Source organism: Ambystoma mexicanum, chromosome 10 (genome assembly GCF_040938575.1).
Source record: "Ambystoma mexicanum isolate Mex_15411 chromosome 10, UKY_AmexF1_1, whole genome shotgun sequence".
Classification (NCBI taxonomy): Eukaryota; Metazoa; Chordata; class Amphibia; order Caudata; family Ambystomatidae; genus Ambystoma; species Ambystoma mexicanum.
In genome coordinates this window covers 204,972,551-205,044,639 of record NC_090932.1, presented here as the reverse complement: position 1 = coordinate 205,044,639, position 72,089 = coordinate 204,972,551, and positions in this window count along the sequence as shown.

The window sequence follows — 72,089 nt, the reverse complement described above, 5'->3', positions numbered from 1 at the left end:
GTCAATAATGTCGCCCAGTTGACTGCAGTAGTGGACATGAAATAACAAAGGTACTGTTACAAGCATTGGCTAAAGCACTCTTTTTGGCAATGTCTGTGAAATCCCAATGATGAGACCCTTTTCAATGCAAAATGCTTTGCGTAGATGAGACCACAATGTGGAACCATATCGGGGCCCTACAGGAATGATCTTGGCTGGTAACCCAGGCAGCTGGAATATATCTCAGACAATTGCTTCATGCTTCTCTCTGACAGCATAGACAGTGGAGAATAATGTGCAAAATTTGTATAATCCACTGTCTCCATTATGGCAGCGCACCTATTGAAGGAAAGCTAATCCACAAACAAATATGCAGACAGAATCTAGAAGCGCACACAAGGCAGATGAAATGTTGCCTTAGACTGTGCATTTATTGAACATCACAGCGCATAGTTGAGTACATATTTGGAAAGGTTAGGCCACCAAAGCTAATGCGCAATAAACGTTTTCATCAATTGCACACACCGCTCCGGCGTGCTGTTAGATATCTTGGCAAATGTGAAGAACCTTTAACTGGAGCCTGCCTGAAAGAGCAAACAACCAATCCTCCAAATGAAGCAAGCAGTCCTGCCTTTCAAGCAGGCCAAAGGGATGTTCAGAACGTAAGTGTAGAAATTGTGGCAATGTTTTTGTGGCTGTTTGCACGTTAGATAAGAACAAAAGTTATAGTTCCAATAATTATTTTCGGGGGTATCACTTTTTCAGAGTAGGAGTGATAGCTGGTGGTCATCAGAGCAGCAACAAGAGAAGGTGTCCACTAACTTGTCCTCATATCCAGGGATTTTGATTGTTTGGGTGTTGAATATATGAAATAAATTTGCCCATCAGGCCTGGCGGCTATTTCTACATTCTATTTGTTGCAACACTCAAAGGTTCTGATGATCCGCTCTAATCTTCATCTTGTGACGAGCCCCAAAAAGTAGGTGACACCAAACTAGGATAGCTTGTTGCATTGGCAATAGTTTATTTTCCAGGAAAGAATAATTTACATCACAATCTGTTAGCTTCCTAAATAAATATGTTATCGGATGTTCCTGGTTATTGTCCGTTTTTATTTTTATTTTAACATGTCTCCCAGAGCAAAATCAGAGGTGCCCGTTTTGATTGTAAAAGGTCTGCTCTTATTAGAATTTAGTAATATGAGGGAAATTACAGATCTCTCCTTTGGATTCTGAAATGCTTCACACCAGTGGTGGAACACCACAATGTGTGGGATGCCCCCCAACCCCTTGACTGAGTGGCAGGCATTATAGTGCCCTATGTGCTTTATTTGGATGGGGGAATGATGTGTGAATGCCAGGTGAATGTGTTTGTGTGTCTGTCTGCCCCCAGCCACAAATTTTGGGGCCCTGCATATGGCATTGCGTTATTTTGCTTATGCTTTATTCAAAGTACTGTGCATCAAGGGTAAAGCAAAAATGGTAGGTAAAGTGGTTTTGCGTGGCTAGACTGGCCTACATTGAATGTAGGCCACTCTAGCCATGCAATAACACATATATGTGGCTTATCCTTGGTTTATCCTTGGTGCACCATTACTGTGCATCAAAGGTAAAGCAAGCATGACAAGCATTATTACCTGGCAAGACTGTCATGGTAATAACACGTCACTGTTTGCTTCACCCTTGAAGCACAATTACTCTGCTTCATGGGCAAGGGTCAAGCAAACATGGTAAGTGCTATTACATGGCTAAACCGTCCTAGATTAGTGGTGCATGTCTCCATATACTTTCCTATTGTGTCAGGGCATTTTATACTTGGCATCAATGATAATGCAACCATGATATGCTTTATTACCTGGATAGACTGGCCTACCCTGAATGTAGGTCAATCTAGCAGGGTAATAACACTTAGCATATTTGTTTTACCCTTGATGCCAAGTAAACAATGGCATGACATATTAAGAAAGTGAATGCAGACTGGCACCAGTAATGTCATTTTGCAAGTACATTATTAATGTGGCATGGCATTTTTTACTTGGAAGCAGGGGGAAAACAAATGTGAATGTAATTACGTGGCTAGATTGATCTACATATGTAGTGCCAGTCTGCATTTACTTTCTTAATAAGGCATGCCAAGTTTTACTTGGCAACAAATGTAAAGCAAATATCATAAGAGTTATTACATGGTTAAATTGGCCCATGGTGTCAGTGTGCATTTACTTTCTTACTGTTGCATAGCATTTGTTTCTATTTATTTGACTTGAAGGGAAAAATAAACATGATAAGTGTTATTACATGCTTATATTGGATTAGGTTGATGGCTCCATTCTAGCCTATATTATTTGTCTGTCAAGTCATTTTTGTACTTTTCCACATGGGTAAATGCAAACCTAAGTGTGATTATATTGTACACTGGCCTATGTTGGAATAGACAGTCTACATTTACTTTATTTCTGTAGCATGGCATTTTGTACTGGTTGGGAGTCCTTATATGGTAATACTGGCATATATTAGTGCAGTATGCATGGGCATGTATGGGCATAGCCCGCATTCAAATGTTTTATATACTGTTATAAGTTGTAGGCAAAGGCATAAGTAAAATGTGTTGAAAAGGGCATGCGCACTGTTGGTGACTTGAAACCATTTTTTTTATTTTTCATGTGGGGCTTTTTACCCAGTTTTCCACAGAAAAGTGCAATAAAAAATACGGTTTTAACCAATTATATTAAACATTTTATTTGGGAAGAACTCCCCACCCCCGTATCCCTCAAAAACCACCTTGTGTGGTTCAGGCTCCCTCGCTGTGCTTGGTTGTTCCGGCATATTAGATACAACCATTTATGCCCCTTCAGTTAAAAAATTCTCTTGCTGTTACTTAGGCTTCTGTACTCCATATGAATTGACACTTTCCTCTATCAGTGTTATTGCTTGACATCATCAGCAATGAGAATTTGGGAATAAATGTCCGATAGAAATCTGATAGGCCTGCAAAACTTTAGACTCCCTTGACATTGTTTACTTCTGGACAAGAAACTATGCTGGAAACCTTCCTAGGATCTATACTCTCTCTTTTGAAAGGATATATTCCAAGCAAACCGGTGAAGGCAGAAAAAAGCAGCACTTCTCAGGTTTTGCAATCAAACGATGTTTCAGCAACCTATACAATACTTCCCAGACATGGTTGGTAGGTTCAGTTTCTGAAGCTAAGACCATCAGAATCAAATAGATAGACCATAACACTGATATTCAACAAGTCAGAAAAATCCTAGTCCATAAATCTGTGGAAGACTGCCGGGTCATTGGTCAGACCAAATGGCGTAGCTCGATATTCATAGGCCATCATTATGACTCTGGCTCTAAAGGGTTAACGGTGCCGTAAAATGTGTTGGCGCCGTTAAACCCTTAACGCCTGATTACGAGGTCCTTTTGCGGTTCCCGACCTTAACAGCTGGTCTGGACCAGCGTTAAAGTAGGGACCCGCAAAGGGACTTTTGAGGTAATTACGGTACCGCAATTACCACCTTCCCCAGTCCCATTGGGCCGTATGGGGAAAAAATGGGAAAGGGGAAGGGCCAATGGTAAATGGGGAATTACCGCCCTGCCAACCTTGGAATGGGGTGGTAATTCCCCATTTACCATTGGCGGAATCAGTAAGTTACCGGTGTTAACCATGGCGCTATTAGCACATTAAAATTAGGTTCCTTAGGTCCAGAAGTATTTTTGAATGGAGTGACAAGCTATTAACAATGCCTGATGAGTTTTTGTTCAGACCAGAAATCCCTATGGATGATGAAGGGCAGATTATTCCCTTAGAGGTAGACGCAGCAGTAGTCAGAGAGTAAAGAGCGGTTCTTCCTATGACAGATGATGAGGGAAGAGGATGGAGAACAGTGATAGCTCTCAGTGATTGATTTGTCATCAGAAGAGCTGTTTAAGGATGAATGAGTTAGTATTTTTCATAAGTCTCACTCACTAGTGGCAGTTATTCTGTTTGTTTTTCCAATGATATGAGGCTTGTACTCAGAGTGATCAACAGTACATATGAAGTGCTCAACTCTGATGATGCAGTTAGATGTAGAGGTCTTGGATGTTATTGGTGAATGGTTGTGTGACTGCTCAGCTGTATCCAATGAAGGAATGGCACATAGAGTGAAGTGGAAAGGGTAGAAGGGCTGTCTAAGAGCTTCATGGTCCGTGGACATCTCAGCTGTCCGCAGACAGGGCGTGCTACATCCAGGGTTTTCAAGCAAATCCAGCATGGAAAGGGGACTGTAGGGATTAGCCAATCAGGTGTTCAGGTTGTGCACTTGTGTTGAAATAGTCTGTGTGTAGTGAAAATGGCACAGGTGAAGAAGGTCAGGGTGTTGGTGGTTGGTGGTTGGAGATATGTTTATGCATGGTTTACAGCAGTATGCTCAATGCAGGCATGTGGCAAACAATCTTGGTGTTAAAAGAGTGGAGGTGGTGTGGAGCACTATGCCTGATTGAAATGTACAGGGAATTGTACACATTTGTGGAGATATGGGCGGGATGAACGTCCCCATGTGGTAGTTTTGCTCTGTGGTGCTTTGCATTTGGGCTGTCAGTGCCCCTACTTTGTTGGCAGATTTGGAACACTTGGTTCAAGCAGTAATGAACATCCTTCCAAATGCCAAAGTTATTTTTTCCTGGATTAGTACCTACGGCAATATGGGACAATAGTTCTGTGTTTTGTCCTCAGCAAAACATTGCTAGGGGTGTAATCAACAGAGGCATGTGGGCTTTCATGCTTAGAGCTGTTATGTTCTTCTGTAATAATGAGAATATTGATTCCAGTGATGCTGTTTATTTTAAAGAAGATGGTATTTCTTCATCTTTTATGGGAATGCCATGCTGTTTTGGAATGTATGGTTTGCTTTGGAGAAGGTTATGTGAAGATTTTAGGAGTAAAGTAAGAAAGAAAATACAAAATATCAGGTGTCTGTCAAGCATCTGCAAAAAAAAAAAAAAAAAATGCTCTTTTCAGAGCCAACCTCAAAGGGGAAATGGGGCACACTATTTAAATTTAAATTCACCACGCTCAGATATTCGATATGTCCGCGGAAATGGTGGTAGTCTGTGGACACCGCGTATTACATACATAAATGTCAAAGGAAATCAGGATGTGAGATCACCATGTAATCAAGAAGTTTTGCAAACATTTATTTCAAAACCGATTCTTCATTTTTTCATTTTTTTCTTTTTTTCACACACAATCTTTAAATATTTACAATACTTTCGATAAGCACGAAAGTGACACAGACAGGTGGTGCTGTATAATGGGGGGTACAATTGTGTACCAACCTCTGAAATATTGAGGTAAAATTCCCTAGGTAAACGCACAAGTGAGTACAACAATTTGCTGAAACAAAACTAAAGGCATTGCTATCCGGGACTACTGTAAGTCCAGGTATATGTAACAAACAGTACACAACACTAAATATAAATATACGATAGGGGTTAAACAGTTGTGTCACAGATCATCGACACTGTAGTGTTTCTACCACGGTGGGCTAGTTTAAAGCCGTTATCATGGTGGCCTTCATCAGGATGGTTTAGTCCATGGGTGTTATCTGTGAGGATCTCGGATATTGGTAAATTATTTGAGGTTATTGAATAACGGCTAAATGGTGTCTGGGTTATACACCTGTATGTGTATTAAAGAACAGCTTACCGTCAATTGAAAGTTCGGCGGTATTGCTGAACTAAGAAGCCTCTCATTTCGTCATGGAGGACTGTGGTGTGAAGAATACACTGTGAAGAGTAGACCAGAATTGTCAGTATCCAGGAAATTGACAGGATCCACTGGGCTTATTATTAGCCTATTGAGGTGCCTGTAAGGGAAGACAAAACAGTGTTTGTATGTCACTGCCCTAGACAAGACTAAGGTAGCACCGCGGTATGGTGCAGCGTACTAGTCAGTGACTGCCGTGAGTGTGAGGCAGCCTACAAAAACAAGACAATAATGTCTGAGCGCTCTTTGTGTAAAATACACACCACACTGAAGTAGCCCAGTGGTGTGGTGTGCCGCGGTATACTCCTGGTGGGTTGCCATGTGTGAAAGGTGAAGTAATCGAAAACGAGTGACAAAAATGTCTATGCTCTCTTGGAATGAGCGCGGTGAGCAGGACCCCTCCAGGGTGTTGTTTAGTGCACGTGCGGGCACTACAAATAATGGCTACAAAAAATGGCACGTGTCAGGGTGGCATAGTCAAAATGAGTAGAGAGGCAAGTGGGAGTGCTCCGTGGTGTCTAGCATGAGCCTGCTGACATGGTTGGACTAAAGTGAAGGACCATCAGGCACCCCAAGGGAGTGGGATAGCGTGGTTGAAGGGCCATTTATCTCTAGAGTAGGACCTAAAAACCCATACTCTCAAACCAACTAACTGTGGAAAAAGTAAACATTGTGTCTTACACGGATGAGTACTTTCAGAAACTACTAGGCACAACATTTGTATCAGAAAGAGGAGCCATTGCACAAGGCGCAAATAAAGATGACTTAGACACCATGCATCGAAAAAGAAAGAAACTCATTTGCACCGAGATGCATGGTACCTTCATGCTGGAATACTTAAAACCTGGTATCATACCAGAAGGACTACAAGTAAAATATATTCCACCAGTCTTCACGGATAACCCAAAGTTCAAGATCAACTTCAGTGGGGTTGATAACAAATCCAGCCACGATTGGATTATCCTTATCATTGACACGGCCAAAGAGGAATGCAAGAAACAGGGAGAATAATTGGCCACACTAGAGAAGAAATTCATTGACGACACCACCATTGCAGAAGAGAAGAAGAAACTTGAAAAACTTGAAGAAGAAGTTGCGAAATTTATACAATAGACAGAAAGTTGCAGAAATTCAGAAAATATCTTTTGAATTACGTAGAGGAAAAAACATACCTCTACCTAAAAGACACCTACTACAGTGACCTACAGCTACAACAGCGTAACAACTTTAACAGACACAACCGGATAGTCAATTTTTCAGGAAGCTCTGGATCATCAAGCGGCAGCATCCCAAACCCCCAGGTGGCAATAGGACCACGGGACCACCACCACAACACCCTTTTTTTCAGAGGGGAGGACAACGGGGCAGACCAAGAAGGAGACCACAACAGACGAACCAGTACATGCACACGAGACAGTGGTACTCCAACCAGCCGTAACATCAATCCCCATCTTCAATTTATCATCAAGGATATTGAACAATGCAGAACAAACTCTCTTAGAAAGAGGTTTATCCTTTGTGCCGGCCACTAAAGCAGACTCCTTCAAAACAGAAGCCGAATTTAAGAAGTTTTTTTGGACCCTCAGACTCAAATACTTCTTCGAGGTTTATTTACCGGAGAAACAGGACTCTGAGAATATTACCCCACATGAACCAGGAAGACCCCGAGAAAACACCACGGGCTAAAAACCAAAGTCGAATTTCATGCCACCTCCGCACATCATCCCTGGAGAGTTCGATAACTTCGAAAAAATAGTCATAAAAGCTGTCACCACTGGTCTAGCACAAAAAAAACTTTTATCAAGAAAACCTGAGCAAGGAAGAAATGACATCACTCAGGGCGCTCAATTTGGACAGATCTATCACGATCAATCCTGCAGATAAGGGTGGGGGCATTGTGATAATGAACACTATTGACTATAACAACGAATGCCTACGTCTCTTAGGAGACACCACATCTTATCAGAAATTGAACAGGGACCCTACCCAACGACTACAGGAAGAGATCAGCAGCCTCACCCTACATGCAGAGAACAAGGGCTGGATATGTGAAGATGAACACAGGTTTCTCAACAAAAATAAAACAAGGACACCAGCCTTTTATATTTTGCCCATAATACACAAACATGCCACAAGACCATCCGGTCGTCCCATTGTTTCAGCATGTGACTCATTATTGGAACCTCTGTCCCTCTATACAGACTACTTCATGAAACCCTTCATTGGGAAGATGAAATCATACATCAGGGACAGCACAGACAAAATCCTACAAACCTTGGACCTCACATCAGACTCGATCTTGGTCACGATGGACGTAGAGTCTCTTTACACTTCAATACCGCAACAAGAAGGATTAGAAGCACTAGCAGGCTGTCTAGATAAAAGAAATGACCTCACCTTGACACCAACCAACTTTATTCTTGAATGCATTTGCCTATCCATGTCAGCTGCCATTGAATTCTGGCACACCCATCCATTTTACTGTGCCATCTATGATTGTGTACAATATGACTCACCACATTCTGACCTATTGACCCCTAGTCACACCACATAATCTTGCTGTCCATGCGGTTGCCCTGAAGTGCTGTTTTGTATCAGAAACTGTATTAAAAATTGTGGTTTACATGTATGACTGTATATTACCCTGACCTATTGACTCCTAGTCATACCACATCATAATGTTTGCCCTGATATTCTGTGCTGTATTTAAAAACTGTGGATATATGCATTAAACCACTAAACATACACAGCAGGAGTGATCTGCTCAACTTTGGTTTACATGTATGACTATGTACAATCCTGACCTATCTACTCCCAGTGATACAACATCAAAATGTTTGCCCTGAAGTGCCGTGTTGTATTTTAAACTGTGGATACATTTGTTGTACCACTAAACATATACAGCAGGAGTGATCTGTGTACACAAGTATCCCATTTTGGGTTTTTACAATAGTATGCACCAGCTCATAGTTATATTCCATCATTTTACACCTTTGTAGGAGTACTCAGCAGTACTTCACCGGAACCGTGGTGAAACTACATCCCCCAGGATGCATGGCACTGCTGACAGCCTCGCCGTCACAGCCGACTGCACTGACCGAGCCTGGTTTCACTTTACTAACCACGGCCGGTACGCCAGCCATGGCACATTCCCTGATTGGCTTGAACGAGTTGAGGGTGGGCCGGACTAGAGACATGCCCTTTCAGGCAGTTTCGGTTTCCATTTAGGCACACCCACGTCCTACGTGCACACCCACAAATCCATTGGCCCATGGTTCTTCTCCTTATTCGCATAGCCAACTTGAGGGCGTGGCTTTCCGCTAAAATAGTCATCTCCGTACCTACAGCACAAATCATTCCTGAGATGCCGTGACCGTAGCAAGTCTTCCGCTGTCATCACGCAGGTAAGAATCTAATAGAATCTGAACAGCACACCATGGAACAGCACTATCACGTTCGCTATTCCACTCCCTTGGGGTGCCTGATGCTCCTTCACTTTAGTCCAACTGTGTCAGCAGGCTCACGCTAGACACCACAGAGCACTCCCGGTTGCCTCTTTACTCGTTTTGACTATGCCACCCCCACACATGTCATTTTTGCACTAAACAACACCCTCGAGGGGTCCTGCTCGCCGCGCTCATTCCAAGAGCACATAGACATTTTTGTCACTTGTTTTCGATTACTTCACCTTTTACACATGGTGACCCACCATGAGTATACCGCGGCACACCACACCACTGGGCTACTTCAGTGTGGTGTGGATTTACGCATGCCGCCTTCAGACAAAGAGCGCTCAGACATTAGTGTCTTGTTTTAGTAGGCTGCCTCACTCACATACTCACGGCAGTCGCCGACTAGTATGGCACCGTTCACCGCACCGCGGTGCTACCTTAGTCTTGTCTAGGGCAGTGACATACAAATACTGTTTTGTCTTCCCTCACATAGACCTGTAGGGTATTTTGTGGAGATTTGGGGCCTGACGGTATTTTATTACCGCCGAAAAATAACTTAGCAATAATCACTCCTTGTATTCAGATTGGGCCATGTGCAACAATAATACAGTGGACATGCATTATTTCAGCACCCAGACATGCAGATTTGGTATGCGTGGTTGGTATGCGTGGTTGGTGGTATTTTGGTGAGCATAATTCCCTTGTTTTATTTGTGGCCCCAATGTCCAGAATCCCTTATCTTTGCTTAGATTTTTTGTGTAATCACTAGAGAGACCTCAGACCTACATTTTAGGAATACCACATTTTCAGTGTTAGTGTTAGTGTGCCACCATGGGCGATCTCACTGACGTATTTACGACAGAGAGCTATATGTGGTAATTTTGTGGTAATTTCCACTACCTTATATACGGTAGGGAACTATGTTCAGAGAGTCCCTCTTCCCGTTGGCTCATGTACCTCCAACGAGCTATGCTACAAACAATCACTCTCAACTGTCCATACTGAATATGATCATGCACACATCTGTCTTAAAATGACAATTGCATTGTTTAAAAATCTCCCCTCATCATCAGCACTGTATTGGTAAATATAAAATACACCACCCGTCTGCTTTCAAATATTTTTCTGTATTATAAAAGTTGCATTTAAACACGATCTCACTCTTTACAGAAATAAATAAAACAGCACAGTAACAGCATTGTCTATGATACACTGAAAGAAAAAAAAAATGGCGGAGAACAGAACACAATTTGCAACATTAACGTGTGATTAAGGCACCGGAATCTACTTTCCTACTCTGACTGAACATTCTCGTACACACTCAGCTCCCACACTTATGTAATTACCTTATCTGTTCAGTCAAGTTTTCTTTAGCTGTTCTCTTTCTGAATGTGGCTCCCTTGAAGATTAACCCCAGTGAAAAGGAGCGCCTTTCCTTCTCAAACCGGGGTCATTGCCTGGAATTCTCAGCTTTTGCAGATAGGAATGCTCCAACCAGGAAAAAGGTCCTTCTCCCAGCTCTGCCAAATCTTGACTGCCCTTCTCTCTCCTCAAACTCCCCCCAGCAAAACTCTGATCACTCCCTCTAGCATGATACTTGCTATGACGCTACTCCAATCAGAATCAATCATGCCATCTCCTCCTTCTCTACACAATGGCTCATTTTCATAGTAATACTTTGTAACCAACTGATTTCCTGTTCTTTCGAGCCCTTTTGCTTCCTGAATTTATGTGGACAGGGCAGCAGAGAAAAGAAAAAAAAAATGGATGTGCGTTTAAAAGTTCACTTTCAGAATAGGCCTAATTCTGCAGTGGAGACACATTTTTATTAGTGGATTATGTTAACTTTAGTTTCATTAGTCAGGTTAGTTATAAGTAATGTTAGTTATTATTTTCAAATGTGTCTCTCGCACCATAGGCATTTCAGGTGAAAAATAGTGTGCATTTTTGAATGTGCACGTGTGCTTTTAACTGTAAAAATAGATTTGCATCTTATATGTTAAAATCGTTTTTGACTGAATGGCCTGTCTTTCCTTGTTAATCTGGTAACACATATAGCAATGCACCGCACCCTTGTGGTGGTGCTGCTAAAAAAAAATTGCTACCTGTGCAGTAGTGCTGTACTCTGTGCTGTTTGCTACCTGTGCAGTAGTGCTGTACTCTGTGCTGTAGCACGCCAAATATCCTTACAGACCTCACTAGGCTAATAGTAAGCCCAGTGGACCCTGTCGATTTCCTGGATACTGGCAATCCTGGTCTACTCTTCACAGTGTATTCTTCATACCACAGTCCTCCATGACGAAATGAGAGGCTTCTTAGTTCAGCAATACCGCCGAACTTTCAGTTGACGGTAAGATGTTCTTTAATACACATACAGGTATATACCCCAGGCACGATTTAGCCATTATTCAATAACCTCAAATAATTTACCAATATCCGAGATCCTTACAGTCAATCTTTCGCCCACGGATAACACCCACAGACAAAATCATCCTGATGAAGGCCACCATAATAACGTGCTTCAACCTAGCCCACTGTGGCCGAAACACTGCAGTGTCGATGATCTGTGACACAACTGTTTAACCCCTGTCGTATGTTTATATTTAGTGTTGTGTATTGTTTGTCACATATAACTTGACTTACAGTAGTCCCGGATAGCAATGCCTTTAGGTTTGTTTCACCAAATTGTTGTACTTACTTGTGCGTTTTCCTAGGGAATTTTACCTCAATATTTCAGAGGTTGGTACACAATTGTACCCCCCATTTTAAAACACCACCTGTCCGTTTCACTTTCATACTTATCGAAAGTATTGTAAATATTTAAAGATTGTGTGCGAAAAATAAGAAAAAAATGAAAAAATGAAGAATTGGTTTTGAAATAAATGTTTGCAAAACTTCTTGACTACATTGTGATCTCACATCCTGATTTCCTTTGACATTTATGTATGTACCCTTCTGGGCATATCAGGACAACGCCAGGCACCCTTTAGATATATATTTCACTGCGTATTACATACAGGGATTTTGGGGTGGAGAGTATGCAAATGAGAAAGAGTAGAGCAAGGGATTGGTCAATAAAGTTTACTGGGTGGGTTGTGTAAGGAGAGAGTTTGTCAGAAAGTCTTTTTCCTGAGAGAAGAACAGATAGCTATGGCTGTGTGTTTTAGAAAACAGATTATCTGGATTTTGGGAGACTCCTGGATACATTGGTTGGAGGTGCATGCAAAACGCTGTGGAGTAGCTGCAGATCTTGGATTCCCTCATGTGGAAGTGCACTGGCATGGAGTGCATGGAACTTGGCTGGACTTGGTACCTCTTTGTGCTACTTTGGAGACACAGCATCATCCAGACGTAATTATAATTAATTGTGGAGGGAACAATTTAGGACATGTGTCTGGAATTTCTTTGAAATTTGCAATGAAAGAAGGACTTGGGAAGGTCATGGATATGTTTCCAAATTCCCAAGTAATTTTTTCTCATATTGCGCAAAGACGAATGTGGCGGCATTCTTCTTCATTTGGTCCACAAATGGAGAAAGCAAGGCACAATGTCAATAAGGCTGTTTGTGCCTTTCTAAGAGATGTTGGCATGTCCTCTTTTCACAATGAAAATATTATGTTTCGTAGCACATATATTTTTTGCAGAGATGGAGTCCATCTTACTTATGCTGGCAATCAGATTTTTCTGAGAAATGTACAAAAGGCATTGCGACCTTTTTTGGAATTACAGCCATCCATTTTGCAGTAGGTGTTGACCATTTGAAGTTTTTCAAACACAAAAAAACACCACCAAAAGGCTCTTTTCAGAGCCAACACTTCCTCCCATTGAAAAGTGCAATGGATATGATAGAGCAGCACCCCAAAAAATAAATGTCCGCGAGCTGTCCGCGACTTGTACAAAATGCACTGGACCCTGCACTATTTATTTGTCACTTCTATTTTTAAACTGTGAAATGCTGCTCTGAAAAGAGCCTTTTTTTGGTGTTTGGTATTTATATATTTTTTGTTTTTTTACACACCACACACAAGGAAAGGAGGGGAAAGGAGGGTAAGGAAGGGACACCAACCATGGCGATAAAAAAGGGCAGGTGGAGAGAGGAAGATGTAGGGTGGGCCTTATTCAGGTAGTGGGCAGACCTTCTCGTGCTCCTTGACCGCAGTCTCGAAAGCACTCCAAAGATTCTCCCCCCTGCAGAGTACTGTGTCTCCGTAAATACACAATATTGTGACCCTCTAAAGGTAAGAGTCAACAGCATTATGAATGTCCTGTGAGGCAGCTGGAGGGATGCGCTGTCCCACAGGAGTGTATCTTGTGGTGACAGGAGCAGAAACGGAGGATGTTGTAGAGGAACTCAACCTAATAAGTTTATCACAAGGTACAACCTTTGCGAATAGCCCCACCGTTGAATGACTTTAGGTGTCTCTTCATTGATGTCGTACCAAAGCTGTATGAACCAGGCCTTCCATGACTCAGGACCATGTGGCACTGATTACAGGTGCCCTTATTTGCACATGCTTTTGGCACTCCACCAAGATTAGTAAACAACCCCCACACCCAAGTGTCACAGCAAGTGCTGGTAGTAGGGGCTTCCACTACCTCATCCTCTTCATCCACTTCATCCTCCTCCTCTACATCCTCACGCCTGTTCCCCTCTGCAGGCCCTTGGGGAGGTGGTGGTGGAGGGGGTGGGGGTGGTGCTGAGGCAGAAGCAACACCAGCTGGAAGAACAGCAGCCATGGATGCCATCAGGTTTGATGATGCAACAGCAAACGCAGAAAAAGCAGGTCAATCTTCAATAGTAGGAAGACAGAATAAAGATGAGCTCTAGAGTGTGGCCTTTTATAGGGGTGCTGGTACATGCTTCGCGGATACCCACGCTGTCCGCGGACAGCTCGAACACACAAAGAAGGCTTACAAAGTTCCAAAAAGTATGTAGAACGCCAGGGTCATTGTCTGGGACATGTGCAATGGTGAATTTTTACTGTAAAATACTTTGAATTGTCCAAAAAAGTACTTTTAAAATGTTCAGGGACCCGGGCAGTGTCCACAAATCAGGACACACGCTCACCGTGAGTGCTGTCACATGATGACATCGCGAACACGTCCATGAATGGGAAGGGTGTCCGCAGGACACAAAAGGCGTAGGAACGGTCGTGCACATGCGCGCGGGTGTTCTACAGACAGTGTTCGGGTCCTCAAACTAATTAAAAGTGCGACACACATGAGACGGACTGTTACGGATAGGCGCAATGTTCGTAGGACCTATGGGTGTAGTGCGCATGTGCATAGAATTCTACGGACAGTACGGATAGATATAGTGTCCTTTGGACACCTCCATTTTGGTTAATTGCAGACATTCCGGACACTGAGTATGTTCTAAGAACATTTCCATCTTGCTTGCGGACAATACAGACATTTATAGTGTTCTTAGGACACCTCCATTTTGGTTAATTGTGGACATTCCGGACACCGAGTGTGTTCTAAGAACAGTTCCGTTTTGCTTGTGGACAGAACGGACAGGGATAGTGTCCTTAGGACACCCCCATTTTGGTTAATTGCAGACATAAAGGACACCAAATGTGTTCTAAGAACAATTCTGTTTTGCTTGCCGACAGTACGGACAGGTAGTGTTCTTAGGACACCTCCATTTTGATTAATTGCAGACATAAAGGACACCAAATGTGTTCTAAGAACAGTTCTGTTTTGCTTGCCGACAGTACGGACAGGTAGTGTTCTTAGGACACCCCCATTTTGGTTAATTGCAGACATTACGGACACCTGCGCTGTTCGCGGACACCCTGACTGCCTTGTAAAAGAAAAAAAGACACAAAGGACTAAATTAAAATACATCTTTTTTTTATATACAGATATAAAATGTTTGAAAGAGAGGGGGAAGCAGAAACTAACACAAATACAGGTGAATTAGGGGTTTGGAGAGGATGGATGGGAGGGGATGAAGGGATGGAAGTCTCATCATAACGTTTTTCTAGGTACTGAGGGTTTGGGGATAGTTGACTGGGACATGGAGAGGGAGAACAGGTGTATGTAGGACATTGATATTTATTTTTTTCTTTTATGTGGTCCTCCACAAAATGTTTTAAAAGATTGACATTTTCCATAAGCATATCCATTTTTTGTTCCATACGCTGCAGAGTATTTTCTAATGTCTCTTTTGATATATTATTTTCAATGTTTGTATGGTCTGTTAAAAAAAAATATATATGTTAAGTGCACATAAAGTAATGATTGTTAATTGGCTTATATAGAGAAGTGTCTACCATTAGTATCACTGTCTTCAGTCATTTCCTCACGTGGGAAATTTTCTTCAAGCCATTCCAAAGTACTGGGCATGCCTGTGTAAAAAAATATATTACTTTTAGTGTACCTAATACAGAAAGTTTAGAAATATATAAGAAAAATGAAGTTTACTTACTAGTTTCTGGTAAGTTTTGTTGTTACTGTTGTGCAGGTCTGAAGTTGCTTCTTGCTGTGCAGGTTCTGTGAGTTAATTATGTTTGGAGGCATATCTTTTTTGTTTTAGTATATTGCATGTTACTACATATGCTATTTAAATTGACTGTTGATGTGTTACATATATAGGTTCCACTTCTTATTTATTATTACATATAATGTGTTTAAGTGCTGCTGTTTGAACTTGTTCAGTGTTTATATGGTATGATAGAACAATTTAAGATACCCCCTGAGTTTTTGGGTAGTGTTGATGGTGTCCGTGTCCGTCCGCAGACATACGCACAGTCCGTGGACATCAAAATCACTAGCATGGGGTCCAGTGTATTCTATGTTACATGTATATAAAGTAATGGAATCCTAGTAAACATCTATCAAATTCACTCTATGAATATGTATATTCAGTAAAAATAAAAACTTTTGATAAAGGGAGGTTATGGTTAAGTTTCGCTTTTAAAAACCTATGAAATTCAGTAAAAAAAACTTTGTTAAGGGACGTTATGATTAAGTTGTGCTACTAAAAACCTATGACATTCAGTAAAAAAAACTTTGTTAAAGAGATGTTATGGTTAAGTTGCGTTACTAAAAACCTACTATTTTCAGTAAAAAAAAACTTTGTAAAAGGGACGTTATGGTTCCAAGTAAAACCGAAGAACCCCTGAAATTCACTGGTTATGGTAAGCTAAGAAACCATAACTCGCACCACCACCGTGCATTGCTAAGACTAACACCCAGGACATCAAATATGACATCACAAATGTCATTGATAACATCACTGATGACATCCCATGTGCATGTACTTTTCATGTAAAGTATGTACAAGGGATTCTTAGTATAATGTTGATTGAAAAAAGTGTCAAGGATCATTGGAATAGATGTCATGAGCTATGTAATGCATTAAGCAATGCATTGATATAAATAGCATTCTATTAAGAAGTTCTTTACAGTATAATAATCTACTCATGTATAAACATAAGCATTGTGTGCAGCATACCTGATGGAGGTGCAATATTAATAATCTTCCCATGTTGAATAGTTAAATGATAAATGCTTTCTTATTAGAGTTTTGTGTACTGTGCAACATGTAATAAGTAGCAAATGAAACCCATTTCCTATATAATTTCATTATTACATACAAAACACAAAGATACAACAACACCTACAAATATAAGTATGTACAGGGAAAGTGAAGTACGCAAAAAAGCAGCAGTAGAACCAGAAAGTGTTCACAACCTACCTGATTATTTTTATGCACAGAAATGATTGTTCTGCTTCAAACCTACTGCTTCCATATGAACAACTATCACATGATGTGACTGCACCCTAAAGGTAGTAATGTGAATACAAATAAGATCATATCCAGAGAAAGTACAGTAATAAAAAAACAGCAGAACAATAAGAAAGTGTTGATGACCTTACTGATTGTCTTCATACACAGAAAGCATTGCTATCTTTCAAGTGTGTATTCTCCCTATGTATATGTTTCATATGCTGTGAGTGAGCCCCAAATGAATTACTGTAAGAACATATTTGAAGTATAAGTCTACATATAGTATTTTTTGATTTCTTTGTTCCTATGTATTACTGTCTAGGATATATCACTAAAGGAAAAAAAGACGGATCCAGAGATGTGATGTCATCAGTGATGTCATCAATGAGATTTGTGATGTCATCTTTGATGTCCTTGGTGTTAGTCTTTGCAATGCACGGTGGTGGTGCGAGTTATGGTTGCTTAGCTTACCATAACTAGCGAATTTCAGGGGGTTTTCGGTTTTACTTGCAACCATAACATCCCTTTAACAAAGATTTTTTTTTACTATATATATATGTATATATGTAGAGAGGACATGTTTCAACAAAACATCAGACTGGGCCCCCAGTCGACTTAACTTCAGACTCGGTCCCCAACAACTTCCTGACTCCCAGACATGGCTCCCAGCACTCTGCAGGTCTTGATAACACCCCATCCTGCTTGTTTTCTCCCAGGATGGCCTCCATTGTTGGATGAAAGCCTGGAGCTAGGGCCTGCCAGGGTGAATTCCGTGGGACAAGGCTGCTGGGTGTTGCACTCCCACAGGTGTGTTCCGCAACAGCATGGTGGGAGGAGCCATAATTACTGAGCCGGTGGCGCTCACATTCCTGAGCCCTGGGGGAGCACAAAACTGCAATACAGGAACGTCACAGGAAAGCTTATTATAAGGTCAGATCTCAATGGAACCAAGCAGGGTTGAGACAGGAGGGGGAGCAATACTGTGGTGATTGCTTGATCCAACTGCGCGTTAACTCAGCCCAACTAAATTCTAAGCCAAGCCAGTCAAGTTAAATTTAGCCGAGCCCCTCCTTCTTACATCTTCCGCATATCCTGTACATTTGTTCCTCTAACCATGCAAGACTCTGTAAAGCCTAGATGTAAGATCCTGACCATAAGGTGGAAACTGCCAATGTGCCCGTCCACCACATGGGGCAGAGATTGATATTGACACTGCCCCCAGGGGAAAGCCTGCAGACCCATCAAGCTCATGGAAGAGGAGTACTTCCTGATAAAGGAAATCCACCAGTTTCTTGGGACTAACAAGGATGTCTGTTGGGGGACTAGCGAGCAACTTATGAGAGAAACGTGGTTGTGGTGGCGGTGTGGCCACTTGTGAATTAGGGGATCTGGTTGGTGTCCCTCCTGTGGATGTTCACTCCGTTAAAGAGAGGGATGGCTTATTAGCAAAGGAGGACTTGTTAATTACCCCAGGCAGCCCCATTTGAGAGGGGCTTTGAGAGCAGGAGCAGCTTTTCACTGACAACCTTGGCCGCCACTGACATTCCTTTATCTCATAAGTCCTCTGCTACTCTCCCTGATTTCACCAATGTGGACACCCTCTAGCATATATATGACTTGATTAGTTAGGACCCAGAACCAGGGTTGGTGTTAGAACTGGGAAGCACAGACCTGGCCTTCAGTACTAGACAACCTTTATCCCTGACACTTGGTGGGGGAGTCCATCAAGAAAAGTAAGAGGAATGACTGTGTGGACCATGAGATCCTGACCCTGTTGGGTCTGAATCAAGAAGTTAAGAACGTGCACCTGCCTGCAGAGATTAGCAGTCTCCTGGAATCTAAGGAACAAATGGAACTTGTGGTTGGGGACGTGCCTGAGGAGGGGTCCTTACTCCCTAATAGTGTTTGGAGTAAGAACATGCTGGATATAGGTATTTGCTTTCAAAAACCGCCACCCCACAAGTGCCCCTAAACAGCCTGGCCCAACACTCTGGCTACTGCTGATCCACCAATCAAAGAGGCATACACTGATGATGGATTTAAATGCAAGCACGTACTGTCCAAGTTTGCAGCTATAAATAGGTTGCTATTGGTCCTGATAGAAGTTCCAGGGAGAGGGAGAAGGGGAGTTACAGGGGGGCTTCCCCGTGCCATGTAGATGCAATGGAGGTCCAAAAATTACGCGTGGAGCTAGAAATATATGCCATTGAAGACCCTGACTGCTGAAGAAAATATTGGTCACCACAACATCAACAAAGTACCCCACGTCACAATCCACAGCGAGTCCTATGTACCCATTCAAAGGTCACGGAACCAAGACAAGCAAGTTGCCCAGCAGCCAATACCTAAGGAAGCTAACAATACTTACAGCTAATATAATTCATGCAATGAGGGACGCCAGTGATACCAATGCTTTAGGAAACCACGACCCCAATGCTGTCCATCATAATGCATTGAGATCTCATAACAGGGAGGGCATAGTCAATAGCAAATAACACTGGGGGCAGAGCAGGGGCGAAGTATTTCTGAATGGTGTTCCTAAATTATCCCCTGAACAATGAAAACCAAGGGATGTGCTCCTAAATAAATGTATGCATTGGCTCTGCACTGCAGGGCTTTATGTTTTTGTAACCCGGGAAGCAATAGCGAACTGCTCCAGATTGCACTATGACGGTGATAGCACCAGTGATTTTGTGAAGATGGAATTTAGGGACCAGGGAGTGGCTAGCAGTGTTCTGAGCAGCAACTTGAGTCACAGCCCGATAACAAACAATCTTGTTCTTTCTGGTGCCAATACAATACCACTGGGGAAAAGGACCATGGGCAATCACTGCAGGGCACGGACTGAGGGTTCTGTAATTGACATGTGAAAATAAAATGGGGCCTGAACTGTTGTGCAATAGTGCCATTAGCGGTATTTGGGGGTCATAGTAAATGTTGCACTGCTTTTTTGATAGGAGGAATTGTTATTGTAAATGAGTTGTTTTTCGTTATGCCAGGATGCATTTTGATGGCCTGATTGCTGAATAAAATTATTTGATGTTGTTGATGATGACGAAAATGTTTTAAGGGGATGCTATGGTTGCACAGTAAAGTCAAAAAACCAAAGAAATGTACTAGTTATGGTAAGCTATGCAACCATCAGAAGGAGCTAGTCTGAAAAGCAGACGTGTGGGCTGCACTCCCCTGGTCTAGCTTACCAGCTAGAAAACACTTTTGTTGTAATGTTAATTCACTCTCAGTTAATTTCAAACTAACAAAACAATTATATCAAGACTTGTTTTCAAACATGACCAAACTGTATTGCAATAAAACAAACTGTGTTAGTGGACATTGCCAAAGTGCCAATATGCTAATGCATTTTGGACTGCGTAGTCCATTATAAGGGCAATTTAGGTGGCTGTAAAGTACAGTATGGGAGACAGTCAACAGGGCCCATGGACCCAAAATAAACAACGATACATCAAAGTCACACAAATGGGCAGTTGTCATTGTTAGGAGATAAAAAGGCCAAATACATCATTGTGACATTATTGTTGTATGTGTAGGCTGAAAACCCCTACACCTGCTTGTTGTATATAACATTTACATCTGAATGCATGGATAGAAAAGCATATTGTCATTGAGATGAGGAAATAAGTTCCAGTATCAAATGTTTATCACAATAGATCAGAAACGGATCAATAATAGATCAGTATCAAACATTTATCATAATGGACCAATAATAAGTCGAGGTATGCTGACCAGGTTTCAGATACAACAAACCTAGTGGTAAACCTTTCCAACAGACAGCTAACAAACCACACAACAGGGACATTACAGAAAGGATAAAAATGACTTGTTTAAATTCACACGCAAGTTGAAATTAAAAAACCTTTTTCACTGAACTACCACCCAGGAAGGACATGTCAGACATAGGTGACACTCATGAAGATGATCTCTACACTGAATTCAAACCTAAGAACACATTTGTGCCCCCATAACTGTTCCAGCTATTGAGATTTTCCAGAACATGGTCATGACTCAACTTAAACAACTGAAGTTCCAATCTCAACAGAGGCAAAAGATATCAGATCAAAGCTCTGTACACTGACCCTAACATCACAATACATCCAGCGGACAAAGAAGGTGCACTAGTCATAATCAATATTACTGATTGTGACAAAAAGTCCATGAGGCAACTTCAGGACATCACTGTGTACTCTCCAGTCAATAATGGTCCCAGGCCAGCATAGACATTATACTTAAAAGGAGTTAGAATGGATTTCATACAAGGCTAGAGCCTTTTTATCTGCATCAAATCCAACGGTGCGCATATTCTACTTACTGCATAAGATACACAAAAGACTTGAGAACCCCCCAGGGAGACCAATTGTAGCAGCCACGGGTGGGCTAGTCCAACTGTGGGCACATACATTGATAATTTTCTCCAACCATTGAGCCAGAACACTTCTACATACGTGAACGATACCACACACTTTATACAGGTTCTCAAGACTATCAGCCTTACAGAAGAGGACAACCAGTTCCCAGTAGACGTCAGAAGCCTGTGCATCAGCATTCCGTTCCATACGATCTTAGCCAAGAGGCAGTGAAATGGCTACAGTTATAAGATGAGGCCACAGGACCAGCCAAAGAGTTTATTGCCGGTAACTCAGCACAAGCATTGGTCAGTTTACCATAATCTGTCAAGAATAGCTAAGTGTTTATTTAGTTGAGGTTTTGCTGCATTTTGTTACCTGTAGAGTTTGCAGACTTTTGCAGTCTGACAATTGGTTGATGTTTGAGTGCTCTTGGTGTGAACACGATCTACTTTAGTCATCAGGAATTTACACTTTGTGGAGATTTATTTTGAATCATAATAGCAGTTGGGAGTATTCCTTACTGAGCTATAACAAAGCATATACATATTTTATCACTGTGTTCCATTGAACCAGATGGCACCACCTCTTTAGTGAGGTGGACTGATCACTACAGTACACGTTTTTGCCAGGTTACACTTTACTGATTTTCACCCGTTGTTGAGAATGATTTGCAAGTATTTGGCACCACAAAGGGATGGAGGTCAGGCCTGCCTAGGAGTGGTTTTGTTGTAATTTGTCAGAGAGTTCTAGCATACCAGTTATGTTTTTTGAACCTCGCAGGGGTCAGTGACCTATGCCTCCATTAAGGTATTCAAGTATTCTTTTAGCTGTGTGATTTTTGACCTCACCATCGGCGTTAAATCCTAGGTCCCTCTGTTGCTTAAATTGTCAAAGCCGTGTGCAGTGGTATTTTTGAGAGGGTGCGCACCCCAAACTTGATGACCAACAGTATCTTACAAAAACAACCTTACCAAATAATTCTAAGTTTAAGTGGTGCCCATTTACCCAAGATTGTTGAAGCTATGCAACCATAACTTGTGTCACTGCCATGCACTACTAAGACTAACACCCTGGACATCCAAGATGACATCACAAATAACTGCACTTCTCTGACCCTGTAATGCACACATAGTCATGGATGTCCTCGAACATTTGTCAAGCTCGCAAACATCACAGCAATGTCCCTGAATACCCTACTTTTGGATTTTTCTGGACATATCACAACCCATCCTCATTACCCAACTTCCCAGAGATAGTTTCATTTGTTTCACAAGTGTAATGTTGTGTTTTCGGATATGTTTTTACTGCAATGTTCACTGACTACTGCCACAGTTCGTGAATTCAACGTGGCCTCCGTGTGAAGAGTTTTGAAGCACCTCCCATTTCTTAACTGACCAATCATCGGCCATTATGTGACCCATTGAAGATATCACAAATTTTTCGGGACCTACTTTCAGGGCATTTTTTTTTTAAATACATTGGATGGGCTAACACCAAATTTGCAAAAACACACTTTCGGGACAAACCTGCTGCTCCTGGCGCATGTTTGGCGGAAATACTGTGATGCTGGAAATGCATTGGAGGGACAGGGCCTCCGTATCCTTGTCCTTTACTGCTTTTTATCGTGTTTTCTGTAGTGTTTTCCACGCAGGAGTTCATGTGGGACTCCTGGCGGTGCAGCTCTCTCTTTTGGTTTGGTGAACAGACCCATGGGATACCCTTATGGCACCAATGGGTGGGGATATAACCCTGTGCCCCTAGTATATGTTTTTGGGCACCTATGTGTGGCCCACAGAGCAGGGTACAGGCTGGTGGCAGCTCCGTGCTGAATGGACAGGTGCCCTGAGCATCCTCCATTATGGGATGCCCAGGCCCTGTCATTGGAATCAGTAGATTCCTGATGGAGACAAGATGGCCCCCGTGGCCTCATGCCTTCCATCGCATGTTACCTTGATCTTCCCGAAGTCCCCGGAAGCCCTGACTCTGTCCCTTCCCCCGACTGGCTGTTAGGTGGAAGTTCCATATATGGTAGTGTGGGGAAGTGCCGACCGGACTGGCTGGAGCCTTCCCAATGATCGTATGTTGTGGGTACATCTATGGGTGGAACCTGGGTGAATGGAGTGTGTGACAAATCTACACTTCTTGTTGTGGATGTCTGGCATCTGGTGTTTGACACAATGACTGAGACAGCCCTGCCCGAAACTGCTATGAATGCAGTTTGTAGTGTAGAATGGCGTGGTATTTCTCTGAATCCACATTCTGTGTTATGAGTGTCTGGATGGAGAAGAATTGCCTGAATGCACCGTGTGCCTGATTGGCTGACTGACTCCTGAATGCCCTTCGAAGTGATTGGATGCTTGAGTGTGGCCTAGCAGACGAATGGGAGATCAACAGTATATCTGGGGAACTCTCACTGCTAGGAATCATGTTCAGAAGCTGAAGTCCAAAGTACGAAGAGTAACTGGAGTGAAACTGAAGCTTCACCTTGAAGCCCTGCTGGAAGAGAATAATTGCTGTTGCTCTTCTTCCCCAATCTGAAAAAAGCTGCTGTGTCTCCAAGGACTGACCCAGAGAGGAGCTGGTAAGGCACCTTCTTCCTGAGCTATGAGGGATCATCGTGCACCAGCTGACCTTTGCCAAAGCTCCCTGGTAGACAGACCTACGAAAGGCTGCCGTTCAGAGACGGCACTGCCACGGAATCCCAAAGAGAAGTGCTCGGGCTGTTGTCTGCCACCGTCAACGACCGCTGTTGCCGACCAGAACCACCGTGCACCCGTTGCCTAAGAACTTTTTGATTCAAGGATGCTCTTGTCTGAGCCGTCGCCTGCCTTATCCCGCCGGAGAAGGCCAGGCCATCAATGCTCCGAGGAGCATCCGCGGTGGGTTTCCCGCCACCCAAAGACCACAGAGACGCCGACAAATCAATGCCCTTGCTGAGCCACAGTTCTTCAAACTCTTTGCGGTCCAGAACTATCGACATCGATGTGCCCCGCATGCCTCTTCCTTGCAGGATGTTTATGCTTCCCCATCGACGAGCACCACTAGGAAAGAAGCTGCCACTTCACCGGCGTAGTTCACCCTGTTCTCCGTTAGAAGTTTGATGACCCCTGACTCCTACCTTAAAAGGAGGGCACTCAAGAAGGTCTATCGATTCCCCTATGAGGAACGATACAACTCCAGGTACTTTGGGGTTGCTGAACTATTGGAAAGACTCTTGTGAACAATATATGGACTGGGTTTGTGGTATATCTTTATTCTACAGGTTGCCCAGGCAGGGGGATCTCCACACAGAACTGTTTCTAACGGTAGGGGCCACTATACTGCCAATTGTTCTAACCAACTGCTTTCCTCTGATATCTATTGTTGGTTTCCTTTACGAACTGATTTGTGTGACATTTAACCGTACAGTTGATGCACTTTAAAGAGATCTAATTGTAATTGTGGTACCACATAGAACTGTATATTTGCCATTATAGATAATCGAGTACAAAGTGAGTTATCGTTATATTGTACATAACCTTGAATATTAATTATATAAAGACTGTGTTTTAACTAATATAGTGTGTGGACATTCCTTTGTGGGTGCTTGGGGACTACACTGTACTTAAGGACCAGCCTGCATCACCTCTTGAGAAGCTCGGCCTTGATTGCTCGACCACATACCAATAATAGAGAATCTTGGCAGAGGTCCTCTGTACCTCTCCTCTACCAAATGGAGAGCAGAAGTACAGACCCCCCCTCTGGTCCTTCATAAATACGTCCAGTGGTTAGGGCTGTAGCCGCAAGCAAAATATTTTCCCATTCATGTCTGTACGGATTTCAAAAGTTTTGGGACCCCGCTATTACTCCCCCCTTGACAAAACTGCACCAATCTTTGCAAAAACATTTAGAGTCGGGTTTATACTTGTTTTGCAAAGTCTCATGCAAGCTTGTAAAATGGCACCAAAGTCATAAGCTGCCCAATAACTGGTTTTCCTATGGGAAGTGCAACTTAACGATAACTATTGCAGACCCTTTAATATATATCTTTTTTTACACTTGTTTGGATCGCTTTCAGTATTAGAATTCCTTATGGGTGATAATAGTGTAAAAAATCTCAGGAATTTTGACTTTGAAAGGTAGACTTGAATGAATATTTTCATTTTTTAAATTTATTTTATTTATACATTTAACCACAATGGGCTTTGTACAGAAAAGAACATACATTTAAAACACAACACATTATGCATCAATAAGTTTGCTCAAGTAGGACATTGAAAGATTATCAATCCCTTCACAACATTTACAGCCATCGTTCATCAATGTTATTCCGTTAACAATTTAAAAATCTTCTTAATATCTGTATGGAAAGGCATCACATCAAGTTAGCATCATTTCCTTCCATCAAGGCAACCCACGTTTCAGTTGGGGTATCTTCTGTTTCCTTATTCGAGTATGCACGCATTGTTCTCATTCTTAATGTGTTCAGAGACTCACATCTACACAATGGGCCTGATCACGACTTTGGCGGTAACCCTTAAATCCGGCGGTAGCGCTATTACCGCCGGATTTAAGGGTCCGCCAAATCAGGACTTCGGCGGATTTCGCCGCAGCTCTGAGCCGGGGGGAAATCCGCTGAAAATTCGCACTATTACCGCCGGCGGGAAATCCGCCTGCAGTAAGAGTGCACATTTTCCCCATTTAGCCCAATGGGGAATGGGGCATTCCCGAATGGGCTCAATGGGGAATGAGGGATTACATTACCGCCGAACTCATGATCTGGCACTATTAGCTCCGGGGAGTTCGGCGGTAGGGCTAATACCGCCAAAGTCGTGATCAGGCCTAATATATGTTCCATGAATTTGATTGTGTTATTTCCATATAGGGGACAGTTGTGTTCATGGCTATTTAGATGGATGTGTGCTCCCACTATTTCTAGCACATCTGCCCGATTAAATTTGCATAACAGATCATTTTGCAGACTTTCACTATTAATGTATTTATCAATGTCTGTGCCTCAATTTATTTGTTCAAACCAATAGCCAATAAATGGACCACTATTAGCCAGTGATGCTAGGTTAACCATATCTTGTTCACAGAAATGGTCTTTTATTTTCTCCTTACATCGCTGTGTTATCCGGGACAGGGCAGACAGAGCTTTTATTCTCAAATGATCTTTTATCCATTTCTCATGTTTCACATGCCACCTACCTAGAGTCTCCAGCTGAGTATGGTTTTCAATTTTAGCAAATGCTTGCATCAGTAGGCTCACGATGGTTCCATTATTTGGACTTAACAATTTCTCACATGTCGTTGCTAATTTAGGTTCACACATACCTGTGATTCTAACAATTGCAAATCCCAAAAGGAGAAATTCTATTGAGAGGGATTGTGGCATGCAGAAAAGTAATCTCAGAATTTTGGCTTCAAGCTTCCCAAGTTCGCCATTCAGTTTCTGCCCACACACATCAACTCCATATAGCATGCAGGGCACAACTTTGGAGGTGTAGAGCAATGGAATAGTCGTCATTGAGATACCACTTTGTCTGCCAATGAAATTAGCATGACCCAGCCAACTGTAGCTTAGTGGTCCAAATTTTACTGGACAGGCTTCTGTTAGAGTCAAAGATACTACCAGATCTGCCCGATATAAATTGAACTATGTCGCTGCTAATATACAACCCTGCTTGACTCCTCACAATGTTGGAAAATAATCTGTTATGTGGCCCAATTTATCAATTCTAACTCTGACCTTTGTGTCTGTATATAGCAGCTGAATGATGGTTAATATTCCATTTCACTTACTTGTTCCATAGTTTATTCCTCATGACCGTGTCAAATGCAGCGCCAAAGTCGACAAAGGCTGAATATATTGGTAGTTGGCATCGTTCCCAAGCGTATTCAATGCTCGATGTTAAGAAAATCAGATTATGACTAGTGCTTGATTTAATTCAAAAACTCGTCTCATTGATGGGGAGGACTGGATTTTGGTCAATGCATTGAGTCAGCTCTTTTAATAGCACTTGTACAAACATGTTAGTAGGGATGTCAAGCAGTGCCAACCTTCTATAGTTTGTAGGTAGTTTCCATGTGCATTTATTGTAGACTGGGAGAATTGTACTCTCTCTCCATGTAGCTATTTGATTACTACTCCCTATTGCATCAAATACCGGATGCAAGGCCTTTGCCCAAGCATCAGGAGATAACCTGAGCAGGGCGTTACACGTCATGTCAGTTCCAATTCCACAGGATGTTGGTAATTTGGAGATCATGTGTGAGATCTGTTCAATGGATTGGCTACAGGACCACTTAACTTTTAGCTGTATGTGCAGTTCATTGCATGGTATATTAGCTCCCTATGTACCATGAATATGGGCACGCTAGCTCTCTTCTGGGACACTATTGATTGGTACCTTTCTGTTTGTGGCCCCTCTTATGGCAGCCCAAATACCCATATTATTGTTGTTCCTTGCATGTGATGCCAAAGATAACCATAGCTCGTATTGTTTCTTCTTTTTGTGTTCCTTAAGAACCATCAGAAGCTGTTTTTAATTTCTTTTACAAGGCTAGGGATACCATTCTGTGTGATGATTGTACTTTTCGTATCAGTCACCTTTGCTATCTCTTTTCTCATCTCTTTCTTTGCTATTTGAATGGTGGAATCATATCTCACGTATTTGGTTGCTGGCTTACTTCATCTTTCTCTTGGGCTATTATATTTAGTGATTTTTTTATTTTATTTTGGTAACAACGCTAATGCGTGTTTATTACATCAGTAAACTCCTGCAGGAAAGTCCATGCTGAGTTGACATGCAAAGTCTGGGACTTGATCACAAATTGATTAAGTGCTTCATTTGCTATGTTATTTACATCCACAAGATTAGTTGAATTCTATCTAATTCTGTTTTCACTCGCATTTAGAGCCAAATCACCCATCTGCAGTATTTTATGTGTTTTAGTCACCATGCCTAGCATTACACATAGAGGAAGATGATCGCTTTCCTCTCAGTGAATGACTGACATATCCAATGTTATTGACTTACCTTTATCATTAGTAAACACATAATCAGTTGTGGAGGCACTTTTTCACTTTTTCTGGTGTAAGATCTTCCAGAGTCACCATTACAATTTCCATTAAGCAGGTTAAGGAGAACTGGGAGAATAACTTTAACCTTGCTTTCCCCTGTAGGTCTGTTACCATATTAAGCCATATTAAGCCTGGGGCACTTCAGGGGTTAGTCATGTCATATATTTTTTTTCTTTTAGGTCGCCTACTATACTACATTATTTTTATTTGTTTACAAAATGTTCCACACTATGCAACCGTTTGTTTTAGTAGCAACTCTATTTGGCGGGTTGTAGATATTTATGATTATGATCTCACTAGAGATTTTATTCTGAGTTTTAATAAGTGCTGCCTATATCATAGTTGAGGAATGAATAGCTGTCAACAGCCAAGGGTGATGGACGGAGACTATAAGTCCACGTCGCGGCCTACCAATTTGGCCTTTGGTTGCGAGTACTTGCAAGGTACTGCGGCCATCAATTTTTCACAATTCCGTTAGCCATGTCTCTTGTAGTGCTATTATTTGAAATAGCTCAATATTATCCAGGAGCCCATCCTCTGCTGACAGATGGACGAAGCCTCTGGTATTCCAGGAGCATATTAAGCAGCCATTATCGCGGAGTGCCTGCTTGTACGAATATGCTGCGGTTGGATATCCTCTGTCTCTATGTATAGAAAAGTGGGTAATGTGTGGTACATCTTGGTAAGTCTGACAGGGCATCGGCCAGCCTGGTTCACAACTTGTGCTCTGTCCTAACTATAACTTGGGTCAGTGCATGCCCAAACCCCTACCCCAGCAGACTGCCCCCACCAGGAAAAAATAGTTAAACAAAACAACACGCTCCAGCCTGACTTCTGGTTTCTACCACCCGACTTCCTGTCCCTCCCCAGTCACTCGTTGATTTGCTGTGACATGATAGGAGTGCTTCCAGGCGTGATCGTGCAGTGGCTTGCTCATGATGGCAAGTTCAAAATGTAAGTGAGCAAAACGAGTTGGTTTACATTGCCTACCAACTATTTGTGCTCCTCTGGCACTCGCTCACCTTTCCAAGTGCTGCCCGTTTCTGCACAAATGCCACATCATGTTTTACCTGCCCCAGCCCCCAGACTCTCCCCAGAACACCTGAGTTGTCCCTACACCACTGTCAAGACCTCCTTTACGTGCCCCGACACCCTTTTGCCCCTTTTCTTGCCCCAGTCCCATGTCACCCCTTTTCCTGTCCCCAGTAGCGTTTAATGCAATTTGTTGCCCCCGTTAAGACCCTTTTTTGTAGCAGCCTCTAATGGCCCCTTTTCTTCCCCCTTTTCTTGATCTCAAATCCCTTTTAGAACCTTTTCTTGTGTTTTTAGCCCTGTTTTTCACCCCAGTTTTATATCCCTTTTTTACACTTCTTTTTAGACCCTTTTTTTGTCCCAGGCATATTTAGCTTCTTTTCTTGCTCATGGCCACTTTTCTTCCCCCAGGCCATGACACAGGTTCCTGTTAGGACAGTGTTTCTAAAGTCCAACTAAGGACTTCATAAAACCATATCTGAAGCATTACAAGACTCCACTCTTAGTATATGTAGGTACCACCTGAGAACATGTGGTAGCGTAGACAGAGCAGCTGGGCTTGTTTTAGGAGGAAGCTAAGGCTGTAGGTCAGTACAAAGAAATTGTAGCATACATATGGTCCAAAGAAACACTGAAACACTATGGGCCTCATTATAAGCCTGGCTGAACGGTAACAACGATACCGGTAAGCTACTGGCACTGTTGCAACCGCACCGCCATACTAGAAGTCCGGCTCGCGGTTGGCCATCTGCCTGCCAGGTCTGACCTGGTGGGGCAGACCGGCACCCGCGAGCAGAACATGATGGTAGCACCGGTACCATTATTGACGGTACCAGTGCTACCACCCTCCCCATTCCCATTGAGCCTTATGGGGCTGAATGGGGATGGGGAGTCCCTTATTACCGGTACCCGCAAATGGGCAATTACTGTGTCCGCCAAACTCGGCATGACCCGGTAATTGCACATTTGTGGGTGCAAGAAAAAATGCAACTCTGGCGGCAGCCTGGCCTGTTTTACAGGCACGGCTACCGGCAGGGTTATCATGAGGCCCTATGTATTGTAAAAATAATGGTTTATTATAAATACATGTCTGCACAGATAAACCTTTGCGAAAAAGTAAGTACTGTTACATATTATATAAACAAAATAATAATAAAAAACAACTCAATACTTATGGTATACAAACCAAAGTATAACCTTATGTAGAGTAGCAATCACCAATCAAGGTAAGTCAAACCTAAAGTTGTGCATTCAGAATGGCTATTATTGTGTAATAAGACCAGGTTATTTACTTTTAGATTACAATAAGTAATTCAAGGGTAGTAGACCCTATTGGTCATAACATACAATGTTATTCCCTTTCAGTGTTAAACCATATTTGCAAAATACCATCTGATTATGAACATTGGTCTAAGCACATTGGCATTTTGCAGAAAACCGTGTCTAAAATGCCCTGAATAGAATTGACTAAAGCCGCCATTTTAGAAACATGCGCTATTTTGATTCCAACTCCTGCTTTCTGTTCTGAAAAGATTAACTGTGTTTCCAGCTGCCACTGACCAGAGTAACCTTTGAGCCTATGTCAACATTAAGGCTGTGAAGAACAGAATGTTTGTCCTGTGCAAAAAGACCTTGTAATCAAGATAAACTGCCATTCAAAGTGTTATCTGTATCCACAGCCTCATCCTCCTTCAAACAATGGCACACAATGCAAAGTAACTAAAGCAGTGTGCTTTGGGAGGAATCCTTTGTGCACATCTCTTGGAACAGGACTTACCCTAAAGCTCAGTGAACAAGGAAAGATCCACACAGCTGACTACAACAAAGTTTGCCATCATTGTATCTTTAAGGGCAAGACAATATTGTCATATTTGCCATGTGAACTGGGCATGGACCCTATTGTATAACTTATTAGTTGTGAGATGGGCTGGGCAATCACCAGAACTGAGTATAAATAAGGCATGCTTTGTAATTTTCAGGACTCTTTCCCCTCACAGTGTCTGCTGGTACACACTGCAAGGCGTTTGAGAGCCAGCTAGATAACTGCTTTCATATTTGTATCTGTACAGAATAAAAGTTAGACTTATATAACTTTGACTTTGTGACTGGCGGATTTCATTTTTGGTGGTACTAAGCCTCGATATTCCTTGCTGATCTATCAGATGGTCCCTGAATAGGGACCCTCAAGATTGATGTCACCTCGCTGATCAAGGACGCGGCTTCCAGACTGGGATCAGAGGGTAAAAAGGGGCCCCTTTTTGTATGAGACGCGACACCTCAACAGTACTGCACGATCCGATCCCTGGACGGTGAGCAAGCAGTTTGAGAGGACATCTTGACGAGGATCCCCATATCGAAGTGGGTATTTCTGACGAAATCACCAGCCATGTCGATCCCTTGTAATCCGATCGGACCTCCTTTGTTTGAAATCACGTGAGTCATGCCCCTATTCCTAAGAATCCTGAAATTGGTTGCACATTTATTCTCATGAGTACAAACGATGACAGTTAACACCAGTAGTCTGACATGCCTGGGAAATTGCCTTCCTGTTTAAGGGTTTATTCTGCAGAGATAGACAATCTTTGGGAAAAGGTCAACCGCCGCCACCCGTTGGGTAGCCGGCTTGTTTAATGTACTGTAAGTACGGCCTAAATAGAATTGCATTTAATGATATTTGGCACAGAAAAACTAGACATGCTCCCAAATTCCAGTGGCCAATCTACGGTAGTTTTTAAATTGCTCACATAGAGTATTTAGAGTCTATATTGTTGAAAAAAAGACTAGGCCTGCAGCATTTGATGTAATTAAAGATTGAAGAAAGGAAGCTATGCAGCAACTTTAGAGTTAAGAAAAACATGCACATAGAAACATGTCCAATACTGAAACAGCATTATTGTATTATCAACAGAAACAGTCAGATATCATTCGAAGTATGGATAGGGCTTTTCAACTTGGAGCACAGAAAATACATCCATCTCAGGATTTTCATACCTCAGATGAGCTGATTAATAAGCTATTAAATGAGCGTAGAACTGTTGCAACTGGACCTCCTCCTTATGTGCCTCCTCCTGTTGTTGCACCTCCTCCTATTGTTGTTCCTCTTCTTCCTGCTGATGCTCCTCTTCCTGTTGTTATTCCTCCTCCTGCACCTCTACCCTTACCGATAGTTACTGTTCTCTTAATTCCATCTCCACCACCAGTGGTAGTGTCTCCACTACCTACTGAACAATATTTGTCTGGACTTTCTTGTCCAAGAGGTTCTGCTCTACTTGTAGTGATTGAAGGGGTGAGTGCTGATTCAAGAATAGTGACTCGTGGTACAGTATCTAAAGCTAGGAAAAGAGAATTGTATGCATGGGCTAAGAAATATTTAGAAGAAGGTGAAGAATCAGCTGTTTTAGTTGCAGTTTCTGTCCAAGAAAGAATTCCTGAAACAGGCTATTTTGATAGAGCGGATGGGAACGCATTTAGCTGACATTTGGAGTGATTTGACAGACATGAATGTCCCACAGGGGTTGGGGGTTTGAATGCCCTTGCCCATTCAAGGGACACTGCAGAGAAAGTACATGAGCATGTTGAAAAGTTTTCTGAGTTTAAAAGGGAGCTAGATCGGTTACAGAATGATGAATTAGATGGTATTAGATTGGAAGCCTAATCTGTGCAGAAACAATTTCTTCCTTCATTGAAACCAATGAGTGAAGAAACACGCAGTTGCACAAGAAACACTCTTAAAAGGATTTTGGATGTTTCATTTCTTCCATTGAAGTACATTACACGTTTAGTCAGCATGCTCCAGCAATGCAAAGGAAAGTGTTACAGGTGATGGTAGAATATCTACAAGATGAGTTTATGAAGAGAAAGGTTTTTTGTCCTGCAGATTTGATGGTCATTTATAAGAGAGCATTTTCGCCTGATACTGCTTTGACTACTTTGTCACTTGATTTAGCTTTGCTGCTTAATGAACGGTCAAAATTGCCTACTTTACAATTGCCAATGAGGGAGGTTCCTCCAACATTTGTTCCTAAAGTAGAAATTCCAGCTAACGCTGCAACAGGCGCAGCAGCCACTACTATGGAAGCACATTATGTCTCACAATTTGTACATGTTCCATTTTCCAGACAGGAAGTGAATACTATTAGACAAACAATTCCAGATATTAGGAAGAATCCAACAGGATTTCATAAAGAAATTGAATATGTCTTGCATTCATCAGTTTTCACGCTGAGTGATATAGATTTGATGTTCCCTGTGATCCTACCTGCAGATGTATGGAAACAGATTCGAACTGTAGATGATCAGGCAGGGATGGGTGATACATGGGTTAAATTGATGCAAATAGATGAGGAAAGGAATGCTGGTGAGAAACCGCCAACGGTGATATCGATGTTGCCAGACAGAATAGTAGCTAAATTGAAAACCTTGGTTCCAGAGAGAAGAATAGTTTGGGACAAGCTTACAGATTGCATCCAAGGGAAATCTGAAGGTGCTGCTGAATTTTTTAATCGATTTGAGCAAGCATTTTCATACTTCAGTGGTCAAGACTTAAGTAAAGAGTCAGGAAAAGGGCTGTTTGTAGACAAGTTTGTGTGCAGATTGTTGCCGGAAATCCATTCACAAATTATGACTTCTGAGAGCGCTTGGCAAGCAAAATCACAATCTGAAGTATTGCATATGGCTCATTATTATGAAAATAGGGTTAATTCAGAGAAAGAAAGATTAGAGAAAAAGAAGGGAGACTTGAAAACTAAAGTACTGTTGCAACAGATTGTTAGAGGGGCCAGAGGTGGGAATACGCAGTTTAGAGGCCAATATACACGTCAGAGTAATGCGCAACTGGGTCCTGTACTCATGAACCAATGTGCATATTGTAGGAAGGTCATTGGCAAGCACAATGCCCGATCCTTCAGCAGAGATCGAATAGCACATATGGTGCCATGGGTAGATGGTCCAGGGGCCGTCCTGGGATAGGGGTTCCTGGTAGAAGTCAGTTTACTCAGAATCAACAGTCATCTTCACAGGATATTCAGAAACATAGGGCCTGATCACGACTTTGGCGGTAACCCTTAAATCCGGCAGTAGCGCTCAGGACTTCGGCGGATTTCGCCCCAGCTCTGAGCCGGGGGGAAATCAGCCAAAAATTTGCGCTATTACCGCTGGCAGGAAATCTGCCCTTCGTGCATCTGCATACTCCTCCTCCTCGAAACTTCCAACATGGACATGGTTACCATAATAACACTCTCTTAATGATTATGAATGCTACCCATGCGATTCTGAATAAAATGAATAGCTGGGTCTGTTCACACATGCCGCAACATGGGGAAAAGGGACTGTGGTGGTATATTCATTGTCTTCCTTTAACCACTGCCTGCTATGCCTCACTTAGAGCACTATTCTTTGGTCGTTGGAACAATAGTATTACTAGGAATTTTGATGGGACTAATCCTAATGAATGTGAAAAGTGAGTTTTAACAACTTTAGGATGTTCTCTCTTTGTGAATAGGAACAAGGTCAATGTTGCTTCTATTAGGCCTTCTGATAGACATTCTAGACCTTTTCATTCATTGATCACCTTCAAAATGGCTCCTTTAGGCAACCGGTATGCCATGCCTCCTTATACTATCAACCATAGTCCCAATTCTGTTCATTTCTGCATACAAAGAGGAGGTTCTCAGCCAATTGGTTTTGAATAATATGATGAATGGGTTTGAATAATACACATGTTTGAGTAATGTTCTTGGGTTAGGCCAATAGGAGGGTTTGTTAAACCATATTTGCATAATAGCATCTGATTATGAACATTGGCCTAAGCACATTTATTTTGTGCAGAAAACCGTGTCTAAAATGCCCTGAATAGAATTGATTAGAGCCACCATTTTAGAAACATCTGCCATTTTGATTCTAACTCCTGCTTTCTGTTCTGAAATGTTTAACTGTGTTTCCAGCTGCCACTCTCCATAGTAACCTTTGAGCTTATGCCACCATTAAGGTTGCCAAGAGCAGAATGTTTGTTCTGTGCAAAGAGAACTTGTAACCAATATGAACTGCCATTCAAAGTGTTATCTGTGTCCACAGCCTCATCCCCCTTCAAACAATGGCACACCATGTAAAGTAACTAAAGCAGTGTGCTTTGGGAGGAATCCTTTGTGCATATCTCTCTAAGAGGGACTTAACCTAAAGCACAGTGAACAAGGAAAGATCCACACAGCTGACTACAACAAAGTTTGCCAGCATTGTATCTTTATGGGGAAGACAACATGTCAAAAGTGTAAACCAATATTGTCATATTTGACATGTGAACTGGCATGGACTCTATGTTGTAACTTATTCGTTTGGAGATGGGCTGGGCAATGACCAGGACTGGGTAGCAATAAGGCATGCTTTGTAATGTTCAGGACTCTCTCCACTCACAGTGTCTGCTGGTACACACTGTGAGGTGCTTGAGAGCCAGATAGTTATCTGCTTTTATATTTGTATCTGTACAGAATAAAGGTTATACTTATATAACTTTGACTTTGTAACTGGCGGATTTCCTTTTGTGGTGGTACTAGGCCTCGATATTCCCTGCTGATCTATCATCAGGATCACTTAATTATACCAACACTGGTTACAAGTATTTCTTGCAACATATGTAACTTTCTTCTATTCTGAATGGATACAGTCACATCACCAGTATTACTTTTAATAACACAGTTCAGAGATAGTAAATTAACTCATACACCTTCTAGAGGGGCATTACGCTACAAAGGGAGAAGTAAGAACCTAGTGAATCTATCTTAACAATGCACTAAAGCAATTCAGGGAAAGCACAGCCCAGTGCTACAGTTTTAGAAGAGCAACAGCTATTCAAGGTCTGTATAACGTAATGGTAGATACACTTATTACACTATTTCTAATACAGGAATAGATAGTTTAGCCACTGATACATTTCAGAAGTGTAATATACAGTTGTAGGGTAAGTAGAAACTTTATGACTAGTTTAGAAGTGCTCTAAAGCAGTCAGGGAAAGTATAACCCAATTGTACACTTTAAGAATTGCAAAGCTATTCAAGGTAAGTAAAGAATGTATAATACTTTTAAGAATGGTATTCTGCAATTCATAGGTAACTAAGAATCAAGTATCAACTCAAGGACTGTTTTAGAAATACACTAAAGCTAATCAGGGAAAGCAAAACCCAATAACACACATTTATAAAGACACACTGGGCCTCATTACACGGAATGCGGTAAGGGGTACCGGTACCGGTAAGGGCACCGGTACCAGTAAACCCTTACCGCCTTACTACGAGGTCCCTTTGCGGGACCCGACCTCAACGGCTGGTTTTACCAGCCGTTAAGGAACGGGCCCACAAAGGGACCTTGGTGCTAATTACGGTACCGCAATTTGCGGTACCGTAATTAGCTCCTTCCTCATTCCCATTGAGCCCTATGGGGACAAAAATGGGAATGGGGAAGTGCCTTGGTGAATGGGGAATTACCGCCCCCACTCACCTTGGAGTAGGGCGGTAATTCCACCATCCACCAAGGCGGACATGGTAAAATACCGGCAGCAACCATGGCGCTAATAGCGCCATGGTTACCGCATACCGTTTAATGAGGCCCACTGTATTTCAAGGTGCATACATCCTATTGGAAGGCTATTATACTCATTCCCCTTTAGAAATGATAAAACACTACCAACTCTGTTACTTTTTAGAAAAGTGAACCACGATTCAAATCTAGTAAAATAACGTCTATATTGTTTAAAGGAGCAACAAAAAACTTAAAGATAAGTATCGACTTTTAGACACTTTGTAATGTATTCTATTACAGAACCATGATTACTCAACAACGCATTTGCTAGTAGGTGCTTTCAACACTTGTTACAGATTTCAAGACATAAGCCTTATCATTAAAGTCCTTTCCTATTTCTAGAGCATGAGTTTTCTCAGTGTCAGAATAGGACCCTAGTGGTCTAGGGGACAGCTGTAGGCAGGTCAGGATAGGGTTCAGTTGCAGGAATGTCAGAGTTCCAGAGTGTAGCTCTTCAGACAAGTATGACTTCAGAGTTAGTTTAAAAGTTGTTAGGAACTTCACAAATAGGCCGCTAAAATAGCTCAGCGGGTTGATCGCTCGCTGCTGCAATCTGAGCGTGATCTGCAGGTCGCAGGTTCAAATCCCGGCTAAGCCAACTCAGCTTTCATCCTTCCGAGGTCGATAAATGGGTACCAATTTCGGTTGGGTGATATTGTATGTGAATATGTGCTCTGTAAAGCTCTTTGGATTAAGGCACTATATAAATAATACATCATTATCATTATAAAAAGGCTTCCTATTTGTGTTCCAGCATTAGGCCTGGAAGAGTGGTATGGGCATACTCCCAAACATTTGAATCATCAACTCAGCCTCACAGGATTCAGACAAGGTAAGCATTACTCAAGCTAACACAGTACCTGGGTGGATGCCTTCAGGATGCAGCAGCAAAGGAGCTGGTCGTTGGGTTCTTGGTTTGGAGCCAGACAAAATGGACACTGAAGGAACACCGGTGGCAGTCATCTATGGGGAGGCTTCCAACAAAGGATTATTTACAGCATCTTGCAGCTCTGTGGATTTGGCACCCTTTCACAGGTACCCGATGAAAAACAAATATCGCTGTTTGGATTCTTTTCACTCTCTCTGCAATACACTCTGATGTGGGGACTGCAGGGTTTTGAGTCGGGTCTCTGCAGATACAGCAGGAGTCTCCCAAAGTTATGGATGAAATCAGACTTCAGAAGACCATGCACCACACTCTGGCTTGAGGTCCCTGGGTTTTGGCGTTTTGCAGCCCAATAAGGAACCAGCATGTGGAGGGATTGCTTGTTTTGCGGGTCTTCTTGTGTCTAGTGGATCCCATCAGCCTCTGGGTAGGAGACATCACATTTGTGACCCCCACTAGGATTGGAAGGAAGGGTTACTTCAGGTTCTGTTTACACAGCAGTCTCTCCGGTCGCTGGAAATGGTCACAGCTTGTTGTTTCTTCAAATTATTCTTCGGATGTGGTTACGGTGGTTGTCTTGTCAGCAGTTTCCAGAATTAGAGTATGTAACTGGAACTACAGCACAACATCTGCAAACTCTCCCAGTAGTTTACAGAAAGAGGCGGTCTGGTAATCTTAGTCCAGGGGTCAATGCGTTCTGTTCATCAGGACATGTTGAAAGCCCTCCTGCCATAGTTTCAGTTGAAATCTGGGGGGACAAACAATAAGAGCACTTATAGCTCACTGCACCCAATGTGTACGTCATTCAAATTCGTCAAGGTGGCCTACTGGGTACCAAGCCAATTTTCCTGTTTGTGATGGGAATATCTTGTGGTTCAATAAGTAGCTCTTTAGCAGAACTTTCCAATGAGTTCCGGTGGGTATATTACCTGGCAAGGGGCTGGTGATAAGGCTAACTAGAGATTGGATTACGCATTGTAGCCCTTTCTTTCACAACCCTGACTGTCAGCATGTTTTTCTCACCATCTTGCAACCACTGCACCCTTTTAGGTCAAGGTGCACCCTGCTTTTTGGGGAACACGAAGGAGTACTCACCACATCTTTTATCTTTCCTGCTCCGCATCCCAGCAACCACGCCCTACAGTACCTCTGGTTGGGTTTCAGCAACTTTCTGAAAACAAAGTTATAGCGCTTCCTCAACACCATGTGAAAGTGTGGGGGTGTGCTCTGTCGGTTGTGGTCTTGGGAAGCTGTTCTTTTTGGACTGTGGATGTGTGCCTTGAGAGAAGTGTCTGTGGGAAACAGAATGGTAGACTTCTGTAGGAAACAGCCAGGGATTCTGGCCCCAGCCTTGATCTCCTCACATAGGCTGGTCTTTGCCCAAGGATTTTGCCCTGACAGGAAAAGGTCCCATCAAGCACCACTCGTTACAACACCTAGCCAAGTTAGTGTGAGGTTTGAGATGGGTCTCAGCCTACCAACCGACTTACCAGTAAAGGTGAAACGAGTGTCTGAGTATTTCATATCTCAGGCCGCCCCTTCGATGAATCAAAAAAGTGATGGCTGCCCTTAGACTTAGAACTTTGCTTAGAGTAATGATTGGAGTCTGCAGTCAGACCCTGCCTCTCATGGCTCCATGCAAAAAGTGTGCTATATCGATTTGAGAGACATCGGGAGAAAGAAAGAGAGAGAGCGAGAGAGAAACGGGGATAGAGAGTGAGAGAGAGAGAGAGAGATAAAGAGAGAGAGAGAGGGATTAGATGAAACAGGGGAGAAGTAAGAAAATGAAAATGAAGCTGGCTGCTGGAGAGAGCGGTAGAAATGCTAATAGGAAACCATTTTGTTTTGTCTTATTTGGCCTTTTCATACCATGCTACAACTTGTGATATTTTGTTATGCCTTATATTCCTAGCCATGTGTTTCCACGCCTTTCTATGCCACAGTATGCTTTGCTATATGTGACTTCTTGACTGTTTCTGATCCTCACTAACCTCCTCACTATTTAACTTTCCACTTTACTCTACGCACATCTACTAGTTACAGCCACACTGCAGGTGACAAAAGCTATAACACCATTCAGATGCTACACTTCTCCCAACAGCTTGCCACACGCAGCCCTCCAGCAACCTTTGACCTATCCTTGCTCTCAGGGAAGACTTCTTTAGTAGCAACTAAAGCAGGATAGCTGGGCCAAATACTCCTTTCAGGGTACACAGGCGATCCCCATCCCCTCTGGTCCCCCCGTGATGTTCCCTTGTGCCCCCACCATTCTCGCACACAGGTGTTGCCTGCTTTACTTGATTCTTCTACCCTGCTCCCCCCTCACCCTCCTCAAGCCAACTTCTGCAGGAGTCTGGCCTGATAAATTCTGGTTTCACCATCACCGTCTTGTGGCCAATGCTGGATTTGACTTTCATGGACTACATTCATTTATGGTGCATCACCCTTTCTCAACTCTAATGCTGGACTTCCTTTGCATCTTGTACTCACAGTGGCCCTGAATCACGCTGTTCCCATCTTCATCTTGTATCCTGGCTTGCAACACATGTGTTACTACTGACTTCTGCAATTGTATTCACTCTCCCCTCTTGCTTCTCCACTCTTTTGACTGCTAACTCTCTGTTCTCTCCTCCTTTCCCTTCACCCTTTTCCTATCTCCTCCCCTTACTTTCTTCTATGCACTTACTATATCAGAATCGTCCCTGGACCTAGTATGATAGAAACCTTGTCTGTCTCCTCCCCCCTCCCCTTACTGGTTTTATCCTCCCCACCTCCCCTCCAGCACAATCTGAAATGTCATCAGGCCTAGTATGATAGTCGCTTGTTTTGTTCCTCCCCAACCTTTCTGCACCCCTCTCCCTCACGTCTTGTTTTTCTCCGGCTCTACAAGAAATGTCATCCGGCCTGGTACGGTAGTCGCCTGTCTGTTTCCATTTCCTTCCCACTCCCCCCTCCCTTCCTTATCTATGTCTTAGCTCTTGCACTATCTGAAATATCATCAGGCTGAGTACTGATCATGGCCTAGTAAGAATGTCATTGTATTTTCCCGTGTTCCCTCCCTTGCCTTGAAGCGCCTTGAAACACGTTGTACCTCATTATGATTTTGGGGCCAAAATCGGGTCTGGGTTCCCAGAATGGGGAATTATCGGACCATTACGAGTTCGGAGAGCCCGGTAATTCCTCCCTCCAGGAACCTGGGTCCAGACCTTCCCTATTCCCAGTTCAGCCCCCATAGGGCTGAATGGGAATGGGGGAGGGAGCTAACAATGGGCCGATTATGACCGGCCAATTGTTAGCTCCCTCTTCCCCTCCCAGGACCTGCTCTGCACATCTGGTGAAACCAGACGTGCAGAGCGTGTCCCGCGAGGGCACCTCATAATGTGGTGGAATGGTGTTAACGGGTCCACATCATTTTGCGGCACCCGTTAACCCATTCCGCCACTCTTGTAATGAGGCCCATTGTGTATAGGCGCTATATAAATAAACGATCATATCATATCATATCACTTACCTTTCTGGATGCAGACAACCTACAGCCTGAGCCGGGACATTCTGATCCACATGCATAACCACGCAACAAAGCAATCTTAGAGGTTCCCCTCTGCTTCTGTGAACCAAAGCCAGTCCATTTCTTTACTGGTCAGAACGTTCCAAGGGACCCTGAAAATGTCAGCTGTGAACTGTTTAAACCGAAATTTGAGAATTGTGCCACCATGTACCCAGGACCACAACTTGTGCCACAACTTGTTTTTTAAATCGATAGCCAAGAATTGAGGTTTCACTTTTCTTCCAGACCACTTGGCTTTGCCCCTCTCTGACCATGTTCATGCATATCAAGGTTTGAAGGTGTGACAGCAGTGGGACTGTAAACTTTCTGGGACAGTAAGACTGTAATTAAATGAAAAAAACACTTTCCCGTGGCTAATAATGTCCACAGTGCCCTTGAGAAAAAAAGGGCAAACAAACATTGGTGTTTTCCTGATGTCATTCTGGAGATGATACTGGAAGCAATCTGCCCGAAATTCATTGTCCTATACGTGCCATGGCTTGTGTATGAATCGAAATGTGCAAGCCACGTAATTAGGTGTAAGGAAAAAGTCAGGTCAAGACCCAGGTCGGGCTTGAGTCCAACGGAAATATGGTAACAGAAAAGCTTGCAAACATTTAGCATTATGACAAATAATATAAAACCAACACAATGAGAAAGGATCCAATCATTAAAAAAAAAATAATAATAAATAACACATGAAGACATAATTAGATGTGATTTCAGGATGTGATTGGATGCGATTTGGACCAATGAGATTACTGCTTAAAAAGGACAGTTCCATCACAGGCAGCCAATGGGTTCGTGCCAGGCTAAACCTTAATTGGCCTGCCCAACTATACCTTTGAACCAGACCAATAATTAATGTGGCTTTCCAGATTCTGTGAAGTTAAAACATATTCGCCGTGGAGGGAGCAGGAGCTGCTGGATTAAGCGGCTTGCTGGTCAGGAGACATTCATGAATCACTCTCCTTCTATTCTTCCTTCCAATCTCCCTTCTGGGTGATGAGACTCAGGTTTGGTTTGGTTGGGGAGTCCTGGGAATTCAGAACACAATCCCACAATGTCTCATTTAGGAGTGTCCTTTCATAGGATTGCCAGGTTTATTTCAAATCCAAACCTTGGTGCCTACTAAATCACCACTGTTTTAAGAGTGGGAGGATGAGAAGTTAATCATATGATTATTTACGATTAAGTCCCATTACTTTGCGTCCTAATCTCCCACCACACACGCCTCATTACCTTTTTTTCCTTCCATACTTCTCTGTGTATCGGTCTGAACTTTGCTCTATTGAATTAGACATACAATACAGGAAGTTATGGAGGGGTGACTCTTACAGTCTGTCACTTTGGGAGACTAGATTTGGTGCATTTCAATTAAGCTTGTATTACAGTGCGGGACTGTGATTCGAACATGTATTGCTCTGTGTTGCTTTGCGTTGTCTTGCATCCAAGACAAACCTGTTGCACCTGTGCCATCCCCTCGGCACGTTTGGTCCGTAAAAGATACTGCGCTTGTAAAAAAGTGGCTGTCTTCGGGGTGGCTCAAACTTACAGGATGTGTTGAGGAATGGAAATTTGCAGCAAGCAATCTTGTCATCTCAGGGGTACGCAAGTAAGAGTAGGGGTGAATGGAGGCTTCACTAAACCTACCAGGGGGACCATTATCTTGCAAGAATCTGAGGAGCTAGGGAGGATTCAGGCAGACCAAGTGCCAACGAGAGATGGGCATGCTTCTTACTGTATGGGCCTCACTACGACACTTGCGGAATGGGTTTACCGGCACCGGTAATGGTGCCGGTGCCGGTAAACCCATTCCGTTCTATTACAAGGTTCCCTCGCGGGACCCGGAACAGACGTCTGGTAAAACCAGACGTCCTTTCCGGGTCCTGCGAGGGAACCAAGGAGCCGTTATTAACGGGCCCGTTATTAGCTCCATCCCCATTCCCATTGAGCCCTTTGGGGGCTCAAATGGGAATGGGGAATGGTTTTGTGAATGAGGAATTAACGGGTCCTCCAAGGTTGGAATGACCCGGTAATTGTTCATTCACAGACCATGGACGGGACACGATTTTGGAGGCAGCCATGGCGCTAATAGCACAATGGCTACCTCCAAACTCGTAATGAGGCCCAATGTGTTGTTTGTGTTATATTGGGCCTCATTACACGGTAGGCGCTAAGGGATTACCAGCACTGGTAAGGTCACTGGTGCTGGTAATCACTTAGCACCCTACTACGAGGTCCCTCAACGGGTCCCGTCCTTAAAGCCTGGTCTAACCAGGCGTTAAGGACGGGACCCGCTGAGGGACTTCAGAGCTAATAACGGTAACACAAATTTTGGTACCGTTATTAGCTCCTTCCCCATTCCCATTGAGCCCTATGGGGGCTCAAATGGGAGTGGGGAATGGTATTTGGAATGGGGACTTAAAGTTTTCTCAGAAGCGTTTGGCATGAGAGTCATTAACCCTGTGGACTTGGACTATGCTTATAGAGTTGGAAAACAGATTGGTGGTAGACCCAGACAGATCATCTTGGTTTTGACTAACATAAGCTCTTTTGAAAAGATTCTGAAGGCAGCGAGATACAAAGGGAAGAAGCTACTGGATGGGAGATTCCTTTCTATTTATCCTGGCTACCCCAAAGAAATTGTGTAAAAGAGGCAGGCTGTTTCCGAGGCAAAATCATTAGCTCAGAAAAAAAATCAAATAGCTATTTTGGTTAAACCAACAATATTGAACAAATTCTTTGAGAATTCTGTGAAAAGTACGGAGGACCACTAAAGGCTGTACAGTAGATTAAAAGTGCACCTTCTAAGATTGATTTGGATTAACATTGTTTTTCATCGCTGAGTAACTGTTGGGGGATGGCCAATGTTTTGTTTTACTTGGCTATTTTAATTGGTGTGTTAATATTAGTGTTATGTTTGTATAATATTATATGATGTTAAATAATTATTTTTGGGTTGCGTTAACCACCGTTATTTTTAATGGCTTCCTGAACCTGCATTGGAATATGGCGCTCAAGCAATCTTTTCTTCGGATTTGTGATGCCTCATTGTGGACTTTGTGTGCTTTCCTCTAATGGAAAATGTCCATCCAATATGTATTCCGCATCAGCACAGGTTCTTAACGTTGACATTGGATGGCATGCATGTGATGTGTATGAATTAGTGGGTCCTTTCTTCTGATGGACCCGGCAAGTGTTTTGCATCGGCATGGCCCCGGTGTGGATGGTCCATGTTGCTTGATGGTGTGGTGTGCTTACAGTGAGTAGATTAGATGGCCTTCAGGGGAGTGTGGGGTAAGCATTCACATCGGCATATTTCTGGGAATACTTCTGTTAAAGATTCTTTCTGTCATTTTCTGATGTCAGAATATTAAAGCTGATAGACCATGGTAGGTCAAGAATGTACTTCTTGTGTGCTGAGTACGGTGGTCAAGGGTGATGGCTTTGTATGGGGTATATATTTGTGGCACTGGCGAGAATGTGCAGTCTTATGGGACAGTTGCTGATAAGCAATGGGTTGTGAAAACGTGGGAATGCATATTTTATACTCCTCTATCTGAACTTCACTGAGGACCCGAGGAGTAGTTTCTTGAATAGTGTAGCAACAGCTTCTGGATCATGTTTAACGCTCTGACAGTTTGACATGGTTGTTTTCCACTCTTGCAGACATGCCATTTATTTACATGGGAGCACTCCTCCACACCCCCCCCCCCAGTAATGTGCTGATTGTGATGATAGCAGGTCGATGGGAGGTATTGTGTATGGTCACTCTGATTGGGTTTTGGAAAGTTCCAGTGTATGGCTTTCAGCGATGGCGGGATGGTTGGTCACTAGAGTTTCGAGCTTGTTAGATGGAGGGGATATGCAGTATGTGTACATCCTGAGGGTAAGGGCCTGGTGTATGGCATACTTATTTCTCTAAGTGCTCGGTGGTTGGAGCCATTGGGGATTTTTCTGAGTTGAGTGTGAAGGGACTGCAAAGTTGACTTGGATGGCTTTTAATTTTTCATGAACACTGAATAATGTATTGGGCAAGTTTGGTAAGGGTTTTAAATATCTGGACAGGCACTGAGGAACTCTTAGTTCATATTCTAGATAATCTGTTACAGTTTTATTGGTATTTGGTCTGTAAGTTTTGATGCATAGTATAGATGATGATCCTACGGTTTCCATTGCCTGTAAACTCTGTGAGTGGATCCTATATGACAGAGATTAATGTTATGTGTGGTGTTGGAGGATAGTTTAGGTGTTCATGTTGTATTTAGGCATGATGACAGATCATTGCAACCTTGGACATTGTCAGGCTGGATAATGTGGTATGGAGGCGTTTGTTATTCAGGTGTACACTATACATAGACAGACTTTAATTTTCATTTGCACCCAACACAATATAAATGGTGGTGGTCGATGTGATGGGGCATGTCCATTTGCAGAATGCCACTTATGGTTTGGATTCTGTTCAGTGTCAAGTTTGTGGTTCCGTGTTTTCCTCTGCTAGAGTTATTGCTCGATCTTCATGTAACTCTGGTATTTGATGTTTAGGGTACCTCATGAAGTTAGCTTGATGGGAGGGGGTGGGGATTGAAGAATGTCTGAGTGCCATTACAGTTGTGAGTCGCTTCTTGGTCTGGTATGACAATACCAAGACGTTTTTGGGTGTTCCTCTGTTTGTTGTTTGTTCGTTGGTGTTTATGTCTTTGTCTTTGGTGTTTTTTGTACCAGGCTGGGGATCACAAATTATAACTATGTCAGATTACTCCAAGCAGAGCTTGCGGGTGTTCTCTTGGAACATTATTGTAATTAACAGCCCAAATATAGGGAAGAGAATTTTGGACCACCCCAACGAACTGAGAGCAGATTTGGCTCTTCTATAAGAAACATACCTATTAGCTACTGCTATGGCTCAATTAAAGAAATAATGGGTTGAGAAGGTTTTTTGCTCATCCTAGTTTATCACTTCCAGAGGTGTTTGCATTTTAATAAGGTAGAACCTACCATTAACTATAATTTCTTCATACAAAGATATGGAGGATAGGAAACTCTGCATGACTGTGAAACTACAAGACTCTGAAATTGTGATTTGTAATATGTATGCCTCAAATGGTGGTGAAGGCTCCTTTCTTAGATTGCTAGCCCAATTGTTGCAGAAACCTAGCCAGAGTAATATATTAACTGCTGGTGACTTTAATCAAAATTGTCCAACTTTTGGACAGGAGCGTTTGGTCTGCACACATTATGAGTGGAGGGAACCATAGGTGCTTGATTGCACTCCGGGATGAATTTCAATTTGTAGATGTTTGGAGACTTACTCACCCATCAGATAAATGGTATACTTTTCACTCCGGGTGTCATGATGTGTACTCCAATGTTGATATGCTCCTGACTACAGGTCGCTGCACACATGACTTTCTAACTGGGGGTTTTGGATCTATTCTTATTTCTGATCATGCCCCAGTATCAATTGAGATTTCCTTATCATTTCCAATTCCGAAATGTAGCTATTGGGAATAGAATACGACATTACTGGATGATGTTGAAACAGTGTTCAAAATAGTGAAGGAGGCTGAGTTTTTTAAAGACAAACTGGACTGTGGAGGTGAATGTAGAATGTACCTGGGAGGCATTTAAATGTATTTAAGGTTTGTTGATAGCTCTCTCTAGCAATCAATGTAAATCAAAGGAGGAGGAGGTGAAGACATTGGGGGAGGAAGTTCAAAGTATGGAAATAGATTATATGACAGACCTATCTGTAGAGTTGAAAACTATTTATCTAGTAGATAAAAAGTACTTACTGAACAAATTACTCACTCAGAAGGCAGAAAAACTCCTCTTCAGAACAAAATGCAATTATTATGAAGGAGGAGAGACATGTGATCAGCTGTTGGGCATAAATTCGTGATTCAAGAAAGTGATAGGTCTATTAGTGCCATCACAAGTGCCTCCGGATTCCTGATGTATGAATCCAAGGAGATTAAGAAGCAGTTTTGAAATTACTACATCAAGCCCCATTCATTGGAGGAGAGGGTAAGTACTGTTGATCTGCAGTGCTACATTGGTGGCTGATCTGACGAAGCTTCCAGACTCTTTGAGAGATGACTTGGAATTGGAGTTTAGCGTGGATGAGTCAAATTGAGCAGCCTTCCACTTGAATGGGGGGAAATAGCCTTGAATTGATGGCCTATGCACTGAGTTTTACCAGATTATGCCAAACATTGTGTGTGACCTGATGCTTGAGATGCTCTGTCCTTCATGAGCCAATGGGTTGCTCACGCCCACTACAAGACATGCATCTATTTCTCAGTCACTGAATAAGGTTAGACCCCAGATCTTCTTGTTTAGCTACAGGCCTATTTGCCCAATTAATACAGCAAGATGCTTTCAAAGGCATTAGCACTATGAGTAGAAAGCACCTTACTTCAGTTTGTGGATTCCAAACTGGCAGGCTTTGTTTATTTATTTATTTACTTATTGCATTTCTTGATAGCACCCACATCCGGAGGTATCAAGGTGCTAATACAGTTTAGGAAGGAACAGAAGTAAAAAAAACATTTGATAGGTAAACAAGCAGAGTGAGGTGGAATCATAGATGGCACCCGCTTGCAGTCTTATTCATATGTGTTGAAGAGCCTAAGGTGAAGAATCACTCCATTAATATGCACAGACTGATAATGACATTGTATGAGAGCCCCGAAGCAGGCCACTGAGGTAACAGTCCTCTCCTTAGATGCAGAGAAGGCTTTTTATCAGATAGAATGGGTCTTCTTCTTTGCACCACTGAAGAGATTTGGATGTTGGCGATACATTGTTAAACTGAATATCGTTATTAAACTCCAAACCAACCGCATCCATTACTGCGAATGGCCTGTCTCCTGATTATTTTAAGATGGGGAGAGGCACGAGGCGAGGGTGCCCCTTCTCACCGCTACTGTTTGTTCTAGCAATGGAACCGCTGGCTGAGAGGATCAGGAAGGATGCTGAGATACAACTAGTACAATATGGAAATACGTTGCAAAAGTGATGGCTCTTTGCTGATGATATGTTGCTGGTGGTGCAAAATGTGGAATCTTTATTTCTGGCCTTAATGTCACAAATTGAGAAAGTCACTGCCTTTTCTGGCTTTAAAATAAACTGGATTAAGTTGGATGCTATTTCTATTTCATTTATATTGTGCCGGTAACTAGCAAGTCTCGGGGCGCAGAAACATGGACACACGTCATACCATCATGAGAAACGGGACAAAACAGGGAAAGCGGCTAGAAGTTAAATGGGGCTCATTTAGTTAAACATAAGAGTCTTCACGTACTTCCTGAAGCTTAAGTAATTCACTTCTTTTCTTATGTTAATGGGTAAGTTGTTCCAAAGACCTGCAGTAACTGTCGGGAAGGATTTACCCAGGCCTAGCTTACGATTATGCTTCTCTAACACCAGTTTGTTTTGGTCGGGCGATGTAAGAGATCGGGTGGGTACATATTTGTGAATTTTTGCTTTCAAATACACAGGGGCTTTGCCATAAATGCAGCAATGTTCGATGGTAAGGCTTTGAATTGAATTCGATTTGCTATTCTAACCCAATGGACTTCTCTCCTGAAATTGCTAATGTGCTCGCGTTTGGATATGCACCTTATGATCCTGACTGCATAGTTTTGTATGATCTGGAAGGCTTTGATGCATTTATTATTAGCTCCTACCAACAGGGTGTTGCCGTAATCCAGCCGAGATAGTATAATTGCCCTGGCCACTGTAGTGCAGTTATCCTCTGAAAGGTAGGGCCTGATGCTTGTAAGGAGTCTGAGATAGTATCCACAAGTTTTTTTAGTGTATTGCGCCAGTGCTTCGGCTTCTAGTGATGCTTCTATCATTTTATCGAGCGTTTTAACTTTGTCAAGAACTTTGATCGGTGTGTTATCAATCTGAAAAGAGTTATATTCTGGGGAAAGGGAGTTTCTGACCTGCTGGGAACCGAAGACCATCAACTCAGTTTTCTTTCCATTTAAACACATCCAGTTCAGATCCATCCATTGCTCAATGCTGGAGTAGATGTCAAGTAGATTTTCATTATCCTACTTATGATCTCCACAAAGTTCTATCACTAACTGAGTATCACCTGCGTAGTTTGTAACGTAGACATTTAGCTGCTCTAATAGCAGACAGAGAAATCTGAGATACAAATTAAACAACAAGGGAGACATGATGGATCCCTGGGGAACCCCACAGAGGATTTCTCTTTCTAACGAAAATGTTTCACCCCAGCGGACCCGCGATGTCCTATTCTTTAGAAATGACATTATGCACCCCTTAGCTGCCTTAGAGCAGTTGGCAGTTTTACTTAGAGCCACTTCGAGTAGGTCGTGGTCTAGAAGATCGAAGGCCACACTGAGGTCCAACAATACTAGGAGGCCTGCTTTTCCATTGTCTATAATACTGAGCATCTTTGTCTGAAGATCTAATAACGCCGTCTCAGTACTATGGGATGGCCTAAAGCCCGTCTGTTGGGGGCGGAGAGATTCAGATGCTTCTACATGCGCCTGTAATTGTTGGGTGGCTATCCTATCCATAATTTTTAAAAGCAAATTACAGTAAGTAATTGGCCTAAGATTACTAGGGTTTCTGGGATCCATGCCTGGTTTCTTAACCAGTGGAGTAACAGAAACCCTTTTTATGTCCAGAGGGACTATTTGGTCCCTAAAACCAGCGTTAATAATTTTGGATAGTATAGGTGAAAAAAGATCAGTGTTATGCAAGATCATTTTTGCTGGAAGGATATTTTCAGTGCAAGAAGTTGGCTTCATATTGGAGAAGTTGAACATTTTAACTTTATCAATGGCCTCTTCCCTAGGAAGGTTTGAGTTTTTAGATTTATCTATTTGGTATTTGGTAATCAAAGATCTAACAGCTTCGGTTTTTTTTAAAAATGCTTGTTGTGTGTTCTCACAATCTTGTTGAGATGGGAAAAAGGGGGGGGGGGTGAAATAGCCTTAGGCTTTTCAACAGACTTCAGGATACTGAATAATTTGCCTGTGGCATTACCCCCAGAGGGGATTTGGTTATTATAATACTGCTTTTTTGCCTCAATAATCTCTTCCTTATATTGTTGCTCTATATTCTTCCATTTGTCCTTGTTCTGTACTGTAGGGCTTTTTTTTCCATACATTTTCTAACTTTCTTTTTTCCCTTTTTTGTTCTAACAGATCTTTAGTAAACCACGTAAGGTGTTTAGCAATTGATCAGCGAGTTTTAGATTGTAGGGGAGCGTTCTGGTCAACCAACTGCTTGAGGTGTTCTAATAGGTTGGTCGTCATGCCTTCGCAGGAATCTTCCTCTTTGATGTTTTTATTAACCTTTTTTATGCAAGATTGTAACTGTTCCCTAACAATATTTTTAAAATTCCTTTGGGTTATTTTGTAGTGTGGATTTTGGATTTTATCTCCAAGGGATGGAGGGGTAATTTGAAAGGTAACACTAAAGTGATCTGACCAAATACATGGTTCTGTCTTATAGTTGTGTGTCTTTAAATTGTTAGTCACTACCCAATCTAATTGATGTCAATTTTTTATTTTGGGTTCTTTGCTGGTGACATAAAAATCAAGGTTGTTTAACAGACTCTCTAGGTTGATGGCATCTTTATCTGTTGGGTCACTGTACCATCGATTGTGATTACCCACTACCAGCATGGCACAATTAGGGCCTTTGAGAAGGTTAAGTAGGTGGGAGAACTCTTCGTTGAATTCGGGAGTGATAGAGGGAGCTCTATATATGACTATTAAGTTGAAACAGTTGTTTCCAGTCGGTAAGTATTTAAGGTGTAAGATTTTGCTACCCTTACATATGGATTTACCCGGTAACAGGGGAATCGAATCCCTGGAAATGATTGCCACTCCTCTTCCTTGGCTTGATTCTCTATTAGTAAAATAAATTGCATATCCAGCCAGGACTGCAATATCGCATGTAGGGCCTATTGGTTCTTTCTTTTAACCATGTTTCTGTAATGCAGAATATGTCTATATCCTCCTCCACAATCCTATCATGAATACAAAGCGCATGCTTGTTCAAGGATCTAGTGTTCAGTACGCTGATTTTAAGCTCAGAAGTAGGTAGTGTTTTGGGTACTGGTTGACCGGACTATGGGCCTCATTACATGGATGGCGGTGAACCATGACGCAATTAGCGCCATGGTTCATGCCGATAAAATACCGGCACCGCCTTGATGGAAAGGGGAATTACCGCCCTATTCCAAGGTTGGCGGGCGGTAATTCCCCTTCCACCACTGCCCTTCCCCATTCCCATTTTTGCCCCATAGGGCTCTATGGGAATGGGGAAGGCGCTAATTACGGTACCGCAAATTGCGGTACCGTAATTAGCTCCCTGGTCCCTTTGCGGGTTGGTTTTTAACGCCTGCAAAACGCAGGCGTTAAATTCCCCAACCCGCAAAGGGACCTCGTAGTAAGGCGGTAAGGATTTACCGGTACCGGTAAAATACCGGTACCGGTAAACCCTTACCACCATCTGTGTAATGAGGCCCTATGTCTCAGTCTGCCACCCTTTTTTTTTGGTATCTTTTGATGGCTAAACTTTCTTCTTCAACAGAACTTTTACTATCTAAAATTATATGAACTGCCTTAGTGGCTGTCATGAGGACTGGTCTCACCACTGGTTCTACCTCTTTCCGAGCTCTTAGGGGAACCCAGTATAGGCGGGTGGGGGCTATAAGGGTCAGGACATGGCATAACTGGGCTAGAGTAGCTTCATTCCAGGCTGGGCAAATCTCCTCATTACATTATAGTACTTAGAACCTCCCCAACATGGTGCTGCACTAAGACTGGGCACTGTACACTGTGCATTCTAGTCTTCAGGCGTGGCTCGCTATTTAAGCCACGCCCAAAGACAGGTCCGTGCTTTGTGTGAGAAACTGTTCACACGCTCACCTCAGCTTCCAGCAGCTCTGGCTCTTCTGCGCCTTTTCCGTGCTCTGGAATTCCTGCAAGGGAAAAGGACTTCAATCTTCAACTTACCGGATCCTGCTCTGGATCCGCTTCATCAATCCATCTTCTGCACATCACGGCGCGTATTCAAGCACCACGCTTCCGGCTACTGGAGCTTCTGTACGTCTGGGCACCGCTTCGTCTCCGGACCCACTCTACGATTCCGCTTCAGCACACCACAGCGATTGCAGCGCGCACTGCTCCCAGAAGCACCTGTGAAAATAAACACAGACAGTGAGTAAATTTCGATCTGGCACTAACAACCCAGTGGGGTAACTGGGAATCTGAGAACTCACCCGCATATCAAACCCAGTGGGGAAACTGGGAACCTGAGAACTTGCCTGTACCCAGTGGGATAACTGGGAATCCAACATTTACCTGCACATTCAAACCCAGTGAGGTAACTGGGAACCTGAGAACGTACCTGAACTTTCAAACCCAGTGAGGTAACTGGGAACTGGAAAACTTGCCTGTCCCCAGTGGGGTAACTGGGGATCTGACACTTACCTGCACATCCCAAACCCAGTGGGGGAACTGAACTCATAAACTGCAATCCCAGCGGAGTAACTGGGAAGCCGTTGAACAAGAACTGAACTCTGAACTGCAACCCCAGCGGAGTAACTGGGGAACCTTTGAACAATTTGCCAAATCCAGTGACTGGGTTACCCCAGATTACCGTGCACTAACCAACCAAGATTCAGCACCCCTGCCCCATCGCAGGATGGAAAGCGTGCCAGACCAGCAATAAAGGTGAGCCTAGAACCCTGATTTATAACACACAGGTTCACAGAGGGTGGGAGTCCCGCATTACTAGTGAGAGCACTGATCCTTTATTTGTGTGTCTTGACAGATTGTCTAGTCTCAGTTTGGAGTGGGGAAGAGGACCCATTTGCTGTATAGACACCAGAGGGATTCATCGCTCCCGCAGAGTATCAGGTGAACGTGACAGTGGTGTTGTTAACACACTGCAGTTTATTATTGTTCATGAGAATTTTACCCAGTATTGGGTTTGGCAAGATTTTTTCAGTGTGGGTGTCCTGAGGTGAGGGAAGTATTGGTGATGCTGCACCTAAGGGCCTCTCACGCAGTTTCCTAAATGTCATGTCTGAGTCCTGCCGTTCAGGAAGGCCGTGACAGAGAGCTTCCTCTCCTTGGAGGAGGTTCAGTCTTTGGGGCTGTATTGATGGTGTGGGAGAAGCATCCAGAGAATGCTGGGAGCTGAACTCCATATTCCTAGTCAGGGTGGAGGTACTTACATTCATGGGCAGAGATCTGCTTCCAAATGGATTGATGAGGATATTTCTTGCTGCAGCAATTGCCTCCAGAACCTCCTAGAGCCCCATATAACAGAAGAGGGATACCACGTAACCACGTCCGGCCACGGACCGGCACAGACCGGCTTGTCCCCTTCATGCCGGCGTGTTTGTGCCACTGGGTTTGACAAGAAATGCGCCAAATTGAACTACAGGTGCTGCTGGGAAATGTAGTTCCCAAGAAGTTGTGTGTGCAGGAAGCTTTTCTTCATGATTCAAATCGCTATGCCTGCTTCAAGTACGTGTACTGTTCAACCTATCTGCAAATATAGATTCCACTGGTGTCCAGAGAAGATGAGTTACTTAGGGATATGGTTTAGTAAGGAGATTTGTCATTTGATGGGAGAAAAAATGAGTTATTTGACAGCACATCTGAAGATGGATTTGGATAGGTGTTTGGAAATTAAGTTATCTCATTGGGGGGGAAATTAATGAAATTAAAATGACTTCTGCACCTCAGAAAATTATATTCTAAGTATGATTTCACTTCCACCAAGCAAATGGTGTTTGAGCAAAACAGAGAGTCTGATACAGACATTTTTGTGGGACCACAAACAGCCGTGTTTGAAGTTGTGGAAACTGCAGCTCCCGTGAAAAGGGTGGCCTGGGAGATCCAGACTTTGCATTTTATCATCCGACTCTCTCTGCAATTCGCTTTTTGGAGCAGTCACAGATATCTGCTCTCATGCAGAATCAAGTATGAATACGTCTCTTACACCTGAAGTACTTCTAACGATGGATAATTCAAGAGGCTGCACATCTTCCCCATCAACTGAGTTTTTGAGAAAATGTTGCCGTATACTTAAGGATATGACCGATAAAGATGCTTTTCTTTCACAAAAGGCATTTGTTTGGCAGAATCCCAAGGTCCGGATTGATGAACAGACACTTTTCTGGTCAATTTGGGTTCTGAGTGGTGTCCAGTTGCTTGGTGATTTGATTGAGAATAATAGGTGGATCCCTTTTAATAAACTTTTTTTGATGATGGCCTTTTAGGAATGCACCTACAGTGAATTTCAGAGGTTGATGGCAATTGGAGAGCAAATACTAAATGGGAACAATGTCCTTGCAGAGCAGCTGTTGGATTACAAGCAGGAGGGTCAACTTGCTTCAAAAGTGTATAAGATTCTGACTAGCTACAAGATGGTCAAAAGAAATCACCTCAGTTCATGGTAATAATGGTATCACTACAAAGCATCAAAGACAATTACTGCAAGGTAGAAAACATTGGAGGGAATACCACAAATTCAGATGTATAAATAGATGGGGGGGTTGTATTGGAGTATTAATAAAGTAAGGGGTTGTGTGAGGGACTGCCAGGGGACTCTCCCCTGCATTTAACATAGAAGATAATCATTGTTTTACATTCAAGGTTTTTGACCTCGCAGTAAAAATGTCGATGTTTTAACATAGATCCAGTTGTACTCTCTTGGATCTGAGATGACAGAGAATAGATTGGCATAACCTGTGTAGGAATGTGTGTTTGACCTCCCTAAATCTTGGGGACAGAGTGAGACAGATACAAATCCTCAATAATGTCTTTTAGACTCCGAAGCCTGCTGAGGTTGTGGGTGCAGGGTTGGCGCTTTTGATCATATGATGTGGGAATGTAGTATGGTAAGAATGCTTTGGACTGAAGTGACCGAGACAATAAACAAGGCCTTGTTTTTGGACCTGGATTTTGATTTTACAACCATTATTTTGGGAGTGGAAGAACTCCTGGATGAACTGTCTAAGCCCCAGAAATGTTGGTTTTCCAGAGCTTCCTATCTACAAAATAAATTATACTGAGAGACTGGAAGAGTGATAAATATACTTAAATTCTGTATTGGTTGAGGATCTCCATAAAATGTCCTTGTTGGAAAGAGCCGTATTTTGTAAACTAAAGAAAAGTAACCTGTGTGAAGAAATCTCGGAGAAGTTTTTGAAACTGCTGTGAGTGGATCTTCTTGACTTTTCCTGGCATTTACAATCTTCGTTGTGTTTGGGGAGTTGTGAGTTATCTGTACCTAATGCTCAAGTTGGTTATTGATTTCCCTTTGTGGTTAAATACAAATATGATTTTTTTTAAAAAAACAATGAAACATAAAAGGAGAGTGGAAGACTAGGTTTTTCAAGAGGCACTTCTACTTCTGCTCCTGGTGGAATGTATTTAGTGAGGAATAGGGGCATGCTGGTATTTGTAGGACTGGACAACCAACTCCACCTCCAGGAATCACCTAGTAAAGCTACGGCTTGAAGTCTTCATAATGTTCCAGGTAGGGCTAAAACAGGAAACAAGGGGGCTATTTATCCCCTCTTCCAGGACTTGCAGGTGTTTGGACCCCTTGCCAGAACAATTACTTATGTAGAAGGCAAAACAAAAGCACATGTCTTTATCTGTACTTGTCTGAGGCTTTAACTGGAACAAATCAAGTGAGGGATGGCATACTGCAAGGCTGGCCAGTCTCTGAAGCAATGCGCAACAATATTTTAACTGTGCCCCTTATGCACCACAGATGTGGTCTCTGCAGTGATTTGGCAGAGAAGGTCACAGACTGCAGGGAGGCTTCCTTCCAGCCAACACCATTTACTTCACAGTGTGTACCAGAGGCAACAAAAACAGCGGGGTTGCAACTCCTATCTGAAATCCAGGGGTGGACTGGCCTATAGCGAACTCTGGAGATATCCCTCTAGGCCTCTTCTGTATGGTAACTTATGATATTTCAAATGGTCTCATAGGAAAGGACTTGGGCTTGCTGAAAATGTGTAATATACAGCCACTTTGACACCCACATCATCTGAATACCCCTGAGAGCAGCATGGATGTCAAATTCAATAGCAAGTAAGGCGCCTGCTTTTAATAACGTAAACACTCTCCGAGCCTCTCAGCAACCGGGGTCTCTGTTGGCATCTGCGAGAGGAATACATACCACAAAACACTTACCGTTTCTCCATGCAGATGCTTTGATTAAACATGCCTACCAATTTCTGAAGAACAGAATCGGCCGCATGGCGTAATATTAGTACAAGAATTCATAGGTCGAAGTGTCATGTAAACCGTCAGGTCGTACAATTTGTTTATTGTTTTCTAAAAAATCATACATTTCTACTAAAATGTGCCCCAGTTGGTAATACAGTTGGTAATGAAGTAAGACCTGGCTTACCCACTTCAACACATTATGTTATCCACATGGTCAACTCACTGTACCTCACTGGCAAGGTCGTGTGTATTAATCTCTCATAGCAAGTACTCTGCTTGCAGCCCCAGAGACATCATAGTGGTGGGGGTGATGACCTGCTGAACGGCTTAGTCCTTATCACAGGCACTGTGCTTGAAGATTGACACAAGGAGAGAGGCTGAGCAGAATCATCTAGCCTGTTCGCTGAGTAGCTTTGGGCACCCCAACCCAAGTTTAGAGCTGCCTTGATGCCTGCAATCACTCTCCTCCTCCCTTCCCCATAAAATCAAGGGCGGTCTCAATAGGTATTGGATTGTTTTGAAAATGGAACTCAATTTTGTCTGATTTTTGTTCAACCATGTGGCATGGGCCATTTAAATTGACATAGTTGATGCTTTGTTTTAAATTTATTGGCCAGTTAGTCTGAGTCCAGAGGACCTTGTTCACACAGTCTATCAGGGGAGACAACCTCCAAAGGAGGTAATTTCCTAATAGACAGGGGGTTCCCTCTGGATTCACGACTATTACCGGGTGCTTCACCTTGTGTCACCCAATTTTAATTTCTAGATCTGCAGTCTCCTTGACTGTGAATTTCATTCCTCTAGAAGTTCTGGGGTTTTCCAGGAATGGGGTGAGAGGGATCTGGTGTCCCTCCCCCTTCCTGAATTTCGCTGCTCAAAGGCCCTTTTGGACAGGAGAGTGGCTTGGGTTCCGGTGTCAACCAGTGCTAAAAATGCACATTGCCCTTGCAGTCAGACGAGGCCATAGAACCTACCTTCTTTCTCCTCAAAGGGGCAAAGGAAATGGGCATTTTGGGCAAGCTGTGCAGTGAACTTTTTCACTGTGGACTCCGACACTGTGGGATCTTGGCAGTTTTCTGTGTCAGACTTTGGGAATCTGTAAACAAAATTTGGCATTCTGATATTTGGGGAGTTTCGGGCTCCACTTGCTCTCTTCGTTCTGTGCTGTCCCCCTTATTCTGTGCTGTCCCCCTCTTCTTGGGTAAAGTCACTCTGATTTTTTGGGGGGATTTGGGAATCCCCTTTTTCCTCTGATTCTGTGCTTCCCCCCCTTCTTGGAGACAGTCACCAGAAATGGTTTGGGATATTTGGGAATCCCCTTTTTCCTCTGATCCTGGACTGCCCCCCGTTCTTGTAGACAGTCACTCAGATTGATTTGGGGGATTTGGGAATCACCTTTTTCCTCTGATAATGCCCCCCCCCTTTTTGGAGACAGTCACTAGAGTTGGTTTGTGGGGAGGATCCCTCAGTTATTGTCATGTTCTCTGGAGCACAATTATGGGTTTCAGGGATGGGTGATTCTGAATCAGTCCCCACACCTACTCAGTCTGGGTTCTGGTCTCTTGGGACCCATTATTCTTTGGGTGGAATTCCCCCGTCCTTGAAGGAGAATACTTTTTTCCTGGAATCCTTCAAGGATTCTTCCCCTTCAAACTGGAGGACACTGACTTCCTCCACAAAATGGGCTTTTTTGATCTCTATGTTTATCCTACCCACCCTCTGTTCCCTGGCTTGCAGATTTTTGGGGGCAGGAGATTTTAGTTCCAGTTCTGGGGTGTCTAGGGGCTTTTCAAAGGTGAGGAAGGAAGCTTCCTCTAGGGCTTTGCATCGCCCTTCCTCCTGTGCCGCCTCCTCTGGAACCGGCTGGTTGTTGGGGGTTCTCTCCACACCATTGTTCCGGGTTGCCAGACCCTTGGTTTGAGTTATTCTGAGCCGCCATGGGGGTGCCCAAAGCTACTCAGATCTTGAGTTAGGTTCTGGACTTGGTGCTCCAGTTGGGACACCCTCTGTGGCTGGTATGGGGGGCTTGAATCAACTCTGGGTGGCTGTTAGGAAGGGAAAAACTTAAACCAGAATTTGGGAGATTACAGCCCTCATAATGGAAGTTAGGAGGGAAGTTCTCTGGGGCCGTACTCACCTGATTGTATCCCCCCCTTTGGCCGGGGGAGTTCACACATACCTCAAGATGGGTCTGTTGCCCTTATACCTAGGGCTGATGGAATTGGCAGAGTTAGGGGGCCCATTTTTGGGGTACCCTGCCTGTCTACCACATGCTTGTGATTGGTCAGAGGGTCTCCTTTGCTTCTGATTTTGTTGGTTTTGGAAAAGTGGATTTTTAGCAACCCCCATTTCTAAGTCCAAAATGGAGGCAACCTTCACCTCTGCCACCTTGGCAGCAGCGAGGGTGTTGGTTGGTTTAGGGGTTTTGGTTGGATTGTTGTTTTCTGCAGGCTTTTGGACCTCGTAGATCCAGGTAACTTGCTCTATTACCCAATCCAGGGTCATGTCATCATGGAGAGCTCTTACCAGCTGTGTCATGATATATTTGTGGAGTGCATGAAAATAGGTATTAATAAATTCCCTACTATTAGTGTGTGGCCACCTAGTAGTTTGCGCAAATGCCTGCTTTAGCTCCTGAAAAAATTCTCTTGGGGCCTGAACCTCTCCAGACTGCAGATTGAAGGCCGCTTTGCGGGCCTCCTGGGGGTTTCTGTGTATGGAGAAGTGCTTCAAGATGGCCACCTTGTAGGTGGACCACTTTGAATGGTTCTGGTCTTCCAGCCCAGCAAAGAAGCTGTAGTTCTCTGGAGAGAGCATCCATTTTGCAAATTGTATGGAATTCTGGTTATTCTTAATGTCAAAAGAGGTAATCATCTATTCATATAGCTCCAGATGCTCCCAGACAGAATGTTTGGCGTTCTTGTGGTACAAAGTCATGAACATTCTAATAGCTTTAATCTGTTTAATCGGGTCTTTTACAAGAGTCCTCTTTTGCTTGTTAGCGTTCTTTTGTTGCTGCACCTGAGTCCATTCGCCCTCAGACTCTGAGCTGCTGCTATTTGAGGTCCCCTCATTATCCTCAAAGCGCTCCCTAATTCTTTGAGCTTGTGAGTTTCTCCCAGAATGATGTGCCCTCGTCTCATCTCCCCTGTTGTGCATTGGGCTCTCTGGGTCACTCCCCTTGGACTCCCTCTTTAGCACAGGAGAGTAGTCGTTTGACTCCTCCTTGCTTCCAGAGTTGGTGAAGAGCCCCTCCCCCCACACTTCCCTGATTGGGTGGAGGTTTTCATAATACTCTTTTGGGGCCTCAATTCAGACTCCTTTTTCTCTGCAAGACGAATTAAGTGGTTGTTTTGGATGTCATGTTTCTGCAGGTCTAGCTCCCTGGTTGTCTCCTCATAGGAGCTTTCCTGTTCAGATCCATCAGCCATGAAGGTTTTGAATCTGAACAGGGACGCCCGCCCATCAGTCTCTTATAGACACTGGCCCTCATTACGACCCTTGCGGAAATCGGAAAACGATGGCGGAAATGCAATACCGCCATCGAATAGCGCTCGGTGCGACTATGACCCGTCACCGCAAAGTACGAAGCCATTAGCGACACCGTAGTGAACGCCAACGCTAACTGCACCAAGCACGCGCGCGCGCGCCATGCGAAACCGCAAACACCACCATGGCGCAACGGTACGCCAATTCCGACCCTAGCGGACATGTACCTAACGCCATCAGGCATGGCGTAATGTACCATTCCGCCATGGTGAGAAGTACGGCATCGCGAATCAACCGTAAACGGCCCCACTGAGTGCCTGTACACCGCTCCCTGCCCACAAAGTACAACTCCCCGTAGGTGCAATGAAGCCACAATGCAACCATTGAAATGTACAAGTCACCCATGCATGGCAACGAACAAAAGAAACACAAGAGGGGCCAATGGGAGCTGCAGGGCACAGATGGCACGAATACAGAAGCCATCCCAATGGACATGACCACAGTCCCCCACCAAGAAACGCACGCAAACACAGGCACCTGTGACCAGCCATATTCCGAGAATCACATCATTCCACCAGTCCACCTGGCTGACCGGCATCTGTCACACAAAACCCAATCCCCCGCCCCTGAGCATGACAACATTCAAACTGTCATATTGGCAGCCCCCATCCCTGACCTCACGGGCTTAGTAGGCAAACGCGCCCAGTACAGTACCACGCAACTAAACTCCGAAGCTGGAACCCAATGCAGATCTCCTCACAATACATCGCCCCCCAAATAGGCATATGCCACATCACTTGCAAAGAAAAACGCTACACGGGCCAAATCAGAATAGAAATTTAATGCACATCAAAGCCACCAAGCCCATACAGCCATCAGGCCATGAACTCCTAAACACCAATCACCATTGTGGGCTGCATCCGCAAGAAATGACCAGCCACTACTTGTGTGTCGTCCTGTTCCCTCATGGTACACAGAGCCACATTCACGTACGAAAAGGCAACATGGAAGCGCACAGAACCGCAGGGCCGTCCCAATGGGGAGGCACTAGTCCAGCTGAAAGGCCGAAATGTTGCTCCGAGCCACCAGTACTGCGTAAGGGCATGTGGGCCATTGGCGATCGTCCCATAAGATCGTAATGCTGCTCCACTGATTAACACGAAGCAGCAGGTGTCGGGAGTAAAACCCATCTGCAGGAGTGGCATACAGATGGCAGTGGCAAAAGGGGAGGAGATACCTGTCAACCAAAAGAAAAGAAAAAGAACAGAATGGCCATCAGAACTACATTCCAACTACTCACTTCAATGATCACACGAAATCCACAGCCATATGCATGCTAGCCCACTCCAAAGGATCATCACCACCCCAAAACCACTTGCGACTCCTAACCATCTATATCGAGGTGCAAACACCATCACAAACGAGTGTACCTGTGCATGCGTCTGTCAAAACAGAATCCATCAGATGGGAATGTTAATGTGCATGGACACAAGTGTCTGAGGGCGTGTCGAGACAGGGAGGGCTCAACAAGGCCAGATAGACGATGGTCCCACCATGGCAGCCCTGCATCACATAGCGTAGGGGAGGCGGATAGATCCCAAGAAGCCCTGTACATGGCAAACTCTGTATCAAATCACCTGCCCATGCATCCATTCATCATTCCCTCATCCCGGAATCAAAACGCCTGAATAATTACTCACATAACATTAGAAACATCCATTGAGTCTGTGCGTTATGCAGCCTGCAAAATCCACAGTGCCCCAGCCCGTAATTCCAGTGTTGTGAAGTAACATGTATGTGGGAACGGCCGGCCTCATCGCCCACGTAGCAATTGCGCATCCCAAACTATTCATATCAATCATTGCTTCCTCGCCATGGGCCCTGTCTCAAGGACATTGAACAACAGAACGTTATATTTGCAGTCAGACCTGTGGGCATCTCCTCGCCGCTAGCTGGAAACCGAAAGCGCCGCCCTTGGAATTCCACATTTGCAACATCACGCCGAAAAGGCATCTGTGGCCGTTTGAAATCACTAATTATTCCATCGAGTGCGGCTGTGTGTGAAAATGGCAACTGCCTTCACCCACAAATGGGACGCCCCGCCCGTCATTGCAACTCGGTAAAGTGATGCATGAGGGCCCACCGTTACTCGAGTACTACGTTCCACTGACCCTTCACAAGTCTGTTCGCGACTGCACAGATAGTATGTGCAACAATGGGACCACAGCAGAATGAACATGTCAACCAATGTTACACGGCCATCGGGTACAAATACATGATTGCAATAGCAAGATGCCATTCCCAGATTTGCAGCGTTGTGCGCGGGACGTGCTCGGCCAAAGGGGAGAGCAGCTTGCACAGGTGGAAGTAATCACCACAGGTGGAGGCCATACAGCCTGAAAACACATAAATTGCACAGCCAGTCTCCTCCCACAACCACACCGAAATGCTACCGGCAGGACTCGCGATGTTGGCCCTGGGGGACCTGATAGCACTGCAACTACTCCAACTCCAAGAAGAAGACGAACACCAACTGCTACCGGCCGCACGAAGGAGACGCAGGAGGAGGAGGAGGCCAAGGCAGGGCCAGCAAGGGCCGCCAGCACAGCCACTACCACCACGCAGGCAGCCCGCAATCCCACGCCTCCGAGCACATCCGTTCAACCTCACTGATGAGCAGATCCACACCCTCTACCGTCTGGACCGGGACACCATAGCCGCCATTGTGGACATGACACAGGCTGACCTTGTCAGCATGATAGATAGCCCAACCGCCATCCCACCCCTACTGAAGGTGGTGTCTGTACTCCACTTCCTGGCCACAGGCACCTACCAGCACACAGTCGGACAGTTGCATGGCATTTCTCAGCCACTGTTCTCACGGACACTATTGCAAGTGCTCGATGCCCTCCTGCAGCACGCAGACGACTACATCTCTCTACCACGCTCGGAGCAGGAAATTACCAACACAAAAGTGGGATTCCATGCACTTGCCGGCATACCGGGTTGCATTGGTGCCATCGACTGCACCCATGTGGAATTGGTCGTCCCACATGCCATGGAGGCCCAGTACCGCAACAGAAAACAATTTCATTCCCTGAATGTACAAATGGTGTGTGACTCCAACAGGATCATTACACATTGTTGTGCCCGATTCCCTGGATCAACCCATGATTCTATGGTCTTGAGGAACTCTACAATACCACGCTACATGGAGCGACACGCAGGGAACAGATCCTGGCTACTCGGTGAGTCTCATTACATGCATGATTATGTGGGGAATGTGATTTGGCAATGACCTGGCAGGAAGGGGGGGGTGTGCGTACGTAGCAATGGCATTCCACATCATACGTTTCTCGTCCACATACAGGTGATGCTGGATATCCACTGAAGAGATGGCTCCTCACACCAGTCCGGAACCCACGGGACCAGCATGAGGAGGACTACAACCATGCCCACTCACGTACCCGTGTAGTCATAGAACAGGCATTCGGCCTACTGAAGACTCGTTTCCGCTGCCTCAGCAGGTCTGGCGGGGCACTCCTGTACCGCCATGAGAAGGTTGCAAAGATGGTCATGGCATGTGTCATGCTCCACAACATGTGCGTACGTAGAAATGTGCCCATGCCCCCTGACGCAGAACTGCAAGCACCTGATGATGGTCATGATGAGGGTGGGGATGTGGCTGCACCTCATGGAGTCTGCGAGGCACCGGAGGCCCGTGACATTCGTCAGCATCTCATTGATGCATGCTTCTAGTACTCACGCCTGGTGGCTGATACATGGACACGGGACTCGTGGCACTGCGTGTGTCTGGGACATGCACAATATGGACTGTACGCCTATGATGGCCTAGTACACAAAGATCAATGTCCACACATCTCATTGGTTGATCGTGCACTTTTTATGGCATATGTGATGTCATGTTGAACACCCTATCGACCCGCCACCCAAGTGAGCCCAACACACCCCCTCCACCCTCCTACCTCCCCCCCGAACACCAGTGTCCAAAGATGCTCATTGTCAGTGGGCTGTCGCTATTGCAAGCCCCCTCTGCGGGTATCAGGGGCACCCCTGCCTGTGGAGCGCAGGTTCCTTCCAGATCTACGTTGGGGGCTGCCCTGGACGGAACTTGCAACGGATGATGTGTCTGCCTGCTCACGTCCATGCATGTCCCTAAGGGTTTGCGAGAGCTCAGTGAGCACACGGCGCACTGCGGCAAGTTCGGCACATACGTCTTTGGACGTCGCATGCAGTTCCCCCCTCAGGCTCTCGGTGCTTCTCTCCATTTGGACTCTCAGGCTCTCGGTGCTACTCTCCATTTGTGCCCTCAGCGTCTCTGTGCCTCTCTCCATTTCTGCCCTAAGTGTCTCAGTTGATGTTTCTATGTCTGCCTTAGTGCCCCCACATTCATCGGCATGGTCCTTGAGGAGCGTGGCCATTTGCTGCTGTTGCACGATTAACTGGTCGAGGGACTGTTGCCTCTGCTGGGCCATGCCCATTTGCGGGGGTGTCACAGAGGGGCTGTTGTCCTCATGTTGCCTTGCCACAGGGCTTGGGGGGGATGGCCAGTCGTTGTCTTGTGGGTGCCCCTGCGTGGTATCCTCATGTTGTACGGGATGGGACAGACAGGGGGATTGGGACAGGTCATGGATGGATCTGACTTCGACATCCCCGTTTTCTGTGTCGGAGCATGCTGCCATCAATGGGGTGTCACCTATGGTGCTGCTGCCACCAGAGGCAGTGCCTTCTGTGGCATCCATTGGGGGGACCTGTGGTGGTGGTGTTGTGGGCATGCTGGCTGCTGGGGTGCCTGTTGATGTTCCCTCCTCTGTGCTGCCACCTGATTTGTGCTGCTGCCGTGTCTTGATGCGTGCAGCTGAGGTGGAGGGTCTCTGGCCGTTGGTCTTGGCCCTCTTTGCAGGTGTGCTGGTAGGGGTGTCCTGTAGCTCGTCGTTTGGATCGGACCCTGTGGTGGAGTAAAGGAGGGCGAGGGTTAATGATGGGTCTGTGGGAATTGGAATGGCATTGTATCACATGCTCTGGGGTGGTACCTGAGGGTGATTTGGGTCGGGTCCTTGGAGGTGCTTTGATTTGTGTGTGGAGTGAGGGTGCAGTTGTTTGGCAGCCTGCAGTTAGGGTGTGCCTGCTGCACGTGTAGTGCGTGTATTAGGGGTTTTTAATTATTTATGTATTTATTGTGGGTTTTAACGTGCGCTATCAGGCCGATGTGTGTGGCCGTTCTCCTGGACATGTGTTTCTGTTGCACTATGTGGACGCATGGTACTTCACATGGATGGACTGTGTGGATTTGGCATTGTTTTATCTGGTACACCTACCTGAATCTTCGGATGTCTGCACTCCTTTCTCCATCCCTCCGACTCCCTCTATGCTCTCCATTCCGATGGTGGAGGCACAGATTTCTTCCCAGGGGGTCAACTTGATGGGTGATTCAGGACCTCCCCCGGTGGCTGTGGCAATGTTGCGGTTGGCAGAGAGTATGCTGCGGACGCGTATCCGCAGGTCGTCCCATCGCTTGCGGCATTGCTGTGGGGTGCGGGGTGCGGTCCCCACCGCACTTACCCGCTGTGCCACCAGAGCCCATATGGTCTTCTTGTTTGCAAGTGCCGTTCTGGTCATTTGCGTGGAGAAGACGACGGCAGCATTCTCCTGGAGGGTCTCTGTTAGCACGGTGAGTTCCTCGCGGGAGAAGTGGACCTGCCGCTTGCGGTCGCACGCTTTCTTCGCTACTTTTCCCATTTGTCTTGGTTTCGCTAGGGTGGGTGACGGGTTGGGGTGTGTTTCAGGGTAGTGATTTTAGTGGTTGTGTGGTTTTAGTGGTTTTATAGGTGTACGCCGGGATGTTTCCCGTTCCGGGCCCATGTTTTAACTTCCGTTTCCGTATGTTTCCGGTCACCGTACTTTCCGGTAGGCGCACACTGCGGTGACCGCTAAGAGGGGTGGCGGTATTGCACCTAGGGCGCCGTACGGCGGCGGTGTGGGCCGTTTTGGGGTCATTTCCGCCATCGCGGACTTTGCACTTCCGCCGTGGCGTGGTGCTCGTGCCCGATGGGTCGGAATGGGCCGCACTTTGCTCCTTCGTGCAATGGCGGAAACGCTATTTACGCTGTGGCGCTCCGGTCAGTCGCTTTCCGCAAGGGTCGTAATGAGGGCCACTGACTGCCAGCTCAATCCTGCTAGGCCTATTTAAGTCTAGCAGTCTCGTGGTTACAGGTACATGTGAACCTTTAGACATGAAGTCATCAGTGCCTTGTGCATACACAGTGGTAAATGGGTTTGAGGCCCTTGGTAGAGAGTGCATCACACTGTGATCAGGGGTTTCCCTGTCACTCTCTACTTGTTTGGGAGTCCCTCAGGTTTTGATACAAGCTAGCACATTATTTTCTAACTTCCCAAGTTTCTCCTTCTCAGCCCCTACCTCTTGATAGTAGGCAAGGCCTGAGCCTTTTGCTCTGCTATCAGGGATTGGCTTGCCTCTATGACGTTTTCTTGGGCTGCTACCTGGCTCTGGAGTCCCCTGTTCTCATCACAGATGGCCTCATAGTCTTTTTGTGCTTCTTGCATTGAGTGGGAAAACTGAAACCATTTTTGTTGCAGGAGATACATCTCCTGACTCTGAACATTTGTGGCTTGGGTGGTCTCTTCTAGAGCACCTTTTACTTGCCTCATGTGCCATTTTCATATTGAGTGTTTAGGTCAATCGGTTCCTGGAGGTCTGACTCTCTTTTCTGTAGGACTGTTTTTAATTGGCAAACCTCCTGGCCTAGGGCATCCTTTTCCTGATACAGGGTACCCATCTGTTTAGTCAGTTTATCCCTCTGTTGCGTTATGGCGCCTAACTTCTGGCATTCTTGGTCGAATTATGTTTGGGAATGAACGGTTTAAATTATTAATGTATTATTCTCCTTGTTCAATTTCTCAATGTGTTTTTGTAGAGCGTCCATGTCCTCTAAGCAGACCCTATTATATGCTATTTCTTGCTTTAATTTGTGTTGACTCTCTTTCAGGGAATCAACCTTTTCCTGGCACTCTTCTTTTAATGTAGCTACTTGGACCTCTTGTTCTAAATCGGTTTGTTGCTGTACTGCCAACTCCTCTTTTAACTGTTTGATGTGGTTTTAAAATTCTACCTCTGAATTTTTGTTCATTTGTAAAGTTTCTTCTACCTTTTTTCATTCACTTTGGATTTGGTTTAAGTGCTCAGACTGGTTTTGCGCAAGGGTTATACTTTCTTGATGTTTTTCCTCCATAACCACCAAATGGGGTTATATCTAGGCAATGAGTCGTACCATTTTAAGCTGCTCCTCTTTAATATTCTGAGTCATGTAAAACTCAGTCAATGCTTGATGTAACAGGCCACTGTCTTGTCACACATCCATGTTCATGGATGTGACTTGTTGCATCATGCTGGATAGCCAGGCTCATGCTCCTGTCCTTCCCATTCCCCTCTAACGAATATTTTGGACAGAAGGTGCTGCCTAGCCATGTTAATCTCAACAGTCCTTATTATGAAAAGTGTTCTTCCTTTTTTTAATTATCTATGCAAGAACAAATCTGTACTCTGCTTTTGTCTAGTTTAGGGTTAAGTTTACTTTATTTTTACACACAGGCCTGATACCTAGGGTATATGTTTTGGGATGGTGCTTTTACAGTGTAACACAGTTTTCTAACTGGTAAAAGTATCACTACGTTGAATGGGTTAGCCTGCTGTGTTAAGCTGTCACGGGTGGAACACTTACTTCAATCACGGCACGAGCCCCCAACATGTGACAGATTTTATGACACGGCAAACTCCAGCCAGGGACTTCTTCCACTGACAGTGAAGGAGGCACACAATAAAAAACAACATTTTTATTTTAATTTGAACCCTGGGTTCTTTCTTGAGCAGGCACCCAACCCATCTCACACCCACCTTAACAAATACCTTGTGTCACAATGGACCCTGAACCAGGCCGGTGTGTAACATTGGAATAATTTTTTATTTTTAGACGTCAAATGAAAAAATAGAGCAAAACAAAATTTAGGGCAGCAGCCACCACGGTGTGGCAATACAAATGCAAAACCTATAACACAATTAATGCAACTTCTAACACCATATAGATACACCTTTAAGAGAAATGGAAACAAAATCAATTTTCTTCACAATCACGGTTGGCACAAAGGTTAAGCACTCCCCCTGCAACACTTCCCCCAAACACCTAGTGACTAAATTCTGTGTGGATGGAAAGTAGTGGCAAGGAGTCGGAAAGAAGAGGGAACATAATTTTTTAATTTAAACCCACCACCCCAGAATGGGAGGCCAAAAACTAAATGAAAACCCTCAAAATGAGCAAAATGGCATACTAAGACTTTACTGGTTACTTATAGATCAGTTTACACTTGCGGTAGGATAGCTAGGACAGACATTTGATTTGTGTGGCTGCACTAAAGAAACAAGGAAGCTTACAGGCTACTGAGAAGGGCACTAAAGCAATGTGAAAATTCATTTTGGGAAGGAAAACAATGCAACAGAAATCACACATGGCAGAATTGCAATTTCTTATTTCACACAGGCTTTAAACTGGCAAACAGCTAAGAAATTGTGCTTAGCAGTCAAAATCGGAAATCAGTTTTTGGGATGGAAAACAAAGGCACAGAACAGATAGAATACTGAGGGGAAGGCATGACACTTAATAGGATGATAGTGTTTTTTTTTTAAAGAAAAACAAAATACACGCGCAAAATCAGTTTTGATTGCACAATGACAGGTTCTACTGATGCTATATTTTAATGACTATATTCTTAAGGAAAGACACTGCATCAAGGGGGTTAATTTTTAATTTTAATCAGCTTGCACCACGTAACTCCTTACAGAGGAATTAATTTATTTATCGCAAAATGGTACTAAGGACTTACACAGATAACTGAAATAATTATAAAAGGACTACGCTAACAGATATTGGCCCTCATTACAAGGCAGGTGGTGGACCATGGTGCTATTAGCACCATGGTCCATGTCGGATTCCGCCATGGTGGATGGCGGAATTACCACTCCATTCCAAGGTGAGTGGGGCGGTAATTCCCCATTCACCATTTGCCCTTCCCCATTCCCATTTTTGCCCCATAGGGCATAATGGGGATGGGGAAGGCGCTTATTACGGCACCGTAAATTACGGTGCCGTAATTAGCACCAAGGTCGCTTAGCGCCTTGGACTTTAACGCCTGCAAAATGCTGGCGTTAAAGTGTGAATCAGGCGTTAAGGGTTTAACGGCGCCGACGCTCTTTACGGCGCCGTTAACCCCTTAACGCCTGACTTGTAATGAGGGCCATTGACTAACACAGATTCTCCTAAGGAAAAGGTAAACAGAGGATACTGGCAATTTGGGATTTGAGTGGGATTTTAATGGGATTGTTATAGTATTTGAATAGGATGCAAGGGTAAAAGAGCAGGATGTGCAGTTATTGTTTACTGGGTGATAGGATACTTACAAGGCAAGCTTGAGTTTTGCAATTTGGACAACCAGCAGGGTCTTTGGACAGCGGGCCACGGATCTGGTCACTAGGCAATAGGGTCAAGAGATCTGGTCACTCGGACAGCTGGACTCTCCTGGATGGGAACAGCTTGGCAAAATCTGGTCACTGTGGACAGCAGGATGGGTCAGCTGGGCAAATGGTCTGGTCACTGGATTCTCCTAAAGGGGATCAGCTGACTTTCCTCTTTTCTCCCTCTTTTCTGCCTGGATTATTGAGTATGCCTGGATTTAGATAGGTGGTTCTGCCTGGATCTGCAGGTCCTGCCTGGGTGGGATTAGCTGCCTCTGGATCTGGTTGTGGAGTCTTGGAATCTTGAATGTTGCATTTTGAATGTGTCTTGTGTCTCTCTGTATCCTTCTTATATAGCCAGAGGGACATCATAGAATGTTACCATATGGGGGGAAGTACCCAGGAATTAGTCATATCTTAGGATAGGCCAGCCTATTGGTCCTCCCACCTCCCTCTGGGCTGATTGGTTCAGGGGAAGTGACCTCATTTTATATGTGTGCAATTTATGACTCCCTTTGTCTCACAAGCCTATTTCTTACAAAAAAGAGTTATGGAACAAAACTTCATATTTACACTAGTCACCATCATAAAAAAACAGAAACGCAGATCCCATATTTCACAAGGAATTGGTCAGTTTGGACACCAATTCTGTGTGATGTTGCATGGCCCTTTGGCACAATTTCACCATTTTCAGAAGAGACTTAATATCTAAAATTCAAATGGCTGCACATATACATATTAGTATTTGGCATATTTTCCCCAAGTGTAATGCCTGTGCCATTTATGCTTCACCCAGAAATGCATTTTTCCTGCCATTTCAGTTCACTATGTGCCAGAAAGATGCACATGGTCTCATTGTGCTTGTCAACAATTCACATGACATGCTGACATAATATTGAATTCTTGCTTATTTGGGTGCTGGGCAAAATGTCTTAAATGTGCAACAGTTTTTAAAATCAAATGGGCCAGATTAGTCCCTTGTCTGGGCAGTCCTTCCACTCCCCCAGCCAAACTGTCTTCCTACTATGTCAGCCTGAACAAAGGGTTTCTGTGACCCTTTGAAGCCATCCAGTGGGAGCAGGGAATGAATGTAGAGGAAATCACACCTCTGAGGCAAATCACAGGGCTTCACCCACTTCCTTGGTCCGTGGGAACAGTTCTTCCTGGCACTCGGGTAGAACCTGTAATGATCACATTGTCAGTCCCATAAGAACAAAGCACATGCCCTTGCAGCATCAGTTCACTGGTAGGTGCATAATTAACCTTTATTCCAAACTGGTTTGACAGGAATTCCTGGGCCGCAGCCAGGCTGATTGGTCTTTCTGTGGGATAAGAGCATAATATACATAGATTTGCAATCCCTCTACCCACATATAGATTTGTGTTTCTGTGCAAGCCAAGGTATTATTTCACATTTAGTTTTCAACATGTCATTTTCCTGCTTTGCAAAAGCAGATTTACACTTGTTCTTTTTCTCTCATGTTAATTTCACAAAATGCAGTGTCTGCCGTACGTAGTTTCCTTTGCCTGAACTTTCCGAAAGGCTTTTAAAGATATGGTCAGTTTCTGGACCAAGAGACATGCTGAAAATAGTTTATTGGTAATTGACACGAGGCAAGAGAGAGCCACGCTATAGCTTTCCTTTGAAGTAATTTGCGTGTGCTGATTTATTGCAAAAGTAAATCCTAGCTGTGTGGACTGAAACAAAATGATATGCTCTTCATGGCCTTTATTAGGGAAAACAATGCTGTTCTGAGAGGGATTGCTTTATTTTATGGCCATCAAATGACATAAACATGCAGGGCTGTGTTTTAATGTAGTAAAACTGTGTGATATTTAAAATGAAAGGAGGCACAAGTGTGATGCCGTCTTGAATGCATGTCATTTTCTTGTGCAGCCTGGAGTCTTTAAATGACAGAAGAGCAATATAGAGCCATTCTGAATTTAAGTTATTTTCTTTGAATTCACATGAAGGAAAACAAAATGCAGCCATTCTTGGGTTGGCTGTGTTCAGATCTCGCAACACATGTGCTAAGCAGGCAAAAGCCCAGCCGTTTTTGGGTGAAAGCTGAAATGTGGTTGTGTAATGAAGGGAATTTCTGCTGTGGCTCATAAATGTACCCCACACACCCTCCTTTGGAGCAGCCTCCCCATTCCTCCCAACCTTGAGCCAGATTTCTCAGATTCCAGAAGCTCCTCAAGACTTTCCTCTTCACCTCTTCCTTCCCTCTCTCACTCCTGTGCTAACACCCCACAGTCGCTGAGATTGGTGGCCTGGGCTATTTTGTGTACTTTTGGGTCCTGGCCTTCTGCCAAATCACCCTCAAACGTCTGCCCCATCCCAGCACTTGTCTTTGGGCACCCAGTGACTTGATTTACCACAGGCCTGCACGTTTTATTGGCAGGCGATCA